This window comes from Ctenopharyngodon idella, chromosome 5 (genome assembly GCF_019924925.1).
Source record: "Ctenopharyngodon idella isolate HZGC_01 chromosome 5, HZGC01, whole genome shotgun sequence".
In the NCBI taxonomy this organism is placed as follows: Eukaryota; Metazoa; Chordata; class Actinopteri; order Cypriniformes; family Xenocyprididae; genus Ctenopharyngodon; species Ctenopharyngodon idella.
This window is the reverse complement of record NC_067224.1, coordinates 21,988,078-22,060,166: the sequence shown is the minus strand read 5'-3', so window position 1 is coordinate 22,060,166 and position 72,089 is coordinate 21,988,078. Positions and strand designations below refer to the sequence as shown.

General features: G+C 36.6%; 4 protein-coding genes across 7 annotated transcripts; 1 reads left to right on the top strand and 3 right to left on the bottom strand.

Moving 5' to 3' along the window:
* Positions 1 to 13,428: 13,428 nt before the first annotated feature.
* erlin2 (ER lipid raft associated 2) lies at positions 13,429 to 33,511 on the bottom strand. 2 transcript variants are annotated; one of them, XR_007930159.1, is made up of 13 exons: positions 33,381 to 33,511; positions 32,433 to 32,537; positions 32,251 to 32,332; positions 30,575 to 30,621; positions 27,658 to 27,719; positions 27,294 to 27,419; positions 26,652 to 26,725; positions 24,645 to 24,703; positions 23,811 to 23,902; positions 23,597 to 23,686; positions 15,669 to 15,748; positions 15,342 to 15,571; positions 13,429 to 14,549 (listed from the first exon to the last, which is right to left on the bottom strand). XR_007930159.1 is itself a non-coding variant. In XM_051892938.1 (12 exons), exons 1-12 carry the CDS (start codon positions 33,506 to 33,508, stop codon positions 15,392 to 15,394), a joined length of 1,125 nt encoding a protein of 374 aa, XP_051748898.1. In that variant the 5' UTR covers positions 33,509 to 33,511; the 3' UTR covers positions 13,429 to 15,391. The 2 variants fall into 2 exon arrangements, 1 of the variants encoding a protein (XP_051748898.1); XM_051892938.1 differs by having other exon boundaries at positions 13,429 to 15,571.
* A 733-nt stretch (positions 33,512 to 34,244) lies between these two features.
* On the bottom strand, positions 34,245 to 38,627 carry fbp1b (fructose-1,6-bisphosphatase 1b). The gene is made up of 7 exons (XM_051892942.1): positions 38,395 to 38,627; positions 37,679 to 37,841; positions 37,336 to 37,428; positions 37,093 to 37,233; positions 36,863 to 37,000; positions 34,890 to 35,009; positions 34,245 to 34,750 (listed from the first exon to the last, which is right to left on the bottom strand). Exons 1-7 carry the CDS (start codon positions 38,562 to 38,564, stop codon positions 34,562 to 34,564), a joined length of 1,014 nt encoding a protein of 337 aa, XP_051748902.1. The 5' UTR covers positions 38,565 to 38,627; the 3' UTR covers positions 34,245 to 34,561.
* Positions 38,628 to 39,520: 893 nt separating this feature from the next.
* On the top strand, positions 39,521 to 62,517 carry ttc33 (tetratricopeptide repeat domain 33). 3 transcript variants are annotated; one of them, XM_051892949.1, is made up of 5 exons: positions 39,521 to 39,594; positions 40,687 to 40,914; positions 50,748 to 50,829; positions 57,046 to 57,177; positions 61,909 to 62,517. In XM_051892949.1, exons 2-5 carry the CDS (start codon positions 40,688 to 40,690, stop codon positions 62,275 to 62,277), a joined length of 810 nt encoding a protein of 269 aa, XP_051748909.1. In that variant the 5' UTR covers positions 39,521 to 39,594; position 40,687; the 3' UTR covers positions 62,278 to 62,517. The 3 variants fall into 3 exon arrangements, with proteins under 3 accessions (XP_051748909.1, XP_051748908.1, XP_051748907.1); XM_051892948.1 differs by having other exon boundaries at positions 39,563 to 39,671; XM_051892947.1 differs by having other exon boundaries at positions 39,581 to 39,700.
* Positions 62,518 to 65,789: 3,272 nt separating this feature from the next.
* ptger4b (prostaglandin E receptor 4 (subtype EP4) b) lies at positions 65,790 to 70,066 on the bottom strand. Its single transcript, XM_051892935.1, has 2 exons — positions 68,937 to 70,066; positions 65,790 to 67,878 (listed from the first exon to the last, which is right to left on the bottom strand). The coding sequence occupies exons 1-2, from the start codon at positions 69,765 to 69,767 to the stop codon at positions 67,294 to 67,296; spliced, it is 1,416 nt and encodes a 471-aa protein (XP_051748895.1). The 5' UTR covers positions 69,768 to 70,066; the 3' UTR covers positions 65,790 to 67,293.
* Positions 70,067 to 72,089: the final 2,023 nt, after the last annotated feature.

Here is a 72,089-nt window from a genome sequence, read left to right as displayed (position 1 = left end):
TTTCTTTACCGCATCCGTGATATTTAAGATTTATGGTTATATTTGGCTTTTTTAATTTTATTTGTTTGATTGACCTTCGAATCAAGATTAAAGGAAGATGTTTGATCAGAAAACGGAGTACGTGGATTGTTTTATTGGACACGGAGCGAGTGAAACCAAAACTGAAACTAAATGCGCACTCACAACTCCTACTACTTCATGAGTATTCAACGTAGTGACGATGCAAGCTGCCTCTAAAAACACGAATGATTTAGAAGAAGAACAACATAATGATTAAACGCACTCTGTAGAGTGTATGTCCATTTAGGGCTTCTGTAGAAATATGCTGGCGCATAATGGCGACTTGACATGGAGGGGGGGCCCGCGGTGTATGAGATAGAAATGGCTCATTCTATAGTAATAAAAACATAATGGTTCATTATGTAAGGTCTTTATGCACCACTGAAAACATAGTTATATATATATATATTATATTGCATTTCTTGTTCATTCTTGTTTCATAAATGTTCAGTAATATCTCCCAAAGATTTCTGAATTTTTGCACATTTTTTTCCTCTATATATTGTCGATATGGCAACTAGTAAATACACGAAGATTCATCATGCTAGCATATGTGGAAGTATTTAAAGGGTTAGTTCACCCAAAAATGAAATTTCTGTCATTAATTACTCACCTTCATGACGTTCCACACCCGTAAGATCTTTGTTCATCTTCGTAACCTGGCTCTGCTAAGGAAAAGACACACAAATATAGTAACTTTTCTCCAGGAATGACCTCATATTTCTTTATTAACAGCATCTGTTTGTATTTTGTGTGGAGTTCATTACTGCATGTAACTGAGATCTGGTGGCCGTGGGAACAGAGTAATACTCTATCTCTCACTTTGTTATTAGGTCAGACAGCAGTGACAGATGCCAAATTTAAATATCTTTCACATGATCAGTTCTTTGTTGTTGTAGAAGGCGGAAAAGCTCTCCTTCAGCAGACAAGGAGCATAAATAGACTCTATTGCATAAGCTTTTCAAATCACTAACACAGCTTGACTACTGGTTTTTGGATACGGTCAAGTATTGCAGTCTTTTTTTTATCTTGGTATTTCTGAGTGGATTACTAATTACATGACTAAGACTACATGTCCTTTAGTCCTTTCACAACTTTTCTGACCACATACTGTAAAGAGACTCATTTCCCTGTACACAGTAATGATTCCACTGTAATGCATTCGTCATGTTATCTCATATACACTGCCCTGCCAAAAAAAAAAAAAAAAAAAAAAAAGTCGCTGTTTGGATTTTAATAAGCAAATACTTAAGAGTCTATGGATGGATCATTATTACAGTGATTATTATTTTTCTAGCATGTTATATTTTTGGCAATGGTTCTTTTAACCCTAAAAGATGGAGTGTGAAGCTTTTCATTTCTTAAACAACCATGTATTAAGATGAATCATGGCCATATTCCAGGATGACAATGTCAAGATTCATCAGGCTCAAATTGTGACCGGGCAGTGTATTTCTCAATATTCTATTCTAGGCTTATTATGGGCTTGGTGCCTCTGTAGCATACATCTCAGATGAATGTGCAGCTATTATGATGTCAGTATTAATCTGTAAGCTGTATTATCTTGCTGACCACACTGTAAAAAAAAATCCTAATTTTACGGAAAATAACTGTGATTTTTTTTTACGGTCATTTTCTTTTATTTTAAATTATACTCAAAACTCTGTAAAATGACAAACAATATATGTAAATTAACAACTCGGCTGTTATTGTAAGTATTATGACATTAATGAAAAATTACAGTAATTCACATATTTTTCACAGAAAATTTACTGTATTTTTATACAGTATTTTTTCTGTTTTCTTAAATTACAAACAAATGTATGTAAAATTACAAAAATAATCAGTAATTAAACAGTAACAAAACAGTTAAATGATAAAACGGTCAAATGAATGGAAGCCAAAAAACCCTGTAGAATTAAAGTAAAATATTCTAATTTAAATAAACCGCAAAACACTGTTATTTTACAGATATTTCCTGTCAAATACCTTCACTTTAAAAAATGTCATTAAAAAAACGGTCAATGATTGGCAGCAGCGGCTGCCAAACAAAGACCGTAAAATTAAAGTAAAATATCCTAATATAAATAAACTGGCAAACACTGTTATTTTACAGGTATTTCCTGAATTATTACGATTAAATACCTTCACTTTAAAAAAAATCGTAAAAAAATGGTCAATGACCGGCAGCTATGGCTGCCAAACAAAAACCACTAAATTAAAGTAAAATATTCTAATTTAAATAAAGTGCAAAAAATGTTCTTTAAATGTTAAAAAATACTTTTATTTTACAGGTATTTCCTGATTTGATTCAAATGACAGGCAACAACAGAACATTAAACACTAACAAATCTCTCAAGATCTCTGCATATGTACTACATGTCAAGTGTTACTCCACATTCATTTTAAAGGTTCCATGAAATCAGAGTTGAAATTTTACTTTATGCAGTAGAAAGGCATTTTTAATCAGTGCTAAATGAAGAGGAAAATGTTTTTTCCGTTTTTCAGCTCTATTTTTTAGTGTCCCAACTTATTATGAAAAAATCATGTCGTGTCCCATATTTCTTCTTTCCTTAATTGTCTTTGCTAGCCAGGTGATCATAAAAGCGAGCAGTAGTCTTCTTTTAAGCGAGAATAGCCTAAATGTAGACAATTACCATCCAATCAAAATTCTTCCTCAATTAACTTAGAGTAAGTGAAGGCGAGATATGAGAGAGCATGGAGGAGATCAGACACAAAGATGTCAAAGATGCATGTGTGGTAATTTAATGAGTGGTAATTTATTCTTCAAAAAGAGTTTATCACATTATTATGCACAGTAAGTGAAAAAAAAAAGCACCAGAAGTGCTCTCCCAGACAGCGCGCGATCCCGAATTCAGTTCTCTTCTAATAGTGTGCTTCTAATAGTTGATACTCTCATTGTTTAAAAAAAAAATACTGATTAGAACACTACGATATGACATTTCAAGCAGCACAGCTCTTCATCAAAAATGCAAATGCTTCATCAAAAAACACATGACAAAATCACTTGGCAAAAATTTGAATTAAATAAAAAATTCTGTTTGAAAAGACACATTTTTTGTTCTGGTAAGCTTTTGTTTGTGGGAGGAACAATCTCTCAAGATCTCAGCATCTTCACTTATTACAGACTTTATTTCTTTTAAACAAAGGTTCTTATTGAGAATTAACAAAGATTTAGATGTTGATGTTTTATTGAAAAAAAAAAAGTTTTATGTCACCATTATGGAGGTGAGGTTGGGTTCTTGACTCCTGGACTTTTTCATGTTAGTTTTTCTCTGGCCGCTTTAACTGTGTGTTTCTAATGCACGTTTGTTATAGCAAAAAGTGCAGAAGAGAAACTCTGATCAGATGATTTTGGCTGTTTATTGATGATATAGTTATCATGAAGTGGCCTGATTTGCTGAAATCATTTACTGTCAAATTTCTGAGTGTATTAACTGTTAATTTCATAAGATTTACTGTGATATTGTGGAATCATATTATGATTTTTAAGTCATTATGCAGAAAATGTCTTCAGCTTTTTTTGTTTTTTTTTGGGAGACATCAATAATCAACATATGAACCTCAACGATGGTGACAATCAACAAAGCTTTTTTGTGACTTTAGTACCTTGTTTTGTGACGTTGTGAGTTGATCTGAAATTTTTTTTAAATTTTTTTTTTATTATTATTGTTGAGATTCATACGCTGATTCTTGATGTCTGTGTGAGTCTGCGTGACCTTGACAAAACATTTTCTGCACAGTGATTTAATAAAATTGTTTATAGTATTACAGCACTGCAGTAGTATTGGTATGTGAAATTACAATTAACATTAAACATTAAACAATTTAGTCAGAGACCAGACTCTAGTATCAGTGAATCAGACCATTTTCTGATAACTACACTATCACTTAAAAAGTGACCAACATCATCTGAGTTTTTCTTGTTTTTTTTTTTTTGCTATAACAGACATGTATCAGAAACACACAGTTAAAGCAGTCAGAAAAAAACTAATGTTGAAGAGTCAAGGGTCAAGAGCCCAACTAAAGCAAGCACTGACCACCAGAATGGTGACTTCAAAGTTTATTATTTTATTCAATAATTCAACATCAACATCTAAACCTCTGTTAATTATCAACAGGAACTTTAGTATAAAAGAAATAAAGTCTGGATTGTAATAAGTGAAGATGCTGAGATCTTGAGAGATCTGTTAGCGTTTCATGTTCTGTTGGGATTTAAAGGGTTTCTGTATTGTGTGTTTTGTGGGTCACCATTGTGCTGGAGAGTAGAGCCTGTGCTTCAGTCCAGGATGAGCCAGAAAACATTGGTGTTATACTGCATGTTGCTTTATTTCAGAGGTAGTAACGTATAGTTGCATTAATTTGTCTTTCTAGTTAAATACAAGAAATTCACATTTTACAGTGAATGTGTTTTGTTAGTAATAATTCAGGATATATGTATAAAACAAGTGTTTTGCACTTTATTTAAATTAGGATATTTTACATTTATTTTACAGACTTTGATTGGCAGCCGTTCCTGAAAGTCATTTGACTTTTTTTTTTTTTTTAAATTGTTTTGCAGTGAAGGTGTTTTATTGTAATAATTCAGGGAATACGTGTAAAATAACAGTGTTTTTCTGTAGAAAAAATTTAATGAAAATTTCTGTTAAAGTTTTTTACACTTTATTTAAATTAGAATATTTTACTTTAATTTTAAGGTTTTTGTTTGGCAGCCATAGCTGACAGTCATTGACCTTTTTTTTTTATGATTTATTTTTTTACAGTGCAGTTATACAAATATGCAATGCATGTTCAGATTATCCTATCTTCATTGTTTGTTTACTGTAAGTGAACTGAACCACAGACTATAAAGAGACTTTGACTGAACACTTTATTTTTATGTTTTTTATACAGTTCTTAAATGTACTAAATAAAATATCTCTGTGAATAATAAAGTAATTGCTTAAACTGCTGCAAAACCACATAACTGTAAATGAACTTGAGCTTTTTTAGAACCTGAGGAGGAGGAGGCTCAAAATGTCCAACACTGCTAGGCCCGGTTTCACAGACAGGGCTTAGATTAAGCCAGGATTAGGCCTTAGTTCAAATAGGACATTTAAGTAGCTTTTATAAACATGCCTTAGAAAAAAACTTTACTGGTATACTGGTTTAACTTTATTGTGTATAAGGTAAGCAAACAGCATTGTAAAGAACACCTTCACTAATAATACAGCACCACTACCACATGTGACCCTGGACCACAAAAAAATATTTGTAGTAATAGCCAACAATACATTGTATGGGTCAAAATGATTGATTTTTCTTTTATGCCAAAAATCATAAGGATATTAAGTAAAGATCATGATCCATGAAGATATTTTGTAAATTTCCTACTGTAAATATATCAGAAATTTATTTGATTTATTTTCTCAATATTTTGATTTTTTTTGCACCCTCAGATTCTAGATTTTCAAATGGTTGCATTTCGGCCAAATATTGTTCTATCCTAACAAACCATACATCAATGGAAAACTTATTTATTCAGCTTTCAGATAATGTATAAATCCCAATTTTAAAAAATTGACCCTTATGACTGGTTTTGTTGTCCAGGGTCACATATGTGTAGCTATATTGCCCGTTTGTTGTAATTTCTGCAAGTGTTTGGTCAGTTTCTTCTGCCACACTGGTGGAAAACAAACACCTCATATGCACATCAGTAGTGGATGTACAATATAGTTTTAATTACTTTGGCCCCCAGTTTCACAGACAAGGCATAAGCTAGTCCTAGACTAAAGTGCATGTTTGAGCTGTTTTAACTGAAAGGAACGTGTACTGCTTTATCTTAAAATACGTCAGTGCCATTGTTTTGTCTCAAGATGCACACCAGTAATGTTTTTTTTCTAGTGTACATTTATAAAAGTTACTTACATATCCTAATTGAACTAAGGCCTAATCCTGGCTTAGGCTAAGCCCTGTCTGTGAAACCGGGCCTAAATGTACATAGACTAAGTGCTGTTATCTAATCTGCCAAACATTAATAATAATTATTACATTATATAATGTTATTAATGACAGTTAATTTAGTAGTGAAGTGAATAATAAGTCCCAACAATAGTAGTGCTATTTTATTGACTATGCTGTTGTTCATGGATTTTAAGAGTATCAGTGGCCTTTATCTGTCTCTGAAATTTGAGTAATGGGTTAAATAATTGTTGTTAGAATTATGCACATTTTTGGGTGGGGAAGAAATCTTTTTTACACCTACACCAGATGCTCTGATACTTGTTGAACTACAACTTCAATAAAATGTTGGTAATCTGCTCATCACTGCCAGAACAACAGCACACTGTAGAACCCAAAAGAAAAGTACAAAGTACTCCAAGGCAGTTGCATCTCTGAATAAGGAACAGTAGTGTCATTCACAGCATTCTGTGACACTGCTCTCCAGACACCTATAAATGAATGATTGCTGCTTTGTTCTCAAAGCTGGAAGACAATGGATATACAATGAAAACCAAATATAATACAGATGTGTCTAGACAAAAAAAAAAAAAAAAAAATACTGAAAGATATGGCCTAAAAATTTGTTTAAGTAAGATTTTGGTTACACTTTATTTTAAGGTGTCCTTGTTACAGTGTATCTATACATTTAAGTACTAAGTAATATTAATTAATATATACTACATAGATATAATATATATACTATATAATTAGGGCTAGGGTTAAGGTTTGGTTTAAGGTTAGTTAAATGTATTTATGCATAGTTTATTGTTATTACTACAGAAAGTGCATGTAACATTTGTAACAAGGGCACTGTAAAATAAAGTGTTACTGTTTTTTTGTTGTTGTTGTTTTTTTTTTTTTACTATTCCACTTGTGAATAACCTTTATGCATTTATTTTTTCTGCAGTACACAAATAATGATGACCAAAATAAAAGTTCCGGTTCCCATTGACATTCATTGTATTTTTTGCACATAAATAGAAGTCAATGGGAAGCAGAACTGTTTCACGAGTTCATACGTACAGTATCTCACAGAAGTGAGTTGAAGGGAGATGATCAAAATTCCCTTGCCTCTTCACTATATATATATATATATATATATATATATCCTTTTTGAATAATTGACAGGAGTGATAATCAATAACCAATATGTGTAAACTCTTTTATTATTAAATGATTTGTATGATTTCTTTCATATGCCACCATAGAATGATTATGTGGCAGTTAAAATGTCCTTTTCAGAAGATTTGCTGATATCTGTGTTCTTTGTCTGTCCATTTAGAGACACTCTCAACATGTGTCCAGCCATAGATCTATGTTTCCCTAACACCCTGGACAGCTAGGGTCACAAAGGTTACCCTAGCTGCTGGACTACGTGACTATACCCCATTTCAGAGTTATCCTGTCTTTATGTACTTCTCTAAAGAATAAATATGAATATTGTACATACTTCTCTTCAGAACTATAACATGTTATTAGTATGTTTTGAGAAACTTTCCTGTTTATAGTTGGAGCCTGGGCAGACTTCAACCTTGAAGAAACTGTGAAGCTGTGTATGTGTATGTGTGCTAATATTCTGTACAGGTTCTGACAATTGGCAGTCTGGCTGGAGACTGGGAGACGCCACTTCATGACCCTAAAGGGACATTTACTCCCTAAATCCAGGGTCCCCTCGTCAGCATCTTGATACATGGAGATACCTTCTTACTATCTGTCCATGTGTGGAAGATTTCTAATCTTGTCTATCTTCTCTTAGCCAATCAGAATCATTTTTACCTTAGCAATGACGTAGTTAGTAGACTCTGTTAGAGTATAATTGCTGTGAAAATGTGAATGTACGCAGAGCGGCCTACGAAATCCTTGTGAGACCTGAAGCTGGCTTCTGCTGATGAAACTGCAAACTATTCTTCAGTAAAATTTCTTCAATTGATTGCATCTCTGACTCCTGGTCTTTCATTCGACATATCTGGTCAAAAGTCCTAAACTGTTTATCCCCTAACAGAGTACACCCCTCACATTTTTGTAAATATTTTATTATATCTTTTCATGTGACAACACTGAAGAAATGACACTTCGCTACAATGTAAAGTAGTGAGTGTACAGCTTGTATAACAGTGTAAATTTGCTGTCCCCTCAAAATAACTCGTCACACAGCCATTAATGTCTAAACCGCTGGCCACAAAAGTGAGTACACCCCTAAGTGAAAATGTCCAAATTGGGCACAAAATGTCAATATTTTGTGTGGCCACCATTATTTTCCAGCACTGCCTTAACCCTCTTGGGCATGGAGTTCACCAGAGCTTCACAGGTTGCCACTGGAGTCCTCTTCCACTCCTTGCACTCCTCCACCTTCCGTTTGAGGATGCCCCACAGATGCTCAATAGGGTTTAGGTCTGGAGACATGCTTGGCCAGTCCATCACCTTTACCCTCAGCTTCTTTAGCAAGACAGTGGTCGTCTTGGAGGTGTGTTTGGGGTCGTTATCATGTTGGAATACTGCCCTGCGGCCCAGTCTCCGAAGGGAGGGGGATCATGCTCTGCTCATTCATGGTTCCCTCAACGAACTGTAGCTCCCCAGTGCCGGCAGCACTCATGTAGCCCCAGACCATGACACTCCCACCACCAAGATTGACTGCAGGCAAGACACACTTGTCTTTGTACTCCTCACCTGGTTGCCGCCACACACGCTTGACACCATCTGAACCAAATAAGTTTATCTTGGTCTCATCAGACCACAGGACATGGTTCCAGTAATCCATGTCCTTAGTCTGCTTGTCTTTAGCAAACTGTTTTCGGGCTTTCTTGTGCATCATCTTTAGAAGAGGCTTCCTTCTGGGACGACAGCCATGCAGACCAATTTGATGCAGTGTGCGGCGTATGGTCTGAGCACTGACAGGCTGACCCCCCACCCCTTCAACCTCTGCAGCAATGCTGGCAGCACTCATACGTCTATTTCCCAAACACAACCTCTGGATATGACACTGAGCACGTGCACTCAACTTCTTTGGTCGACCATGGCGAGGCCTGCTCTGAGTGGAACCTGTCCTGTTAAACCGCTGTATGGTCTTGGCCACCGTGCTGCAGCTCAGTTTCAGGGTCTTGGCAATCTTCTTATAGCCTACGTCATCTTTATGTAGAGCAACAATTCTTTTTTTCAGATCCTCAGAGAGTTCTTTGCCATGAGGTGCCATGTTGAACTTCCATTGACCAGTATGAGAGAGTGAGAGCGATAACACCAAATTTAACACACCTGCTCCCCATTCACACCTGAGACCGTCTCAGGTTACGTATGTAAGCATGGTTCCCTGAGAACAGGTAACGAGACTCTGCGTTCACCACATTTGGGGAACGTCACACGTGAACCAATGTCTGAAAGCCAAGTATCAAACCACTTCAATCCTATTGGCCGGCGACAGCCTATAACATCATCATAGCGTGACCCGGAAGTATATAAGCAGCTCCTAGAGAATGTCAGTATCTTGTCGTCTTGAGGGACTGTTCAGCAGGCAGCCCCGAAGCATGGCAAAGCAACGCAGAGTCTCGTTCCCTGTTCTCAGGGAACCATGGTTACATACGTAACCTGAGACGTTCCCTTTCGAAAGGGAACTCTACTCTGCATTTACCGCATTTGGGGAACGATATACCCACGCTGCCATGCTTGAGGAGAGTGCATGCCAAGATGGCTAGGCAAACGTCCAGCAGTTTCAAAAGAAACGCCAGATAGCAACTCACCCTCGGGTCACACAAAGGCTGTCAGTGACAGCATTTCCTACGGCCAACAGCCCAAGCTGAACCTCAAAGAGGCCTTCTGTAGAAAGCCTACCAAAGCTGCTACAAGGCTTCTGGGACCAAATCTCCCGAAAAAGAAGGTCCCTTTAAGGGAATGTGGCCAGGGAACCGAAAGGATCCCCGGCCAGCCACTAGAAGGGGAACATAGTCACCCCAATGCCACCAGGGAGGCCGACCTGGTCTGACAGAGGACAAACTTAGTCTTGGCCAACCCTGTCTGAATACAGAATCTCAACAACGCATTCTTCATAGAAGACAGCAAGTAAGAGCGACTGCGAAAGGCAGTAAGCAACTCAAACCCACACGTAGAGATGGGCATCCTGACTCAGCTGACGGTCTCCATCCCTTTTCTTCACAAGGAAGGATGGAATCTAGGGTTCTTTGAAGCCTAAAAGAGCCTCTTTCACTATCAAGCCAGAAGGTGGGCCCTTAGAAAAATATTCATCAAGGGCCCAGCCGTCAGCCTGACTGTTTAAGAAGCGCCTGAGTATGTTAAACGAATCCAAAAACCAGGAGGCGGAGGAAGAAGGGGCGAGGGCAGGTGTAAAGTTGCCCTCGCAAAGAGAGGGAATCGATTACCGACGGAGCTGGCGTCTGCGATCGATCACCTCCCTTAAAACCTGCTTCTTCATCCTCGAGTCCTGCCGTCTCTGTGACTTGCTCAGGAGGTGCCCGAGCGGCCATACTGGACCTCTGGCCCTGTCTCTGAGCCTCAGCTCGAGACGGACCAGCCTCCTGGCTGTCTACATGCTCAGGAAAAACTATACAGGAAAAACAAGGTCGACATATTTTAATACATAAAATATAGACCCAGCTTAACTACCTGCGGCTCGAAGACGGAAGATTCCTCATTTCCTTTTTCTCCACATGAAAGGATGGAATCTAGGGTTCTTTTAAGCCTAAAAGAGCCTCTCATTATCAAACCAGAAAAGCGGGCCGTCAGAAAAATAATCACCATGGGCCCAGCCATCAGTCTGACCATAAGAAGCATCTGAGCATGATATATGTTTATAAAATATATACACTATATTATATATATATATATATATATATATATATATATATATATATATATTTATTAGGAGGTGGAAGAAGAAGAGAAGAGGGCAGATGTAAATTGACCTTGCAGCTGGAGGATCGATCACAAACGCCGCTGGCGTTTATAATCGATCATCCATCTCAAACTCGCTTCTTCCACCTCCCGTCTGTCTGGGCCCAGATTCAGATCTGAACGGCTAGGGTTTTTCCATACCCTCCCGATCTCAAACATGGAGATCGGGAAGGAATGGAAGGCTCACGGGAGCTGCAGAGCTATGGACAGAAAGGAACCACTCATCTTTCTTAACGCGCCCTCACGGCAGCTGCAGCCTGCCAGAAGCGCGTCCCACAAACTCCAGCAGCTCCGCATATACAGCAGCCAGAAGAGCGCTCACTGCCGGACGTGATGACGTCAAAACACGGACGTCATCGTCATCCAACAACTCATCCTCATCAGCCCCAGGGGGCTGAGAGAGAACACACCTCTCTCAAACTTCCCAACGGGCTCACCTGCAAGTCCCATGATTGCAGTTGCCGTTTTGCCTCAGCACAAACGAGGCCAGAATCACCAGGCACAGATGCAGACACCTCTTCCCTCGAGAAGAGTGCCAAACGAGAACGGAGCGTCCCGATAGGGAGACGCTCACAGTAAATAACAGAAAAACACAGACAGCGCCCTCAAGCACTGTCTATGCGCGCTCATCTCCCAGACAGAAAACGCCCAGAATGTGTATATCAAGTGTCAAAACCTGGGACACGGATGAACATACTCTCTGAAACGTTTCTAAGGCATAATATAAGATTCCCTTACCGGATTCGATAAAATCACGATCAGACAAAACAGTCCCGAAAGACGAAAAGATACTGACTGATTCTCTAGGCACTCCTTATATACTTCCGGGTCGTGCTATGATGACGTCATAGGCTGTCGCCGGCCAATAGGATTGGAGTGGTTTGATACTTGGCTTTCAGACATCAGTTCACGTGTGACGTTCCCCAAATGCAGTAAACGCAGAGTAGAGTTCCCTTTCGAAAGGGAACTTGTAACACTAACAAGTCACATGACACCGGGGAAAGAAAATGGCTAATTGGGCCCAATTTGGACATTTTCACTTAGGGGTGTACTCACTTTTGTGACCAGCGGTTTAGACATTAATGGCTGTGTGTTGAGTTATTTTGAGGGGACAGCAAATTTACACTGTTATGCAAGCTGTACACTCACTACTTTACATTGTAGCAAAGTGTCATTTCTTCAGTGTTGTCACATGAAAAGACTCTCTGAGTTTTTGAACAGTATTACACAACAGGAAGTATTACACAGTCTGCTACACTGTGTAAAACAAAGCAATTCTCTGCTAAAACACATCTGTGTTTAAATAAACATAAAAAAAAAGTCTCACTAAAGTTCTCAAAAGAACTAAATCAAAGCTGTCCAACTTTCAAAGACAGTAACACTAATGAGATCAATATATAATTTCAAAATGTACAAATATGAGGTATGCTGCTCATTTTTAGGAACATTTATATGGTACATGAGTGAAAAATTTCTTCCTTTAAGTTCCAGATATATATGACTGTTAACATGTACATACCCGACTTCAAGCTATTGATCCACTTGAGTTATATCTGGAGGTACTAGAATGAGGTACACTGTACATGAGCTTCATATGTAACTATTTTAAACACTGAACAAAAAATGCCTGTATATTTTGTAATAGAACTTGAGTTTAGGGGAAATGGAAATCATTTATGGAACATATTCCAAACATAACTAACAAACTAAAGTAGAACAAACATTCCATGAGTGAGAAACAGCCCCCAGACATGCTAATTTGTAAAGGTCAATGACCAGACTAAGACAGCCACTGGCTTGTGATCAAATCACTAGGGTAAAAATGCAGGTGTTTCTGTCCCACTGATAAAGCACCATGTTACTTTACTGAAGTGGTTTCAGCTGCACTGATTGTACCAATGCAGTCTACTGACTGGCCATTAGTCTCTTTCATTACCTGTTGATTTATCCTCAGTGCTACAACCCAGAGTTCTACCCCATCTTTCGTCATTCCAAGTCCAGTATCCCCTCTGAGAGATATAATAAAATATTTACAAAAATGTGAGGGGTGTACTCACTTCTGTAAGATACTGTACTTCACGAGTTCACCTGCCCATTCAGTCTGAATGGTTAATGGTAAAACAAACTTGGCTTGCTGTCCTCAAAGGAGGCTCGAACTGGGGGAAAATCAAGGTATCTGGATAAAGAGGCAAAGTTTCTTTAAAAAAGACCCTATAAAAACAGGCCATCAGCCAGTGTGATCATAATCACAATGGTCTTCTATGGCTGTCCAAGTGTTGATGAAAAAGGTTTTGCTAAACGTCAACCAACATTTCACAAAGTTAATGCAAAAAAGTAAATCTGAAAGTTGGAAAAAAGAACACATGAATCTTGAAATCTCAAGCCTTTTTTCTTAATTAGATTTTTTTTTTCTTCCTCGATATATTTTTCCATCTGCATGTTTTTAAATCTACAAAATACATACACTTCTCCTTAAATCAATTTTACCTTTAATGTTATGCCATGGCAAAAAACAAAAAACAAACAACAACAACAAAAAAACAATAGAATAATAATAATAATCATTATTATTGATCGCCTTTCATATAGCATTCAAGTCTTTATTAAATGTAAAAGCGAACACTGAACTACTTGTACCAAGCATGTTTTTTAAGATGTCACCTGAATTTTTTTTTTTTTTTTTTTTAAACTGAACACAAAGACATAATAAGAAAAAAAAAACTTTACTGTATAAACAATTACCCACCTAATACATAGCCAATTTTTAAGTACTGTTAATGTACGTTTATATAAAGAAACTGTGAACTTGACAACACACTTGACAAAAAAGACAGTGATTCTACACACACTCAAGTGTTCCAGCAAAACAGACATGAACAGTAAAAATCTTTGGGAAGTTCTGACGAGTCTCTGAGGTTTTAAACAAAGTATTACACAATCTGCTACAATGTGTAAAACAAAGCAATTCTCTGCCAAAACACATCTGTGTTAAAATAAACATACCCTTTGAAAAAGTCTCACTAAAGTTCTCAAAAGAACTAAATCAAAGCTGTCCAACTTTCAAAGACAGTAACACTAATGAGATCAATATATAATTTCAAATGTACAAATATGAGGTATGCTGCTCTTTTTTAGGAACATTTATATGGTACATGAGTGAAAAATTTCTTCCTTTAAGTTCCAGATATATATGACTGTTAACATGTACATACCTGACTTCAAGCTATTAATCCACTTGAGTTATATCTGGAGGTACTAGAATGAGGTACACTGTACATGAGCTTCATATGTAACTAATTTAAACACTGAACAAAAAAATGCCTGTATATTTTGTAATAGAACTTGAGTTTAGGGGAAATGGAAATCATTTATGGAACATATTCCAAACATAACTAACAAACTAAAGTAGAATAAACATTCCATGAGTGAGAAACAGCCCACAGACATGCTAATTTGTAAAGGTCAATGACCAGACTAAGACAGACTAATTATTGATGCAGTCAACACTCAAATCCTTGGAAATATGAAAGTGACAGAAGAACTGGGAGGTCCATGAGATCTCTGGGCTTATCAGTGCTGCATGCGTACTAGAAAAGGCAAAAAACACTTGCTAATTTAAAGGGGGCATCGCTATATAGTGTACTGTACATTGCTTAGGAGAGAAAATTTCTTGCTGCGTTAAAACTACTAAAAATCTGCACATGCTATTTTTATATATATATGATGCATTACTTCTATATTTAACTTTATAAGCTTTATGCTACACTGTTACCACATGACCATTGCTGTAGGTTTACACAACTATGTTCTCACTACAAATTATCTCTCGAAAGATTTTCTCAGTAAATTAGTTCCATCAATCGGGGAGGTTTCGGAATTAAGTGAAAATGCAAAACAAATGGCAACAAAGTTTAAAAAAATCCTAATCTAGTACATACTCTTTAATTCTGAGGGGCTTGTACAAGGAAAAAAGTCATTTAAAGTAAACCCAATTAAAGAATCCCTGAGGTATAAGAGCCTTCAAGATGCTAAGATGCCTATTAAGTACATAAACCAATCCCTCAGTGTAAAAAAAAAAAAAAAAAAATTGTGGTAGAGAAATGTAATGACAGTTTCATTTTATAAACTTGATGTATCTTAAAACATGCACAAATCTTGTGCGTACATTCTCAGATTCAAATTTAAACCGCCACATTCCGTTCTATTGAAAAGTATAATACTCTGTTCAAGCACCACTGGCTTGTGATCAAATCACTAGGGTATAAATGCAGGTGTTTCTGTCCCACTGATAAAGCACCATGTTACTTTACTGAAGTGGTTTCAGTTGCACTGATTGTACCAATGCAGTCTACTGACTGGCCATTAGTCTCTTTCATTACCTGTTAATTTATCCTCAGTGCTACAACCCAGAGTTCTACCCCATCTCTTGTCATTCCAAGTCCAGTATCCCCTCTGAGAGGGCATCTATGGCTTTGGAGGCAGCGGAGGAGGAGCTTCCTGGTCCTGAGTCCATAAACATGTTAGGGATCTCACTTCCAAAGTAAATCTTACTATTCGCTGCTATTGCCTTAAATTTCATCAGCTGGAGATATTCAGGGGTCAGCTTGAGCTGTGAGAAGAGAAGAGAAGAGAAGAGAAGAGAAGTTAAATACATGTTCATAAAACAATGAGCACAGTAATGATGGGGTGCAGTTTTAAGGGTTTACCTTATTGGCCTCAGCTGCTCTCTGTGCGGTGTAGAAATCTGCATCTGCTTTTGTTTTCTGCCGAGCAAGGAAAGCGCTGTCTATAAAGACAGCAAAACAAACGATAGTGCAAAATGAACAACAGAAATCACAGAAACATTCATTCAGAACTGTGTGATGAAAAAGAGTTAATGCCATTAAATTCATTCTAAGCATCCCAATTCACACTTACGATTATTAATATATTCAGTCGGATCACCCAAACCTCAGAAAATTCAGAGTTAACAAGTTGTAATTATGAGTTAGAACTACAAGGATGTGACTGCTTTTTACAGGTCTCGTAATTAGGGTAATTTCTACATGGTGTGAAAGCATCTTCGTATTTCAACATGTCGGCCGCCACAAGGCGAGCAGCTTCCACATAAAATAAAACAGACGACTATTAGATGACTGATATGACTGTGTACATTATTTTTAATGTATTTTTCAAAAGTACTATTTATTTTATGTAAAACCTTTTAATGTGGGAAAAACTGACTGAGACTGACTTTGTTGCACTCCTGCCAGATTTGTCACTAGTTTAACAACCAGCATTTAAAACTCTGTTGAGAACTGCAAATGACATTCTGCCCAGTTTCACTATTCGCTGGAAAGTACAGCGGATATCCAAGTTTTATGAGGCAGTATATACACCAGAGCTTTTATAAGGGATAGTTAAAGGGATAAACTATCCCTTATAAAAAAAGGGATAGTTCACCCCAAAATGAAACTTCTGTCATCATTTACTCACCCTCAGGTTGTTCCAAACCTGTATATATTTCTTTGCTCTTTTGAACATACAGGAAGATATTTTGAAGAATGTGGGAAACTGAACAATTCTGGGGCACCATTGACTTCCATAGTATTTTTTGTTCCTACTATGGAAGTCAATGGTGCCCCAAAGCGGCCTGGTTACAAACTTTCTTCAAAATATCTTCCTTTGTGTTTAGCAGAACAAAGAAATTCATACAGGTTTGGAACAACCTGAGGGTGAGTAAATGATGACAGAATTTTAATTTTTAGGTAAACTATCCCTTTAAGCAACCCTGTCAGAGATCAAGACACAATGAGGACTTCTAGAAAAAAACAAATCTGGCTTTTATTATGATTTACTTATTTGATCAGCATAGACTTTCCATCCAACGTTCTCTAGCAGATCAATCATTAAGTAAAACTTTGAAACCTCAAACATCATTTAGTAATAACACATCATGTCCGTTGTGCTAGCTGTCATTCTAACAGTATCACACATATAGTGTATCTTATTGATTATTAAGACTCGTAAAAAAGTTCCCTCCGAGGGAACAACTCCTTATTGGCTCAGACACCTCAAGAGGGTGTGAAATCTTCACTTTAAAATCACTGATCACAAGATCACAGACTTTTTTTTCCTGTACTGAAAAATGCTGATGTGAAGATGGTGCTAAGAAGCTAGAAGCTTCTAACGAACCCCAAGCTTGTGCCAGGCTTCGGCCTAGACCTTCCATTCACCAAAGATCCTCTGAATCCAACTGGTTCTCTTTCATCAAGACAATATCAGCAAAGATTCAACGGGAGCCTCCACAAATTGCATCAGGACAGTTTTAATTCAAATGGGCGAGACATGCAAGTATCAAACTTCTCATTATCAGTCTCATTATTTGATACATTGAGTATCCTTACCCCTTTTAAAGAAGGGCCTGTTAAAACTAAACTGATGGTTTGCTCAAGGCTGTCGATCTGCTGAATTTCAAACAATGCTGTAACTTCTTGCTTTCCTGTATTCTGCTTCAGCTCTCTCTTTCCCTTGGTAAACTATGCATGTATGTGTGTGAATGTTAGAGTAGTTAAGTGTTCAGTCGAGTTAATAAAGTCTTGTTAATGTCACACGTAAAGTTGTCCGTGTTTCATACTGGAGTCCCTATTCATGCAGATCCTGACTACATGCTCTGTGTAGTACTTTACATAAGATTGTTGTTTCCTATAACCTGGAAATGAACATTTCTTAGAATTAATCAACAATTAACACTGTGCGTTCATTGGACAACAGGTTAATTGATTGTAATATTAATTTTATTACATTAAGTTAATTTGATTAACTGATCCAAATATTTATAATTAATTATAACTAGTTATGATTAATTATTCATATTTCTTTTGAGCTAATTTGCTACATGTGTATCTTTACTTCTTTATGTATCTCTGTATATTTGTTCTGTTATCTTTTTTTTTTGTTTGTTTTTGTTTTGCCTATTGGCTTCTTGTTATGTTGTCACCTTTCACTCTTTCAATTAAAAAAAAAAAAAAAAAAAAAAAAAGGATATAGGACGGAGACAATATGCTGTTACACATGCTGTTCGCATTCACATAACCAACACGAATATACGCCAAGATGGGCATTTTGACATAACTGTGTGTGTATTTGAACATTTATGTGTAATAAACCGCGAAAATTTGACACTCGCGAGAGGCGGCTATGTGTGTGCGCTTTGGTTGAGAGTGCACTGACTGAAGAGCGTCTCTCAGAGAGCGCGCACAGTTTTTTCTCTCTAGGACATAGCTTACATTTTACCGTAATGTTCTTGCCTACCTGTGTCAAAAAAGTGAAGTAATTGGATTATTTCCACTCTGCAAAACAGCCACTCGCTTCTGCCAACATCTTCAGACAGCGACTACACAGCCAACTGGTGCGAAAATACGAACTCACGCGCAACTGCACTACAGCTAGCGATTTTAAAGAGGCAGCGTTCACTTTTAAGTTTAGACGACAAATTTAGATTTTAAATTCAATATTGATTTAAACAGAACTGTTGAACTAATTTACAGTATGTAACGCAAGTACATTATAAGTAACTGTAATTAAATTACCTAAAAATGAACAGTAATCCCTTACTTTACTTTTTCAGTGGATAAGTAATTTAATTACAGTAACGTGTTACACCCAACACTGACTGTGATGAACAACATTACTAATACAAAAAACTGAATGACTGTTTTAAGCATTTTAAATACTGTTCAGTAGCAGAGCTGCTTTGTTTACGGGTTTCCGGGGTAACCGCAGCATTTCTGCTGTTCAATTAGCGCCATCTGCTGTCAGAGAGTGAACGCGCACTTTCATCCAGCGCGTCTCCTTCACTCGTTCCGCCCTGTGCTTTTCATGCACGTTGGGCTTCTTTACATCTGAGCGCACGTGTCCCTTTGACGCAGAATACAGCGGTTTTGTGCATTTTATACAGTTGATGAGGAAAGTATTCTTAAAATGTATTATATAAAAAATTGGATAAATCGTAATAAAAATTCAGTAATTCAACAATTCATTCAATAATAATTAATTTTGTGCCCACGATAACAATATCTTTTATATTCATTATCGTGATATATCGCATTACCGAATATCGGCACATGTCTACATGTACCCTTCGCTAACAAACTTGTGGAAGGGCTCCTTGTGAGGTCTTCAGTTTTGTTTTAAAACTCCCCTACAAATGGCATCCCATTCCCATGCCCTTAAAGAAAATGTAGTGTTACAATGAATAACGGCATAATAATAAACTAATATACAAGTTCCAAAGCATGTTCAGAACAAACAGTCCTTGCATCTGCCTCTACGACACCATCTTGTACATACTGTAGGCCTACACATTTAGAAAAGAAAATATCTATAATTCTACCCAGTTCACATTAGTTCAGAATAACTGTGACTGTCCAATTTCCTAACCAAACAATTTCCTAACCAATGTTCAAATAAAACTTTGTGAACATTGTGGTTTTTAGCATGTGTGATTCAGTCGTTTGGCTCAGGAAAGTATTTTTCCCAGTATTACTGTGAGATGGTAAAGAAACCTAACCTTTAAAAAACATTCCAAAAAACTGCAAAGTAGAAAACAAAAGGGTAGACATACTGACGAGTAAACTACTGACTGTTTTTATTAAAAACAGTGCATCCTTATGAACATTTTTGTTTCAGTTTTGTTTTTTGGTTAATTTAGTCCTGTGTTAAATAGTATATTGGAATCATACTATTTCACTCTCATTTCCTTTAATAAATCTACTTTATGCTAGTAACACATAATAGTTCAGGACCACTCAGGACCTTAAGGACAAAAATGTCCCCAATGAAACCCATTAAAACTGTAATTTTTAAGCCCAGGGCCATTTAACTATAAAATGATGCAGTCTTGGTTAATAGGCTTTCATTCTGTTGGCAAGGCTTCAAAATTAAAATTCTCAGGTTTAGCCTATAAAGCAAATACTTGCTTTTTTCCTGTTTTTTTGCTTCTGCATATTATAGAGCCAATTGGATTAATTATGCAGCTATAATTGTGTAGGTGTGTTGGTGTGGATGTCAGTGTGTGGTTTGTATATGTGTAGAAAAAAAAAAAAAATGGTGTGTGCACGTATAATATTTGAGAGAGAAAAATTCTACTGTACTGCAAATCACAAATCCCACAGCTGTCTGTACCACTGGAGCTTCGCTGGCATCTAACGGGGAAAATTTGGTACTGTGCCTCAAAATATTACTGAAAGCTAATTTTTTGAGATATCAACCTCAAATTTGGAACACATCTAGCAGTTATTGAGTTTAACATGTTTTATAAAATATATATTTTATATAAAATAATGTTCATTAAATAATTTCCATAATCTTAAACCTCTATAACTTTTTGTTTGTTTCACTTTTTAAACTTTTTACTTCAACAATAATCTGCCAAGGCTCTTCTTTAAAATGTGACCAAACTTAAGTCTGTGCTCTGAAGGTAAAAAATGATGACAAATTTTTGACAGGGATATTTTTGTCCTCTAAGGACCTCAGAGTAACTTTTTCGTAAATTGACACACAAGGGTTAAAAAAAAAAGAAAGAAAAAGGTTTAAAAAAAAAAAAAAAACACTTCTCACTGACTTTCTTCCAGATTCTGGTTAACAATTCTATGTAAACAGCGCATAATGAATTGATACATAAATAATACATAATGCATTTTTGCCACAGTATCTGTCAATGGACACACTGGCTTGATTTGTATGTGTCTTATTCTAATGATAATGACCTGCTTTGCATGTAATCATTTGCATTTGTCTTCGCCATGCAATCAGTCATTCTCTCTGTAGTTTTGTTTTTTGCTAGTTTCATTCTCACATAATTTTTCACGTTGAGGAGACAAACTCCTAGAGGTAAAGGTAAAAGTTTTGAACCTAACAACTCCTGTAACAATGTGCTTTATGTTTTTGAAAGTCTCTTATGCTCACCATGGATTTATTTATTTGGTCAAAAACACAGAAAAAGTAACATTGTGAAATATTATTACAATTTAAAATTGTTTTCTATTTTGATATATTTTAAAGGTGGGGTATGTATGTATTTTTTCAACAACACTGTTTGGAAGTTAGTCGGGCTGACACCAACAACAGATGCCTAACCAATCAGCATTAGGGGCGTATGACGGTCGTGGAGACGGAACGAGCAAGCAGGAGATTAAAAAAAAAAAAAACCCAGAAAGAGAGATGATGAGACGCAATATATAAGAGCTCAAGAGAATATCACTGGAATGAAGGTTTATGACTAGGACCAGCGTTAATATTAGAAAAGCTTTCCAGCGCTGGAGAGAGCTAAGCGGGAAGAACTGAAAACAGATGCGGAGGCTGATTTGATTCCACTTCACACGTGAATAACACTGGGTTTGAGTGTCATGACTGGGGCTGCTGTGCTGTTGGGAACCAACAACGAACACTTGTTTGTATATACTCTTGTGTAAGGTTGGGAATCGTGAGAAATTTTCCGGTTCCGATTCTGGTTCTGCCTAACGATTCCGGTTCCAGTTCCGGTTCCATTAAAATAATTAAAAAACTAATAAAAAATAGTAGTAAGGGAAAAATGCACAATACTTGACTCAAACAGTCCTTTTTGTGTTTCTTATTCTTGTAAAATGAATTTAACAGAACAAAATCTCAACAAATTCGTTAACACAATAAGGTTCATTAGTTAAAATAAGTTAACTACATTAACATGAACTAATAATGAACTGCATTTCTACAGCATTTATTAATGTTAATTTTAACATTTACTAATACATTATTAAAATCAAGAGTTGTATTTGTTAACATTAGTTAATGCACTGTGAAGTAACAAACTATGAACGGCTGTATTTTTAACTAACATTAACAAAGATTAACAAATACAGTAACAAATGTATTGCTCATGATTAGTTCATAAATGAACCTTATTGTAAAGTGTTACCACAAATTAGATAAGATGCTTGAACACACATGTAAGATTCAGACAGATGAAAAAGAATATTTTTGTAAGTTGGATTCATAAAGACTTGTTTCTGAAAGAATGATTCAGTGATAGACACATTTTTAACAGTAATTTGTTGCCACCTAGTGGTGTAACATTGCAATCAATACATTCGTTATTTGAAGTACAGTTACTTTCAGAAGGTAGCCTAATTTATTATACATAGCCTAAACCAGCGTTTCTATCTGAATAATAAACTTTTGTATACTTCTGTTATGATTGGAATAGGCCTATTTGTCACACAGAAATAATGTGCGTTTGAAAATATTGTTTGTGAAGCTGTTTATATCTACTCATGACAACTCTCTTTAGATCAACGGCAGCGCAAACGCAGATTTGAATGTCACGATTTTATTTTTGTCAAAGGTTAAATATACACGGGCGAATCGTTGTCATTTAGGAATTAGATCATGTGGGTGATGAAATCGAGAACGCAATCTTTTAAAGATTAATCGTGCAGCTTTGGGCACCTCTCTCTCTCTCTCCTTTTCTGCATTGAAATCTGATGTATATGAGTAGCGTGAGGGATTTTCAGTGCATTCATTGCTATAATATTCATGATGTGAGATGTCTCTATTAAAGGATACGCTCCCCGCAATTCGCCCACCCATCACACCAGAACCGTTTTTCGGAACCGAAACTTAGAAATCTTGCACGGTTCCGGTTCTTTTCAAAAAACACTACCGGTTCCGGATGAGAACCGGTTCTCGGTTCCCAACCCTACTCTTGTGTGCTGTACATTCATTTTTTGTGCTTCCTTGTCATTCGTTCATCATCTGCACTTTATTTTTCATTAAGCATTTTGTTGCGCGTCAGCTGTGATAAACAGACATCCACTCTCGCATTGCGTGGTTTACCGTAAGCAGGTAAACCACTGCGCACTGACGACCGCTAGAGAATGCGGTGTTGTCGGTGCACTCGCCTTGCCTGCCAGCAGCGGACGGGCCAGTGTTCGAGACAAGACTCGGAGCAGGGTGGTTAGGATTGGAGGGTGAGTTTTGGAGGCGGAGCAATGAAGAGAGGGGTGGGTTTGTTTGGGTTGATTTCAAATATCAACAATGTCCAACAGCGTTGTTGAAAAAATACATACCCCACCTTTAAAATATAAGTTATTATCGTGATGGCAAAGCTGAATTTCAGCAAATACTCCAGTCTTCAGTGTCATTCTAATGATCAATAAAACAGCTGGGCTGCTTAATAATGTTGTGGAAACTGTGATACATTTTTTTAGGATTTTTTGGTGAATAAAGGGAACAACATTTATTTGAAAAAGATTTTTTGTAACATTATAAATGTAACTTTTGATAAATTGAATGCATCTTTGCTGAATAAAAGTATTAATTTCCTAAAAAAAAAATACCTCACTGAAGAAAAACTTTTGAATATAAAATTTTATTTAATTTATGAAATAGGTATATAATGCTATGAGGTCATTTCTTCCAAACCCTGACCATTGTTAGTTTTATATTTTGATAAAATATCTGGCCCCATATGGTTAATCTGACCTGTTGTTATTAATTTCAATTTCAATTTTAATATTATCCTGTTGTTATTAATTTCAATTTCAATTTCAATTTCAATATTATCCTGCATTGCAGTCTTGAACCCCTGAGGAAACATGAACACACATTCACCTACCTTCAATTTCTGATATCTTTTTCTCTGTTTCCTTTTCCATAACTTTCTGGCCATATTTGATTTCAGCCACCTGAGCCACCTTCTCTGCCTCTGCAGACATGAAAAAAGAGCAACATTCTTTTACTTTAAAATGAGCACTAACTTCATCAGTATTCAATCCACAGGACCAAACACGCTCATCATGCTGAATACTAAGAAAATCACTTTTGTTCACCAATGATAGCCTTTTTCCTCTCTGTCTCTGCCTCCTTCTCTACCACCTTCTGTGTCTGAGCCGCAATCAGTAACTTTGTCCTCTCACTCTCCCTGAGAAGACACACAAAATAAAGATTCAATCAAGTTTAATTGATAAGGACTGACAGAATATTCTTACTTTAGACCAAAATACAGTGTTGCAGTTTAGTTAAGCTGTAACCAGGGTCCAAAATTAAGACTCAACATGCACTATATGCAAGTACAAAGTTACTTGCCAGCTGGCAACATAATACATTCACAGTTTGAGCCTCACTATTGGGAGTAATGAGAGTGACTTAAATATATAAAATACACAAACAAATACAGAAAATACAGAACTGTGAGTGGCTCATTTAGTGTATGATGCTGTGAGTAACTTAACCTGTACTGTGTGTCACTAATATGCAAGATTATTACTTAATAAAAAGAATTTTTAAGAAGTAAGAATAATTTGCTTACACTTTATTTCAAGATGCCAGTCTTACAGTGTAATTATACATTTAAGTACTGAGTAATGACAATTAACTACATGTACTTACTATAGGCTTAGGGTTAGGTTTAGAGTTAATTGCATGTAATTATGCATAATTTCTATTACTACAGTAAATCCATGTAACATATGTAACAATGACACTGTAAAATAAAGTGTTACCAGTAATTCCTTTGTCATAGAGACAAAATGCATAAATCATGGCCAGTAAGAAACATCTATTACCACTACAATCACCCACTGTTTAAAGGTGTTAGTTCATTTTGGGTCATGAATCATTAACAGCTATTACGTGTCACATGCATAAGGTTCTCATAAACTCACATTAGTTCATAGTTCCTGCGAATGCTTTCTGGAATGTTTGGTTTGGTAACACGGACTGCCTGCTTACGAGGGAGAGGAAGAGAAGAGAGACAAATTAAAGAGAGGAGAGAGTAACAGAAAAAAAGTTAAAGACAGACATAATTTTTGTAAATAAACAAAACAGACATTTAAAGGAACACTCCACTTTTTTTGAAAATAGGCTCATTTTTCAACTCCCCTCGAGTTAAACAGTTAAGTTTTACCATTTTCGAATCCATTCAGCCGATCTCCGGGTCTGGCGGTACCACTTTTAGCATAGCTTAGCATAGTTCATTGAATCTGACTAGACCGTTAGCATCTCGCTAAAAAATGACCAAAGAGTTTCGATATTTTTCCTATTTAAAACTTGACTCTTCTGTAGTTACATCGTGTACTAAAACCGACGGAAAATGAAAAGTTGCGATTTTCTAGGCCGATATGGCTAGGAACTACACTCTCATTCCGGAGTAATAATCAAGGAACTTTGCTACCGTACCATGGCTGCAGCAGGCGTAATGATATTATGCAGCGCCTGTGACCCATAGACATTATTATAATGTCTATGCTGTGACCCCCTGCTTGCACAGGGAGCGTGCCTTGCAACCATGGAGACATTTGTGATGCTAACGGTTTAATCAGATTCGATGAACTATGCTAAGCTATGCCAAATGTGGTACCGCCAGACCCGGAGATCGGCTGAATGGATTCGAAAACGGTAAAACTCAACTGTTTAACTCTAGGGGAGTTGGAAATGAGCCTATTTTCAAAAAAAGTGGAGTGTTCCTTTAAAAAGCCAGAACAATCTTCTCACAAAGAGACCTTGTTATGCAACAATTTAAATCACAACCACCCTGCCCTTTTTTTTCCCCTAGAAGGGCCTTGGGAAAGGAGTTGGAAGAAATGGATCTTGCAACAAAATTAGTGGATATGGTCAAATACTTCCTTGTGACTCACAGCTTAAGTAAATGACACATTACCCAAAAAACCTCCATTAGAGAATTCAGGCTACAAGGAAGAATAAATCAGGACACCGATGATTTCAGTGTTGTATCAATGAGCTGATGTCTTGCCCATTTTTAGTGCTGCCAGAAGAAACAGCAATGAAAATCTACTGCTTGCACCGTTGATAATAAGAAAGGCTGTGTTAAGTCTGTGAAAACTTGGTTCGGCACCAAAGGGATTTGGTAGAGGAAGTATGAATCCTGCCAAACCAAAGCTAAAGAAAAAAAGAAAAACAAACACATACATAAATAGCATCGTCTAACAAAAAGTGAAACCAGATAAAGTTTTGGTAATGAGTTACGAAAGACCTTGGTTATCTTTCCTGAATTTGAAAGAACTGTATAACTAAGCACTAACATATAACCTGTGCAGAAGATGGCTGTTGACAATGCTGACAAGAACAGAACTCTGTGGAATGGAACAGAAGACAGACTAAGGCTCCGTTTACACTAGCACGTTTTTGTTTTAAAACGCACAAGTTTTGCTACAGTTACGCCTGTCGTTTACACTACGCCAGCGTTTTCGAACCTCGAAAACGCTGCAGACCCCGTTTTAGCTTGAAAATGCAGGGGTTGCATTTTAGTATAAACGGAGACTTTTGAAAACGATGCCGTGGCTGCTCACGTTCACTCTGTGTATCCTTGACGACCGTGTAAACAATAACATGGAGACTGAACTGCAATCTTTGCTGGCTTTGTTGTTATTTTTTGCAACCACTGTGCAGTTAAACTGCAAAAAAATTTTTTAATACTGCAGCTACCTACATGGAGGCAACTGTTTACACGTGAATGTGCATGGCCAGTGTGCATGAACGGTCACGTGACATGCGTTTTCGGCCGTGTTGTGTAGATGGAGATCGTTTCTGAAACACTGTGGACACTCCACTGTAGACGGGGATCGTTTTCATTTTAAAAGGCTGTTTTAAAACAAAAACGCACTAGTGTAAACAGGGCCTAAATTGCCAAACAAATCCATGATGAATCCCACCTGAATGATGAGTCCAGGTGCCATGCTGGTGAGATCCTCCTGCAGCGTGAGCTTTAGATTCTCGTCTATTTGATCTCAAGTCGGAGAAAAATCAACAGGTCACTTAATAAATGATACACAGAACTTATAAACCTAACTCATTTTTTCATCACAACACAACTGTAAATAAAAAGCACTACAGAAGCTTAAGCCACTAGTTACATAAATCACCTCCAAATCACCACTAGAGGGCTGTAATACCCTCACATCATTGTGAAGTGCATTTATTATAGAGATCTAAATGTATTATGAACTTCTGACACTGGAAAATGCAAAATGCATTTCTAGAGCTAAAGAAAATCCAAAGTAATTACTATAGGGAGCTTCATTGTGAAAAATAAATTCATACTATTTTCTAATACCTAACCTTCCTAATGAATTATACTGTGCATTTAGGGTGTCTTGACATTTTAGCAAGGAAAAATGCATTTACAGAAATGCATGTCCAATGAGTGTCTATTGAGAGGCAGTTGCTGTCAGCTGCAAGGAAGAGACCCTTGCGTTGAAATATGGGTTTTAAAGAGGCAAAATATTAACAAGCTTACTGGTATAAAATCATCCAACACACTATAAAAACACAACACAACACTACACAACACTTACCAAATAGACCTATGTAGACCTCCTGAAGTGAGTGCACACTACAGAACTGATTCAGCTCATGGTGAACCTTGTTGAAAATCAGGGCTTTGTCATAGTCTGCAGTGAAGTTTCTCACAATGCCATAAACTGCAGCAGAGCAGACAATGATGTTAAGAAAGAGATGAATAGGGCACTTAAAATAAATGACAGTAGTCTGAGTCATCAGAAGTGATATAAAATATTTATCGGTGAGCAGACTATGCCAAAAAGGCTCTTAGTGGGCCCACCCATATTACAGGGCCCAGGAAAATGTTCCCAGTTGTCCACCTCTAACGACAGCTTTTTATGCAGTTCTACATTATAAATGACAAAAAACTCATTTTACCTGCTGAGGGAGCAAGGTAGTTCACCACCTCAATGAGATCAAAATAGATAATTACACCTCCACTGCAAAGCAAAACAACATGTTTCCATATATGAATGAGCGTGCATGAGTGTGTAAATATATCTAAATTTATTTTACTTTTTTATATACTTTTACAGAAACAACATTAAAGACATTTATAATGTTACACGTTTTCTATTTCAAATAAATGCTGATCATTTGAACATCCTATTTATCAAAAAAAAAAAAATAATCCCAGAAAAAAAACTGTATCATGGTTTCCACATTTCAACTATTTTAGGCTGTGTTAAGAAATGTTTATTGAGCTCCAAATTAGTATATAACTATGATTTCTGAAGGATCATGTGACACTAAAGACTAGAGGCTGCTGAAAATTCAGCCTTGCCATCACAGGAATACATTACATTTTAAATTATTTTAAATTACTATTAAATTATAATTTCACAATATTACTTTTTGTTTTGTAAGAATCTTCTTCAAAAATATCAAAAATCATACTGACCCCAAACTTTTTAACAGCATTGTATATATAAAGATATGATAACACACATTTACCCACATTAAAGGGTTAGTTCACCCAAAAATGAAAATTCTGTCTTTTATTACTCACCCTCATGCCGTTCCACACCCGTAAGACCTTCGTTAATCTTCAGAACACAAATTAAGATATTTTTGTTGAAATCCGATGGCTCTGTGAGGCCTGCATAGGGAGCAATGACATTTCCTTTGTTTTTTTTGGCGCACCAAAAATATTCTCGTCGCTTTATAATATTAATATTGAACCACTGTACTCACATGAACTGATTTAAATATGTTTTTAATACCTTTATGGATCTTGAGAGAGGAAATGTCATTGCTCCCTATGTAGGCCTCACGCTGTGGAACGGCATGAGGGTGAGTAATAAATTACACTATTTTCATTTTTGGGTTAACTAACCTTTTAAAGTTGCAGTAAGAGATTTCTGAGAAACACCGTTGACATTTGAAATCAACACCCAAACAAACACACTTTGCAACACAAGCAACCAGTAACAGCTGGCGCATCAGACAGCTTGGATGAAGTATGGATGAATCAGCTGTGATTCAACAACAACAGCACATCTTGGTTCTGTGAAGCTTTCAAAAACCAATGTTATTCATGTATCGAGCAAAAACAAATCAACCTCAGCGCCTGTTTTCAGGCCGTCCTGCTTTTTAACGTCTCTCGAATGCTAGAAACCTTTTCCAATATTAATGTGGATCCTAGCTCTTGCCTGATCATAGCCCTTCTTCTTCTAATTATATTGCTCTGACCTTTTCCTCTTTAGTAATATCTCTCAACAATCTCTCTTTAGTTTCTACAGTTTTTCTACAAATGTCCTGCTTGGATCGGTCCAATCTACTTTGTTTTTTCTCAAATTTACACAGCCACTGTGTACAAACAATTTTTTAGCACACACACAGGATAGACATCTAGCAAATAAAAAAAGTTGTTTGTTTAGGTGTTGATTTAATTTTCAACAGCATTTCTCAGAAATCACCAGGTTCTACAGCGTTCTGACAGAGAACCCAGAAGCGCTGCACTGTGTCTACAATATAAACAGCGTAAGAGAATGACGGAAGAGACAAATTTGTTGAATAAAGTCATTATTTTTGCTTTGTTTTTGCACACAAAAAGTATTCTCGTTGCTTTATAAAATTAAGCTTGAACCACTGTAGTCACATGGACATTTTAACAATGTCTTTTCTACCTTTCTGGGCCTTAACAGTGGTAATTAAATTGCTGTCTATGGAAGAGTCAGACAGCTCTCAGATTTCATCAAAAATATCAGTAACACTTTACAATAAGGTTCATTAGTTAAACATTAGTTAATGTATTAACTAACATGAACTAACCATGAGCAATACATTTGTTACTGTATTTACTAATATTCGTTAACGTTAGTTAATAAAAATACAGTTGTTCATTGTTTGTTCATGTTAGTTCACAGTGCATTAACTAATGTTAACAAGATTTTAATAATGTATTAGTAAATGTTGGAATTAACATTAACAAAGATTAATAAATGCTGTATAAGTGCAGTTCATTTTTAGTTCATGTTAACTAATGTAGTTAACTAATGTTAACTAATGAACCTTATTTTAAAGCGTTACCACAATATCGTAATTTGTCTTCTGAAGATGAACGAAGGTCTTACAGATGTGGAACGACATGACAGAAATTTCAGAAAGAACTAATCCTTTAAGTAAATATAATCATCAAATACAATACATACATTATTCATTATTGTTTACAGCAATATTTTGAAAAGTCTCAAGAAAGAATAAGAGATTTATTTATTTATTTATTAATTATGTTATAACACACTGTTTCAACCTTAAAGGGATAGTTCACCCAAAAATGAAAATTCTGTCATCATTTACTCACCCTCAAGTTGTTCCAAACCTGTATACATTTCTTTGTTCTGTTGAACACAAAGGAAGATATTTTGAAGAAAGTTTGAAACGAGGCCACTTTGGGGCACCATTGACTTCCATAGTAGGAAAAAAACTACTATGGAAGTCAATGGTGCCCCAAAACTGTTCAGTTTAACATATTCTTCAAAATATCTTCCTTTGTGTTCAGCAGAACAAAGAAAATTATCAGGTTTGGAACAACTTGAGGGTGAGTAAATGATGACAGAATTTTCATTTTTGGGGTGAACTATCCCTTTAAGTCTCCCTTAATATCCCTTAATTCTCCTAAACTGCTGACCTCTCTCTTAAGGTGCACTCAGACTAGGCCAGGCCAGGCAGAGTTCACCAAACAAGAATTTGGTATGTAGCAATAAAGAAAACCAAACACCCATGCTATCGCTGGTGTTCTTGCTCTTGCTTTGCATGCACATGAATCTGATCAATGAACAATTAATCTCACCTTGTGCCGCATGGAACATTCTTTACTTCATCTGTTTGTAGAGTTGTCTTTACGAAAAGTGAGAGGATGCAATAAGAAAAAAAAACTATTATACAGAACTATTATGTATAAAGTTTTATTATACAGGTGCTGGTCATATAATTAGAATATCATCAAAAAGTTCATTTTTTTATTATAAATTATTTTTAAAAATGAAACTTTCATATATTCTAGATTCCCTACATGTAAAGTAAAACATTTCAAAAGTTTTTTTTTTTAATTTTGATGATTAGAGCGTACAGCTCATGAAAGTCCAAAATCCAGTATTTCAAAATATTAGAATATTTCCTAAGATCAATCAAAAAATGGATTTGCAAAACAGAAAAGTTCAAGTTCTTAAAAGTATGTTCTTTTGTGCACTCAATACTTGATCGGCAGGACATATTACAGCAAATGACTTGCTCCTAGCACAAATTACTGCATCAGTGAAGTGTGGCATGGAAGTGATCAGCCTGTGGCACTGCTGAGGCACTATTGAGCCTTCAGATCATCTGTATATTGTTGGATTGACTGTTTCTCATCTTTCTCTTGAAAATATCCCATAGATTCAGGTCAGGCATATTGGCTGGCCAATAAAGCACAGTAATATCATGGTCAGCAAACCACTTGGAAGTGGTTTTTGCACTGTGGGCAGGTGCTAAAGTCCTGCTGGAAAATGAAATCAGCATCTCCATAAAGCTTGTCAGCAGATGGAAGCATAAAGTGCTCCAAAATCTCCTGGAAGATGGCTGCATTGACTTTGCACTTGATAAAACACAATGGACCAACACCAGCAGACGTCACGGCCCCCCCAAATCATTACTGACTTCAGAAACTTCACACTAGACTTCAAGCAGCTTGGATTCTGTGCCTCTCCAGTCTTCCTTCAGACTCTGGGACCATGATTTCAACATGAAATGCAAAATTTACTTTTATCTGAAAAGAGGACTTTCGACCACTGTTCACTGTCCAGTTCTTTTTCTCCTTAGCCCAGGTAAGATGCTTCTGACGTTGTCTCTGGTTCAGAAGTGGCTTGGTAGTCCTTTTCCTGAAGATGTCTGAGTGTGGTGACTCTTGATGTGCTGACTCCGGCTTCATTCTACTCATTGTGAAGCTCTCCCAAGTGTTTGAATCGGCTTTACTTGACAGTATTCTCAAGCTTGCGGTCATCCCTGTTGCTTGTGCACCTTTGCCTACCCAATTTCTTCCTTCCAGTCAACTTTGCATTTAATATGCTTTGATACATCACTCTGTAAACAGCCACCCCATTCAGTAATGACCTTCTGTGACTTACTCTCTTTGTGGAGGGTGTCAATGATTGTCTCCTGGACCATTGCCAAGTCAGCAGTCTTCCCCATTAGTGTGGTTTCAAAGAACAAAAGATACCCGGAATTTATACTGTAGGGATGGTCATTTAATGAAACTCAAATGTAAATATTCTAATATTTTGAGATACTGGATTTTGGACTTTCATTAGCTGTACGCTCTAATCAACAAATTTAAAAAAAAAACCTTTTGAAATGTTTTACTTTACATGTAGGGAATCTAGAATATATGAAAGTTTCATTTTTTAAAATAATTTACAATAAAAAAATGAACTTTTTTACGATATTCTAATTATATGACCAGCACCTGTACATAAAAAGTCTGCCTCTTACCTGTACAGATTTGAATGTAGTAATGAACGGCAGCATCAGGTGAAATCCAGGGCCACTGGTGGCGGTCAGCAGAGCTCCACCTCTGAGAGGAGAGAAGCACACACATAGAGTAGAGACTGACATGCTCTGCAGCATCTGCTTGGTTCTGGGAGCAGATTATTGGACAATCTTGAGCATCTGACCTGTAGTAAACACCCACATGTCCTTCCTCAATCTTATGAAGAGCAGAAAACATTGCGGCTCCTCCTATAGCGAGGATCACAGAGGCAATCGCTCCCAATGACATTCTGAACAAAAAATAAATATTAATATGTTATCCTATAAAAGTACATCTCCATGCACTCAATAGTAAACAACAATTTTAAACAGGTAAAGTAACTTATTTGATTTATTGTTTGCATAAGTTACCATTTATAGCCTCAAACAGGAAATGTGTAGTATTTTAATCTTAGCAAACAAAGATGAAAACAGATCCCAAAACAACTTAATAATATTAAAATATATTGTATACATGTAATGTGTTATTGTAGCCTGCTGATTAAACCTGACTAAACTGGTTTGCTTGCATCAACTATTAAAACATTACTTGTGTAAAACCCAGTGACCACTACCGAGTTCATGACAGATTGAGAGAGCATGTGGAACACTGACATTGCTGTGACTTTGTTGATAAGAGGATTGAGGAAACCTGAAAGCAACTGTCTGTTTTATTGACTGTATATTGTTTGAAAATACCACAAATGAAAAACTCAGTTTAGTAAGCACTAGACTAGAAAGTTCAAAACGCATGTTAAAAGGTTTTAGAGACAGAATATAACATACAGGAACTCTAAATTAAGGCACGATTGTTCGTTAAATACATGACTCGAGTGTCCAGAAGATGCCGCTGGCTGTGTGTTTTCGCTTGATGTTACTCAAACTAATCGATACATTCCTACAAATTAGTTACTATTATGTCAAAATTACAAACATTCTCCTGGCGACAAGCTACAATCTAACCAATAGAAAACACTACTAGCTAGCTTTAAAAGATGTGTATACAAACAAAATACTTGAGACATCCTGACAACGCGAGACTACAGCACACAGAAATTACTTTGCGGATGAAAGCGAACTAAAAGTGATGTTACCTAAGTACGTAACTCCTTCGTGATGGCCGGTAGAGACACCTGCGATCGATGAGGAAAATACAGCGACGCTCTTTTGCGTCTGACGTCACCACAGTTGAACCCATTTTCCGCTGTTGTTCGAGTATCATACCAATAGATGGGGACAAATACCTTCCTATCAGAGCAGGATTGTGGCTGAGGGAAAGTGATGAATAACCGGACTTTATTTTCAGGTTTTCATTTTCATTTTAGTTTAAGTTTTAGTACTTTTGTTATGTGCTTTTGTCTTTTATTATTATTATTATTTTTAAAAGCCTACTATATAGCTTTAATTTATTATTTTTTATACTTTTGGCAATTTTAGTATTTCAACTTAAGCTTATTTATTTCAGTTATAGTGGATATTTGAAATCTACACACCCCTGTTAAAACAGAGGTTTTTGTGATGTGAAAAAAATAGACAAAGAATCATACCAGAACTTTTGCACAGGAAAAAGAATGCTTTTCTAGTATTTCTACATTCCATACTATAATTTTAACAAAAATATTACATGACTTTTAAATAAATTTTAGTTTCAATTCTGCAAAACATTTCACATTAGAGTTTAAGCACAACAGTTCTATGTCATGCGATTCATCTAAATTTAAATGTTGAAAGTCTTATCAAGACTTATCAAACCCTAACTTTGAATGAAGATTCAAAATGGAATTAACATCCAAAACCCCATCATAAGATACATTTCAATTCGATTGCTAATGATTCATATGGGCATGATAATGACTCATATTTGACGTAAGATATGTGTTTGGCTGAAAAGAATTAAAGCTTATATCGTTTTCCAATGATTTCTGATCATCAAATGATGTTTAATGCAGACACAGTCAGAATGTTCTGATTTTATTTTAACAGATGTGGTTTAATATCAGTCACTTTCCATTGTACGGCATCAGATTATATATTTATAATCACTTTATATTATTATGAATCACATAACTAGGGGCCATAAGAGTAAAAAAAAATTACACAGAACATTTGTGAAAATGAAACTTAAAATGGAAAGTTCTTGTTCCCTACAATATATATATATACAGATAACAGATTCTTCATGTTTTGTCCGTATGGTTTCACTATTTGTTTTTGAGGTTCAGTGGGATGGTTGATGGTTGTAGTAGATTGCAAAAGATGCTCATCTGGTGGCATCTCATTTGGCGTGTTTCTTGTAGATGGAGATATACTCCTGCACATCATCAGGGGAGCCCAGCACTATAGGAACCCTCTGGTGAATTGAGTCAGGTTTGATGTCTAGAACATTCATGGCTCCTGTTGTTGCCATACCTCCGGCCTGCTCCATGATGAAGGCCATGGGGTTGCACTCATACAACAGTCTCAGCTGGAGCCCAGAAAGATGCATGAAATCAGTGAGACTGTTGCCTCAAAGTACATTTTAACATGACTCTTATTATAGCACAAATGCCTTGTGGTGTAGTTAGCATTTTAATGCATTTATTACTTAACCATGTTTTTCTCACCTTGCCCTTGGGGCTCTTGACATTAGCAGGGTACAGGAAAATTCCACCATAGACCAGCGTCCTGTGCACATCAGCTACCATGGAGCCCACATAGCGCCCTCCATAGGGTGAACTGCCATCCTGCAGGTCAGAGCGAGAACTTTATCTTCACAGTCAGTGGATGATGTTGGTTAAAAATATTCACTGTGCTGAATTTGACAAACTTTCTATATATATATATACTGCACATTCAAAGGAGAAAAAGATACTGAGAAATTAAGTCAAAGTCAAAAATGAAATTAAGTCAGAAATTAAAGGTGCAATATGTAAGAATTTTGCAGTAAAATATCCAAAAACCACTAGGCCAGTGTTATATATTTTGTTCACTTGAGTACTTTCAATATCCCAAATGTTTCCAACTATTTGTAAATCTTGAGAAAATTGCAGTTTTAACCAAGGCCTCGGGACATGTGAGGAGTCATATCTGCATTACCCTTGGTTTCCCGTTTTATTTTGTAGAAACCATGGAAACACCAAAGACGCTTTAATATATTAAGTTTTAATAGACAAGGGAACAACTGTTTTGATATATTTATAGACAGAAAACTATATATTGTTATATAGCTCAACATGTTTAGTCTTATTGTTTAAATCTAATTTTCTTGATTTTTTGCGAGTACCATGCTTTACCATGCCTCAGAGAAAAACACTATTTTGTGAAGTAGCTAACATAGCATAATCATATGCAGCTTTATTTTTAGTAACAGTAATACAGCATTTTCTCCATCATACAATACGTTTTAAAATTAATTCCATGCCATTTATCAACACAAGCCATCCAGCATTTATTAATATGATATTCTAAAGTCGATTTAGCTTACTGCAGTGTGTAACAATGTCTCACAGCAGCCACCGAGCGAACACACAGAGTAACATTATAACATCATTTTCAACACGCTCAAATGTATCTAATATGATAAACAGAGCTGTGTTACCTCATACTCCTAAACAGAAAAGCAGAAGCGGCGCTGGCGACTGCGGCATAATAAAAGATCTGCTGCTCGCGAGGCGTGTGTTGCGCAATCGCTCCAGCGGCCTTGTTCAGCTCCCACAACACTCGGTCCTGCTCTGCTTCATACTACAGTAACATTAATAATCGCATCCATGAACATGATTTTTTTCCCGAGTCCTATACCGATTCTTTTCCAACGGCTTGTGAGTTGAAGACCACATGTCCCAAGATTCCGCGCTCAAACTTGGCGTCAGCAAGCTACGCCTTCGTTTTGAATAGGCCTCTAGTGACCTCTAGCGGACAGAAAGTTTTACATATTGCACCTTTAAGAAAAAAAAAAGAAAAAAAAAATTTACATATAACTTTAATGGTCTCACTTGAGAGATTTTGTATTAAGAAATTAACACTTTTATTCAGCAAAGATCCATTAAATGAATCAAAAGTGACAGTATAAAGACATCTGTAATGTCACAAAACATTCATATTTTGAATAAATGCTGTTTTAGACTTTCTATTCATCAGAGAGTCCTGGAAAAAAAAGTGTTTTAATTATTAAGCAGCACAACTGTTTTGAATATTGATTCTTAAGCATCAAATCAGCATATTAGAATGATTGCTGAAGGATGATGTGGCCCTGAATACTGCAATAATAGCTGCTAAAAATTAGGCTTTTCCATCATTGTAAAACATTTCATTTTAAAATATATTAAAATAGAAACATTCAATTTAAATTGGAATAATATTTCACAATATTACTGTTTTGACTATATGTTTGATCAAATAAATGCAGCCTTGGTAAGCATGAGAACATTAAAAAATGTTACTGACCCCAAACTTTTAAACAACAGTAAGTTATTTTAAGTCTTAAATTAAGACTTGACTTTATCATGATGTTAACTAAAATCACCACGGTTACTAAACAGATTCTAGGATGTTTTTTTTTCCCTTCAGTGAGATATGCTTGGAATCTGGAGGCTCTTACCTCTGGGAATTTCTTCTTTTGCAGATATTCTGTGACATCTGGGTAAAAATGTTGTGCATAGCCTTCATTGAGACTGTAGATCTTTCCCTTCTTCTTAATCCTGACATTCTGGTCCACAAGTATGAACTCACCAATGGCCTAATGATAGAGGAGGAAAGGATTTAGAAAGATTAGTCTTTTAACAGCTATATACATTAGAATATAAGGTATATAACATAATGCTGACTTACAGGATCAAGCATGAAGCAGTTGACTCCCTGGCCTGTGGAGAGAACCAGCATGGTAGCACTGCCATAAAGAGCATACCCTGCTGCCACAATGTTTCTGCCGCTCCGCAAGGCATCCTTCTCTGAGGGTTCATCATCAGTTTCCTGGAGATCATGTGCACACACACAAACAAACAAAAGCATTTCATTAGATGACTGTAAAGATATCTGTTTGTACTGCAGTGGATCTGAAAGTCTGTACTGTACGTTTCTGTAGATTGCAAAAATGGTTCCAATAGAAGCTAAGCAGTCAATATTTGAAGAGCCATCCAGGGGGTCGAAGCAAACAACGTATTTGCCCTGGGTGAAACACAACACAAATGCATCAAAGTAGCTAGTTAATACAGATAAATTTAATAAACCAACAAACAAAATAATTTCACAGACCATAATACAGACCAAAACAAGCAAGTATGATAATTCACTTATTACTTTGGCCATTTTAAGAAGAACAGTTATTTGGGTGTCTGAATGGTTTACTTTGACTTTTTACTTTTACTTTAATTTGGTCAAAGATTTTTAGGTTGAAAAAAATTATGCACACACTTACCCTTTTTTCTGGTTCTATAATGATGGCTTTCTCATCTTCTTCAGAAACCAAAACACAGGATGTGAAGGAGGATTTAATCATGTTTATTACAAGATCATTGGACAGGACATCCAACTTTTTCACCTGGTCACCTGTAACATTCGTGCTCCCGGCAATTCCATAGCTGAGAAAAAGAGATGGAGATTTATAACAGTGATTAATTCATGGACAATTATGTGGCCTGTATGCTTTTCCCTCTTGCAGTGCTGATAATTTCTTAGAAATAAATCAACCTTTGTCCCCTATTTCAACAAGAGACAAGGTCTAATCATTGCCTGCAGTCTGCAGTGTTTGTTTGCAAAGTAGCTGAACTGACCAGCCACTACAACAGTAAATGGACATATAGTAAATATATACTCAATTGTGCAAACCCGATGCACCAGAAAAAGAGTGTTGCACAGATAGAAATTAAGGTTTAAATTATTGAAAAAGTTCTAATCAATGGGACACTAAACCACATTATATTTTCTGGGAAGTGGTAGAGTGGCTGCACATTGTATACCATTAAACAGAGAAAAGTTTCCACACTTTTTTTGTATATGGGAAGCAAAAATGATAGAAACAGTCTAAAAATGCAAAGTAAATATACTCCAATACGTATGATATACAGTCCATATATTGTTATTTAATATGGCTACTAAATGTTTGTCTGCTAGTGAAGATGCAACAATACTCACAGATTGGCAATCCCGGCTTTTCTGACAGCAGTGGAAATGGCTTTGATGGCTGTGCACATGGAGTTCAGAAGGGTTGTAAGCTCCCCAGTTCCTTTGGCTTTTCTGCCCTCTTCCAAGACAAACCTGGTGAGGGTCACCACATTAGTATCAAATGCACCTCTGTCTGACATGATGACTGACTGCTGGAGCGTGAGTTCAGAAAGGATGTATTAGAACTTAATCTAGATATTTGACTTGGTTTAAAGGGGGAGTGATTGTAGTTTAGCCAATTGCAGGTGTTAGAAGGGAGGAGTGGTTATTTTCCACATGTAGTGAATAGAGGTGAGGGCCTGGCCGAAGTCCATAGAGTTTATCACAGATTTCACCCTGAGTGCAGGGAGACAGTAACAATCAGTAACAATGGAGCTGATTGTATCAGATTGACTGATTTGTGATTGACTGTTTAACCTTTTGCAATTCATATCTATGCAACAAATCTTATCTACAGTAGGTCTTAATTTTAAGATCTGTGCTTACAATGAAGTATTAAAAAGGATGGATTATGAAATCACTAAATATAGCGATTGTACTCTACAGAAATTATTTTGCAACATTCATCCATCTGTTTACCAAAAGATCCACATATGACATAGTTTTGGGACTAATGATTGATCAGCAGTTCAGAAATGTCAGCAGAAACAGTTCATGTGCACAGGGTATCCGTGATCAACGTGCAGTTCAAAGGTTAGTGTGCTTGATTCTTCTCTGAAGGTTAATTGGCTGCAAAAGAGTGGGGCAGTGGGATTCTTACACAAGATTATAACAAACTTATAAATATATATATTCTTAATGTTTTAACTCTGATCTTTGCTGACTTGATTTACACATGTATAGGACAGTTTGAACAAAGGGCTAAAAATGATGGTAATAATGTACAATAATGCAAGTGATGCAAATATTATTAATATTAGTATTATTAAATAAAAATAGAAAGTGCTCCAATAACAATGGATCAATGCACAGTCTGTAATTTTATATTTATATGAAATTACACACACACACACACACACATATATATATATATATATATATATATATATATATGATATTACATATATACATGATCCTTGATCGACTTTTAATTCTGTCCCTTTACCTTTAAGAGAGTTGTTGTATAGTACTTCCGGGTTAGAGGGCGGAGTGGACAAGACCAAAATATTTGTGAGTAACGCGTTGCTGCGACAGAACCACAATTTGTTAGTGATGCTGTCGTGAATTAATAACTATTTATGAATCAGGTTTGGCTTTTTCGACCTCATATTTTAACGTATGTGTTCAACCGCACGCGCAAACTTAAACATTCTTAAGAAAAATGACTGCATAAAGATCATTAGTGACTGCTGCTTTATGTATTTTTATGTGATTCAGACAGTATGAGTGCGACCTGTGCAGTAAATAATCTTTGGGCTGTAAAACAGCGCTGTGTTAGACTGTTACTGGTTGTATTAGAAGTGCACTTGACCTTATTGCAGTTACAGGTTCAATATGAGACTACTGTACCTAGAAATTTACAACTGAATTAAATCATTATTAATGCAAAGACAATAATTTAAGATGCATTTATTTTGATACAGCATGATTGTGTTAATGGATTTAAAAAAAACAAAACAGAAACAGTTACTTGGGTAATTCAAAACACTTTAATTTCAATGTAGATAACTGTTTGAATATATAAATAATCTTTAGCCTTATCCTTCAGTCTATTTCTGTTTTTTGATTCTTTAAAGGCAAATAGAGTGATACAATATAGCGTTGTTCATATTTGATTTTTAAAGATTAATTATTTTGTCAGAGCTTTTGGATGGACAAAGCAGTGTAGTATTATAATATACTCACTGAATTCAGATCATGTAATGATCTAACAAACAAATCGGTCTAAGACGTGTATTAGCTACCTGTTATTTTGTATATAATACCAATACCTTCAAGGTTTGCCCTTAATAATGAATAATTACATGTCCTTCTCATGTCTTTTACTGAAAACTTATTCCTTATACATATTTGGATAACTAATGTAACATGAAACTAAGATAAATGTATAAATGTGCTGTGTGTAGGAATGCTTGTGATAAGCTGAAAATAACAGCTCTGCCAGTGCTTACTGTAAAAGTGTTTTCTTGAAACCGCATGGCTGTTTTCTGTTAATCATTATATTTTAATGTGGTATTCACAATTGTTAGTTTTACAGCAGCTGTTCCTTTTTTGAATTTAAAGAAATTATTTATTAATTGAGTTATTTTTTTGTTTTGTCAGGATGGCCTCATTTGGCTGGAAGCGTAAGGTGGGGGAGAGAGTTTCCAAGACGACGGTGCAGCAGTTTCAGCAGGAATCCGAGCAGGTGGATGATGAGGATGATGTAGAGAAGGAGGGAGTTGATTGGCTGCATGTAATCAAACGGCGACGAGAGGTGCTGCTGGAGGATTGTGCTGCTAAGAGCAAAAGACTTAAGGATGAAGGAACGCTGCTCGCCGAGCAGGGCAGGTAAACATTTGTGTTTGTGTGATTGTTAAATCCAAATGTCTAATGTCCAGCAGCCTTGTGTTTTTAAAGTCGGCATGAAATGGAAGTTGTGATTGTCTTTTCTTCCCTATTTTGATGTATAGAGATGTCGCTGAAAGTGGGAGGGGAAGTTATTTTCATTAAAGACTATGAGGGCACGTGAATTAAAAAATTAAAAAAAAATGTGCAGTTAGTGCACGGATAAATCACTAATAATAAAATCTGCAATATAGCATAAAAAAATAAAAAGTGTCAGTTTTGACTCCCTTGCTACATATACACCCACACTGTTATGATATTAATATCCTGATTTAGACAGGGTGTTATCAGTCCCACTATATATTAATGTGTTTTTAACTGCTATGTACTAACATTTAAATTAATCATTTGATACAATGCACTTTTTGTGTACATGTTTTTTACATTGTACTTATATTTAAAAACTACCTGCCTGTAATTACATCTATAATTACACTGTTGACCCTTCTCTTAGACCTTAACCAAAACTTGAACCTACCCATACCACCAAACCTGCTCCTAACCTTACCTGAATCTCACCTCAATAGCAGCAAAAGTGTTGCTTTACAATATTGCAATACAATATGAACACAGTAAGTACATTGTACCTAAGTTTTTTTTCATGCAAGTAGATAGTAAAGGACACATAAATAGTTCAGTCATGAAACTCTAGATGGCGCAGGCTGATGGGCCTTTAACACAAGCTGATGATAATTACAGCATTAACTACTTTGCACAAACTGATTGGTTCATGTCACTTCTGCAGCCAATGAGCCTGTTTCTCACACATTTAAATGGCTGGTTGGTTACATTCACTATAGCAGTTTGCAGCTCGCTTCAGAGTTCCTCTAAAACCCTCCACCTTCCCCCCACCTGTATAGATCTGCTATGGGTTATTGATATATGCTATTTGTGCAGCAGCACTGTGTCTTACTCGCAGCAGCGTATCATATGTATTGACAGTAGCAAGTTCTGTAGTTGCTCTGCAGCAGCAGCAATAATCTATAGCAGCAGCAGCATAGCAGATCTATTCCGTCAAGACCAAATACATTAACATTGTCAAATCCATTACCATGCTAAAAATCTTCCGAGAGTTGAATATTGAATGATAAAGTGTATCTGCTTGATTTGAAATGATAGGTCACATATTGAGATAAACGTAGGCCTGTGAAAAACCCTTCTCTCATCTTACCTGATTTTCAGTAAGTCTGTCTGTTTTTCCACACTCTGGAGGCAAGTGCCAGGCAAAACCCTTCCAGGAAAACAAACTTGACAGCTGTTTCATCTTTACGGTTATTCATCTGTTAGTTGTTATTTAATCAGGTCAATGCATTTGCCAGCAACATGACACAGCAGTTATTGTCAAATGATAAAAACAGAGTTCTTGAAGTCATCAGCCAATAAGATAAGCGGTTGGTCTTATGTCAGTTGTCGGGAACCATTTTTCACCAAAGAGCCTTTTTGTTTGTAGTCCATAGACAAAAATGCAACAAACATCAGATAACATGTTTCATTATGAATTGGGCTCATAAATGAATTGGGCAGGGCTTTCACCATGTTAAGTTTTAGGTGAAGTTTCCACCTGAACAGCATAAAACCTTAAGCGTTCTCTCTCTCTCTCTCTCTCTCTCTCTCTCTCTCTCTCTGTTTGGTCACTATGAAATTTTCGATGCTCCTCTGATTTTTTTCTTTTCGCCAACTTCACAAAGTAACTAGACAGTTGCTTGTTTTTGAGCGCCAGAAGTTGCCAGGCTATGTTCACACAGCAATAGAATATGAGTCCTCCTGTATTTGGTTGCATTCACACACAGTTCAGTTATCTACGGGATTGAGAACCCAAACTCACGCCTGTAAATTTTCAGGACGCATTCTCTGCAAACCCCTGCTGTGTGAACTGAACCGGACAACAGTGCGAAAGACTCACTCTGTGCTGCACACAAGCATATCTAGTGTGTGCAGCTTGTTTTATTTTTCGTTTCGGTAACTTCGGTAATAAGCCGTTTCTGTCATCTGAAGATTTCAGATCTTCCAAAGAATTCTGCAACGTAACTCAAATGCTGCACTTTCCACTCAGATATAAAAGCTGCTGTGCTGTCGGTTAATTTAGATTTGATGAGCCCCATGAATTTGGTAAAAGAGCCACAGGTTATCAATTATAACAGTACAACATTCATCCAGCAGATGGGGCTGTGGGTTCGCTATGGACTTGCTGCATGTAGATGACACTTGTTAGAACTGGTTCAAGGAATAGTTCGCTAAATATGTGCTGTCTCAAACAAAACTGTCGTATTGATTCAGTCAGAAGACTTGAAATATTGTGCAGAAGTTGTATGGAGTATGATACTTTTTATGGTGCCCTTTTTGGCATTTCGGAGCTTGACAGCCTAGATCCTCATTCAAATTTATGGATGTTTTTCAATTAAATGTATGTATTTACTACACTTTTGAGATCATTTACTTGCAGCTACCTATTTACATTATTCAGCTTGAATGAAAAGATAGACTGAACTCAGATTAGCAAGGATAAAGATATTTAATATAGCTCTTTTCAAAGCAAATCTTGTACTTTATATGTCTAATGTAGAAAAAAGGATTACATTCATATGATTTTATTGACATACATTCTGTCTGTGACTTTGGATAACATTTATTAAGCCTAACACCAGCTGAAGAGGCCTAGACAGGAGTTCAGTGCAGTTCGTAGAAGCTGAACATTTTAGCACTCAAATGGGACTTTCAGTTTTAGCACGTCTGTGAAAAGCTCAACCGACGGTCATGAAGCAAGACTAAGTTGAAAGGTAATACACTCCGACTTGCGTTTTTTTTTTTTTTTTTTTTTTTTTTTTTTTTAGATAATATGTATTTATGTCATTGTTTAATATGCACTGTCTGTTTCTGGAGACAGCATTTCTTTTCTTATATGAATCAGTGTAGCAGGTGTGTCCATATAAACATTAGGATGGTCCTCGTCTCTTTGAGCTGAGTGGGTGGAAAGACGAGACGGAGAGAAAAAATGCCTTTTTTTTTCTCAAGTTTCTCTTCCTTTTACCACTTAACCGGAACAATAAGTCAAATTAGGCCACTTGTTTTCTCAGCGTCCAAATAAAGGCTATAAACGTCATAGCCAGCAAGCGCTTGGACAGGATAAAAGAATAGTTTGAATTTACTGGAAGATGGTTTAGAGGCATGGATTAAACACAAGCTGCCATTATTGCGGCCTTACCCTGTAAAGCCTTAACAAGTCCATGAGAGGTCAGGGTAGAGTGTCGCGCTTCAATTTTACAACCTTTTAGCTCCTTTTCTTCTCCATAACTCTCTGTCTCCATCCTTGTTTGGACTCCCTTAAAACTGTAGTCTGAAATGTTTTTTAATGGCATGATTAAGCAGCACTTTGGCTCTAACTGTGTAATAGTGCGCTGTAGGCCGCTGCCGCTCGTGATGTGATTACTGTAGTATTATGCCAATATTTTTTGCACCTGTTTTTCAGAGCAATTAAAGAAAGGCCAGATAGTGTTTGTCAGAAATGTAATGATGTCTCGAAGGTGTTGATAGCAGCTGGTCTTTAGCGGGATGCTGAATTTATTTATTGCCAGATCAAGTTGAGTAAATGACAAGGCCACAGGTTTTAGTGTTTATGTATAATTACCCCTGCAGCTCTCATTTGCTAAAGGACAGTTTGTCCCCATAGTGTTCTTTGGCTGCAGATTTAGTGTTTTGCATTTGATCAAGACAGCAGACTGTGCAAAGAGTGTAAAATGTTTGAATACCATTTCAGTGCTGAGCAAAGAAAGTGTGTTTTTTTTTTTTTTTTTTTAATTAATTATAATTATAGATAACTCTGTGTGTTTCACTGTGGGGATGTTGTTGAAAATGAACATGGTTTAGAATGTTCTGCTGGTTTTTGTACCAACTGTTCTTCCTTTTTTATTGCTAATGGAAATTTTTGACTGTTTTATCATGCAAATGATGATATTCAATTTAAAAAAAAAAAAAAAAAGAAGAAAAAAAAAAGAGTTGAACACTACATTACATGTAGTTTTGCTTTTTGTTAAGTGGCCCATTTAACTGTGAAGGGCAAAAATAGCACTATGTTACCAGGGAGGACTTTAATAGAAGAGGGTTCTCTAAGCTCATCAGACCTTGGTACAGTACATCCATTCATCATCATTCTATGAGAATATGCTAATATAGACCCTTATAGATTTAAATGTATTTGAATGTACTGGAGATCTGGAAAACACATAAAGTACCCACATTCACATATAAAACTTTACAGTTTGATTGTGGAAGTGCTCACATAATCAATGTGTATGTTTTATACATACTATCTGAATAGGAAGAAAGTCCATCTAGTTTTTATTGTAGAAATGCAGTGGGTTTCAAGAGCTATCAAGGAATATTTCAGCAAATGCTCTTATGTTTATATTTTCTTTTTTTTTTTTTTTATCCAAATGATTTATCCATGCACGCAATTTTTTTCATAAAAGCCAGCAATATTTGCGGTAGAGTAGTAGATATGCTACAGAAGCAGGTAACTTGAAGTGACTCACATTCACATTCTTACAAAATACTTTTTTCTTTAAATCACCTTAAACTTTCATGTCCTTGTTAGCCATTATAGCTGGGGTCAGTGACGATACCACCTTAAACAAAGGTCCTGGCTAATGCTTTACACTAGTAAGTGAAAACCCAGCAGCCCCTGAAGAGGCGTGTTGCCCTGGTGACTCTTATAATCAAGTTTTTTGGAGAATAAGTGGATTGTGATGAGGAAATTACATGGAGCTGGCAGACAGTTGGTACAGATCAGCACAGTGCACTCACTATAAGACTGCATTTGAAACTCACTTTGCTTTGGTCTGTTTTAATAACTTTTTTCTGATGTATATAAATGTTGTATTGTTATCCAATAGTATTGCCATGCATAGAACATGCTATATATTTATTTCAAACCCTATATAACAAGTTAATTCTTGATCTGCATGGGATATTTAGGGCCCGAGCACCGGTGGTGTGAGGACCCTATTGTAATTGCTCAGTCAATTATTCTTCTTCTCCGAAATGAATCACATTTTTGAGGGCCTAAACATGCTTGAAAACTCATGAAACTTTGCACACGCATCAGAAGTGGTGAAAATTTATGTCTGATATGGGTTTTGGGATTAGGTGTGGCAAAATGGCTCGATAGCGCCACCTACAAAATTTCAATTGTTCACGCTACGTTTCACGTACAAGTATAAAATTTGGTAGACACATGTAACAGCCCAATACCTACAAAAACGTCTGTTAGTGCAAAATCTGTAAACACAACAGGAAGTGAGATATTTTGAATTTTCTCTGCAAAGTTTTTGCAGTTTTTGCCATTTCCAGATGTTGTACTTTAACGAACTCCTCCTAGAGATTTTATCAGATAAACATCATATTTGGTCAGTCTAATCTAAAGGCCTTTGCGACGTTAAATTGTGAAGATCTTGAGTTTTCTTTGAAGGGCGTGTCCGTGGCAGCCTGATAAAGTTCGCCATGAAACAGGAAGTTGTTGTAACTCAGGCAAACAATGTCCGATCTGCTCCAAACTTCACATGTTTGATAATAGCCCTGGCCTAAAGACATCTACATGGCATTATTAGGTAATAGTCAAAGCGCCCCCTGTTGGCAGCAGGAAGTGTGGCACGTCGAAATGACTGCCATATTTCTCCTGTATTTACTTGTTTACATGCATATCACCCACTATTCACTGTTTTCCTAAGGCCTCCGGGTGACGGTGGCCCTGGGTGCGAGGGCCCTTTCATGGCAGCTTTAATTGAAAGTTGGCTTTTCTCAGCAGTTTGCCTACTTTGCCATTTAACCCTGAGACCAATTATTTATCCCAGTATTAACATGACTTTCAACTTAGATTGTTTCTTTTACTTCTTGGTAGGATTTTTTCTTTCTTATTTCCACTCATTTAGAGATCAAGGCTTACACATAGTTACTAAATATAAACTGTTGTGTAGTGTGGAACTGCAGTTCAACAGTAACTTGTTGATAACACTTTAACCATTTTAAAATATGTAAATAACTTGGTATCTAACTTTTTGCTGTGTGACTTTAGTGTGAACAGTCAGGTTGGGAATTAGTTTATATGTCATAATTTGTTGTAATTAGCTGTTTGATTTACTTTAGTTCTGAAATGTTGTGACACTTGCATTGAACAGTGTCAATAAAAGTTAAAATGTCCGTGCATAATTTTAAGACCGGAAGGCACTCAATTAACTTTAAACAAAACATTCAGTTTAGGAGAGTTGTCTTTTTTGACCAGTGTGTGATTATTGGCCCAAATTAAAAAAAAAAAAAAAAAAAAGGTCATGTGAACACCCTCATAATCCTTGTCTCGTTGATGTTCAGTTAGTTGTCTCCAATGAAAAAGTGACAGGACAGATGGCTTGTGTCTCCTGTCACTAATGTTGAAGCATGTTGGAGCTTTTCCGCTATCAGTGGGGCTATTTCCTTGATGACATTCATTTCGTGTTAAACTTTCCTGTAATACTTTATTAAGTGAGTTGAAATGAGACCAATTGTAAGTTTCCATTGCAGAATTGATTATGATTGTTTATACATCTGTAATTTAAGTTCCGAAAGTGCTAACAGAAAGTGCTGCCAAACAACAGAAAACACAACAGCAGGTGACCTATTATTACTTAGTCAGCATATTCCTAATGCTGGACTGAACTTTAAAATCCATGTCTTGCTGATGAATTTGTTCTTTGTTTTTGATTAGCATTATCTGTGATATTAAGACTTAATGCTCAAATGTTATTAAATTCCTCAGTGGCCACATTTTTGTCTTTATTTTATCTGCTTTTTTAAATTAAAAACTGATTAAGTTTGCAGGGGTTTAGTGAAATATTAACGGCTCAGCAGGGAAAGTCTAAGACCAAAGTCTAAGACCATTTCTAACCAAAGTCTAAGACCATTTCTAAGACCATTTGTCCATTAACACAGTTAATGAACAAATGGTGCTTTGACACTGTAGTGTCATAGTGTCACTTACATTAAGGATGATAGTAATAGTTAATAACATCTCTCAGCTTCGCGTGTCTCAAGGCACTAACTATTTTACCCAAGTCTAATTTTCTGCTCATATATTTTTTGAGTAGATTTTCACATGACTTTTTAAAATGGGTCCTTATTAGACATTGGTCAATAATGTCAAACATGCTCTTGTGGTAATATGATAAAACTAGGGATGTGCACCATGACTCATTTTTAAACAGAAATTTTGTAACCGACTAGTCTAAGAAACCCCCAGAATACAGTCTATGTAAGCAATCAATTTGAAATAGGCTACTTAATCTTTGAATCAAACAATTAAATCCCATACTGAATGCTGAAAAATAAAACTGAGACTCTGTATGTGTTCTTACATCCTTTTTAATGAATTGGAGACTTGTTTTTGTTTTTATAAACTAAGTGCCTCTGTGTCATTTTTCACACTTTACCACACCCAAACAAGCTTTTACACTAACACATACACCACATGGTGTTTGTTGCAATTCTGACAAGAAAAATGACTAAATGTTTTTCCAAACACCTGTCACAGTCGTACTTTTCCACTAATAACACCCAATAAGATAGTGACAGCATATTTGCAATAGAAAACTTCGTATTACGTAGCTGGCTGACCTTTCTGCCCATAACATTGCTGAGGTGTTCCAACATATATGATACTGTTAAAGTTAATATTAAATACAGAGAGTTCTATATATACATGTAGTTTCAGTATGAAGATTTATTTACATTTTTTGTACAATCAGATAATTGTATGTTACTCTGTTGTAAAGTAAGTTTGAAAAGATGACAGGATGGGAGCTTTTCCTCATACCTACGCCCTCTTTTGCAGGTACAGTTACACTCTGTACTTTTTGCCTCTACATACAGGCTTATGACGTGTTTCACAATCACGTACCTGGAAAACATCTAGTAAATTCTTTGCAAATTACTTTGAGGTTGTTGTTTTGGTTTTTTTCCCTGAGGATGATTTGATGAATTCTTTCATAGGAAGCCCTTATCTCAACATTTAGCACAGGTCTTTGAAAAGTACCCAGCACTTATGTTTGATCACTGTACATTATTTGCATGATAAACACAGACATGGCACAGCTTAAAGAAGCTGGACCGTTTTATGGACTCTCAGAAAAACAGCATGTTGTATTTGCACAGCTGATGTTTAACACTAGCAAATACAGGAGCTGCTTCTGTGAAGAGGACGTGACTGCCTGTCTGGGGAATTATGGAATGCTACAAGGTCTTAAAAATCTTTAATTTAATGTGGCAATGAGGTCTGACCCTCATTACGAGCATGTTCAACAAGTGATGTTATGAAATTTGAACTTCACATTTCACCCTTTGTGACGTAGATGCAGTAATTACTTTGTTTTTTTAGAAGGCTGCATTTTCTGACATAAAACATTCATGCACACAATGTACCTGTACATTTATTTTCAAAATAGTTGATCTATTATTCAAACAGTTCAAAATTAACCAGCAAAAAAAATTCATTGACTACAAGCAGGGCAAACTTGTTACATTTTTTTTTTTTTTAACCCCTGCTCTGATGAGATATTAAAACACTTATTTATACTCTTTTGTCAGTTTGCTTTTTCTGCAAGGAAAGAAAACAAGAGAAGACTTGCAGTTACATGTATAGTATGAAACTTGTCGACAAATACCTGTTTTTACTCCATATACCTTACACAGGAATGTTGCTCTTCTGCCATAATTTTTGTTAAGGTCTGTGTGTCTGTGCAAATGTAAAAGCCCTTTTACACCAAAAAATGAAATGAATAAGCCTCAGGCTGAAGGAAATGCAAATTCACACCTGTACAGTGCATTCACACCTGTACTGCGCAGCTCAAACAAACCTTTCCACTGTGCTGCCATTCTGAATTGCAGAAGAATAGGGCACAGAAGAAATCTCAACACTCTTACTTTAGGAAAAAAATAAAATAAATGAAACAACTGTGATGCTTATCTAAAGTAATTTTATCTTATTAGCATGGCTGAATTGTATCATGGAAGGTTAGCAGCAAAGACATTGGTTAATAAAGTGAGATTAAATACATAAAGTATATTTGTGTTAACTAACAATTTCTCTCAACATGGGGACAGGAGAGGTGTCAGTCAATAAATAACTTGCGTTACTTATTTGAAAAAGTTCAATTCAGATATTTTGTTGTAAATTTAATACAGTAAATGTATTACTTGATGTGTTACTTTACTCGTTACCTGAAAAAAAGTTATCTTATTACATAACTGTTACCCCAACACTGGAGATTGAATTATTCTCCAAGTCAAAAAGCATGCTTTGTTTGGTCATTACTATTTCTGTTCTGTTTATTAAAATTGATTGTTTTTCTAATACTTGCCAGTTACTAGACTAGGTGAAAGATGTATTTGCGTCATCTATTGTACACGTTGGAATTTGCTTTTCATTGCTAAGAATAAAACCATTTGCTGGCTTTTTTTTTTTTTTTTTTTTTTTAACATTTTCATTTGGTCTTGTAAAAAAATTTCAGTTCCATTTATTATATAAATCGACCTTGATAAAACAGGTTTTGCATGCAAGAGGTGACATTTTGATTGCAAGTGTTAAAATGATGAAGCAACCTGCTGCTTGCAGAAATGAGATTTATCAAGATAAAGGTCAACAGTGTAGATGTGTTGGTGTTCTTGTATGTATTTAAATATACTGCAGTTTTTGTGTGTTTGATCTTTTAAATGATAAATGACAGGAGTATTTACTGTATATGTGTTTGCTATAGGAACTGGGAGGCATTGAAGAGGTGGGACGACGCGCTTCAGCTTACACCAGACGATGCCGTTCTGTATGAGATGAAGTCACAGGTAAAAACGAAAAACTGTTATACACACTATAAAATTGATAGTAAGTGGTAAGTCTGCAATAGTGGAATATAATGTAGATATAGAGACGCACAGTTGTATTGCTGACTCCTCGCTTCTCTTTTTCTCTGGCTCTTATTTTCATTTCCTCCTCCCCAAGTTTCACTCTCCAAACAAACTCCCTATCTGTGGCTTTATGACAGAACATTTTGACATCTAGGTTTTTTTTCCCCACATTCTCCCTTCTCTTCTCTCATAGTTATGTGCTGGTACCGCACAAACAAACTGTATCTTACAGAGAGAACACTATGGACATACTGTACATCTCCTTCACTCTGGATGGAATGGGAACTATACAGATTTAGACACTGGTCATGATAATACAGCCCACCTCAGCATAAATAAATGGTGCCATTTAGCAGATGCTTTCTCATGTCTTAATGTAGGGAAAGCCCCACTGAGTTTAAGAGTCGTGCTCGAGCACAGTAGTTCTCAAAAAAGGTTAGCACAGTACGTCATTAACTCGCTAGTTCATGAGTCACATTTACTTGGGATCGGACCAGGGATCCTAGCTATGTAACCATCTGTCTACCACCTCTGTATTTGTGAAGAAATATGTTCAACACAATGAAATGTTTATATATATATATATATTTTAAAAAATCTGTAGGCACAATTCATTTAAATTTTAAGATTAAAAGCTTTTAAGATCGTAAAAGTTATAATAAAGAATATAAAAAGTGAAAATGAAATGTCTAAATGTATGACTGGTGTTGAAAGTGGCAGTTGTGTAATATAAATGTATTATTTATATTATTGTTATACACTGAATGTTGGTAATGCCATGAACAGAGTCTTTGAGTTTGCTTCTGTTTCTGAAAAAAGTTCAACTTTATAGATCACATTAATATGTTAGCAACTTGTAATGAATAGTAAACCTGTTTTACAATGATGAGTGACAGCATTAAGACCGTATAATGTGCCGGGAAAAGGAAAAAAAGCAGTTTGACGACCCTCCAGGCGGGCTACTCCCTCAGAGTTAACAAGCTGGAGCAACATCTTTATCCAGTGAGTTTGTTGACAAGTGCCTGCTTTTGCACAAATCATATGGTATATATGCAAAAAAAAAAATTGCACAACGCTCACATATAATCACTGTGAAAGTCACAGAATAGATAGTATTATTAAGATGGCAGAGTTAGCAAATCAGTGGCCCAAAGATTTCCAGCTATGATAAGCTAAAGATGGCTATTAGTTTCAGTAAGCAAATCGCCTGATTTACCGTTTTATCTCCTTCTTCATTTTTTACCTTATTCACTCATCTTACCTTTCATATCCTGTCTTTTGCACTCTCTCCTGTCCATTATTCACTCCCATGATCTTATCTCAGCTTTAGCTCTGACAGTCAAGATGAGATTTTGCTGACAGGACATTACAGGATCTTGGATCTGGCACAGACAGAAAATTATTCTGCTGATCATTTTCATCCCTTTGACAACTGAATAGAATTTAATTTTACACAAAACAGAGGGTATTGATAGATTTAATTTTAGTGTCTCTCCTTAAAGGGATAGTTCACCCAAAAATAAAAATTATCCCATGATTTATTCATCCTCAAGCCACCCTAGGTGTAAATGACTGTCTTCTTTCAGACGAACACAATCTGAGATATATTTAAAAATATACTTAGTCCTCCAAGGTTTATAATGGTAGTGAATGGGGGTCTGCATTTTGAACAAAAAAAATGCATCCATCCATAATAATGCTTTGAAGCGAAGCAATGCATTTTTGTAAGAAAATCTTTATTTAAAACTTTATAAATTCAAATAACTAGCTTCCGGCGGCCGACCGTACGCATATTGCGGAACTTGACTTGCGCCAAATAAATAAACAGTGTAAGATGTATGACGTAGATGTAGGAGTATCGCAAGCTTAGATGCGTCTCGCGGTTCAAACAAATAGGGCTGGGCAACAAACTCAAGCTCCTCTTCTTTTATATCAAAATCCTCCGACATTTCTCTTTAAAATTTCTTGTTTTAGACATCTAATTTGTGACTGGTGTTTTGTTTTGCTCTCTCCTCTGCGCCTCTGCATTCGTCATCGCGTTCGGGTCAAAGGTTGCTCTTCCACCCAAATTGACTTGCGCAGTATGCGTACGGTCGTCCGCCAGAAGCTAGTTATTTGAATTTATAAAGTTTTAAATATGGATATTTTTCTTACAAAAACGCATCGCTTCAAAAGGCCTTTATTAGCCCACTGGAGCCGTATGGATTACTTTGATTATGAATGGATGCATTTTTTTTTGTTTTAAAATGCAGGCACCCATTCACAACCATTGTAAAACTTGGAGGACTAAGGATATTTTTAAATATATCTCTGATTGTGTTCGTCTGAAAGAAGATAGTCATATACACCTAGGATGGCTTGAGGGTGAGTAAATCATGGGATAATTTTAATTTTTGGGTGAACTGTCCATTTAACTTATTGTCTATCAGAATAATAGTCAGAAGTATGTTTTGTCATTTTGACGTAATTTTAAGCGATGAGAAAATTCTGTGACAAAAGAGAAGAGGCCAATTAAGACTAGAATTTCATGATTTAATATATTTGCTATGTAAGCACTTCTTGGATTGCATAATTTGGTTTTCTCTCTTTTATTTTACATCAGTAGTCTGTACAAAATTTTCTGAATGGTCCTAAATATAGATGTTTGCGTACTTGCTTGGTCACGCGCACGCACGCACGCACACACACGCACGCACACACACAGAGACACACATATGTGCAATAGAAATAGATATTTGCATGTTCAATGGCTCAGCTGCTCACTGAGGTGAGTAGACATACACAAACACACTTGTTTGCTCAATAATTACTAACATAGGACAGATTACATCCAGCAGCAGTCATTGCATCCAGTCTGTTCTGTCCTCTTGTAACCCTGTTTTCTCTTTCTCATCCTTTCACAGTCTCTTTTTCCTTATATATCTCTCCCTCTATTATTGCTCACTTTTTTTAAACTCCCCTTTCATTGCTCTTCATCTTATCTTTGGCGTAAGTGTCTTGTCTTTGATGTCCCTGTTACCCTGTCTTTTGCAGTGTTGTTTTTCATGGCAAGGATGAGTGTGCGTGAAATGACAGGTTGGACACTGTGCACCTTTCAACTGATTGATTTCCTCATTAAATTTCCTATCAAAGCAATAACAGTCGCCTGTTCTCATCTAGTGCTCTCACTCAGAGGTCTAACACAGTCTCGTTATATGGGTGTAAACTCCAGAAACTGGATAAAGCCTAAATCAAATAGTCTATGCGAAACTGTGAATGTAACACAGTGATAGAACGGGTTTTGCAATACAAATGGGTCTCTATTGTAGTTTTACAAAAACAGTGCATGCATATAAACACATTCCTTTCTAAGATATACTCGAGAAGGTGTTCCAAAGAGTGAAAATGTCATGAATTTGTTTATGATTTGTTTATTTTAGCTACAGCTTTTTATATTTAATAATAAATAATATCACTTTGTATACCAAAGCCTTGCATTCCTTGTTGGTAATGGATGGCACTCACTGAAGCTTCGCTATAGGTCAAACATCTATTGGTGCATTTAAGTCATGTCAGAATGATTGAATTTATGAGTCGAGCGGACGTGAACGACAGCATAAAGTAATAATTACCAGAAGAAAACTGGACCATTTTTCCCCCAAATTGCTATTATAACACATCATTCTGAATGTTGACGTTACATTTTTTTAAATTATTTGTTTGCTGCTTTTTGTTTTGCTTTTCTTTGTTGATTTACAGCTTCTGCCCTAAAAGCTTCCTGTCAATATGAAATTGTCTAGTCAGTCCATTTTATTCTGAACAAAATCACTTGAACGCACATCATGTCATAATGACTTCCGAACTCCTAAGTGGGAATTTCCCAGAAGCACTTGAGTACAGCATAGGTGGTTAGGATTTTGTTTCAGTGCTGGTCACATGGCTGTACTTATTTTCCCCTTCTTGTAAACCAAAGTAGTGACTTTTTCCTGGCTGGTCACATGTACAGTGAATCACCTGAAAAGATGAGAAGGTGTGTGTCTCTTATTAGTAATCTGACCGCATTGGAGCAGCTGGTCTTGCCCTTATCAATCTACAAACAATGTTTGACATTAGGTTGAATTTGCATAAAGTTTATTTTTAATTTCCCTTCTCATTTTGTCCTCTCTTCTCTCCCACCATGTTCCCTGCATCTGCTTATTACACACCTGTTTAATGGTGACGCTAACATCAACATGTGAATCTAACATTTTTCAGCCTCCCTGCAAATTCAGAACAAAACCTGCAGGAAAGTTTACAGCCCATTTGTTCTTCAACTGCTGTTACCCTGGCAACACCCTACATTGTATAAAGCTGGTATTTACTCTGATTATTGGTCTGACCTGAATTTAAAGGCTTTAAGTAAATAAAACTCCATAATGGAAATCTGTGATGCAAGAACATCCCTGTGTTGCCACGTAGTGCAGTGTTTGCTTACTCATTGTCATTTATATTGTCTCTCTCTTATGACCCAAGTGGATGTTTTGCAACATGATAACACTTTATTGATGTTTAAAATAAAATGTTAAATTACATCAGCTTGGTAACTGATTTAAATGAGTAGATATGAATTGAGCTGCTTAGTCTTACTCTTGACATTAATTTGTAGGCCACACTTGAAGTCTAATTCACTTGTGTTATCTCAAAATTCTCTAATGTGCTTTTGGATATCTGACTAAAATTGGGTATATATTGTTGTTCGTCTATACGGTATAAATGACACCCATTGTAAAATTGTTGCTAACAGTGTTCTACAATAGCTGTTGTAAGTTGCATAAATCCTATTTTTGTTAAGGCTGGAAATGGAATAACTATACTTCTTTTGCCCAAATTTTTCCCCCCAATTTGCAGTCTGGAGGAGTCGAAGTCAGAGCCAGTCTGAATATTTTGAGCAGAGACAGATTTCACAGAAAATCAGATAGTCTTTTTTTTCTTCAGACTAACATGTTTGATATTTTGAGTCGATTTTAGAGCACATATTGTTTTCATTTGTCATGCGTCACCTAGCAGCGAGACGCATGTTTCTGCAAGAGTTTGTTGTGTTCAGAGCAACTTGAAAGTCTGGTAGTGTGTGATCCTCAGTCGTTTCGTTTATGATGCCCAGTTTTTTTCTGTTTTTTTTTTTTTCCATTTACAAAGTCGGCAACGGTGTGATTCCTAGTGTTTTAAAATCTGTTCAGATTTAAAGGTGACGTATTATGCCCCTTTTCACAATATGTAATATAAGTCTCTGGTGTCCTCAGAATGTGTCTGTGAAGTTTCAGCTCAAAATACCCCATGGATTTTCCATTATACCATGTTTTAACTGCCTATTTTTGGGTGGGAGAAGCACAAGCTGTTTTGGGGTGTGTGCCTTTAAATGCAAATAAGCTCGTGCTCCCCGCCCCCAAGCTGGCCAAGTAGGGCTCGCTCTCATTCCAATACACTGAGGCAAACATAATACAGAAGCTCACACAGCAAATATAACTCGCAAAATGGATCATTACAAACTGTTCATGATACAGCATATCAGATCATGTAGGTATGGCATGTATTTTGTGAATGTTTGCTAACATTCGATTCTGAATGAGTTGGCTAAAGCTACACACTGTTGGAGAGACTCAATAAGAATACAGACTGCAAGTGTTTTCGGGTTGAAAATGAAAATAACGACATGGCTCTGGTCTCCGTGAATACAGTAAAAAGCAATAGTAACTTTAGCCACATTTAACAGTACATTAGCAGCGTGCTAACAAAACACATTCAGAAACACAATTATATATATGAAATTGGATCATGAACAGTTGGTATCGATCCATCTTTGAGAATCTGTGCAAATCCTGTTTTACTGACCCTTCTGTGCAAGCAATGGTGTAAAATAACTCACACATACTGGTATATTAATTTATCTAGCCACATCAGCAAAATCAGAACGGCTCAATTTTCCACATGCTTGCAGAGAAAGGCTTACCAAAACAAATTTACTGGGTTATCCTTTTTCACGTTTTCTGGGTTGGTAGATGCACCGGAGACCCGATTATAGCACTTAAACAAGGGAAAAGTCAGATTTTCATGATATGTCCCCTTTAAAAATTTGTGCTGAGAATATTTCAAGTGGTTGGTCTGTCAACTTGTAACCTTTTAATGTGTAATCCTTAGGTGTTGATCACCCTTCAAGAGGTGTTCCTGGCTGTGCAGTCTGCAGAGATGGCCACCAAGCTCCGCCCCCTCTGGTGGGAGGCGTGGCAAACTCTGGGCCGCGCCCAACTAAGTCTTGGCGAAGTGGAGCTAGTAAGTAGATTTTATGTAATGAGCTACATTATAGTCAGTAATTTAGTCAGTCCTGTTTAAGCTATAAGAATACAGTTAAATCTGCCCCAACAGGTCTTAATATTCATAGAACCTCTGCAACATTTTCTTTTTTCTTTTTAAGAGGACCCACTAAAAAATAATCATGTTGTACATAACTATGTGTATGAATGTAATACTTAGTCAACAGATTCAATGTCATTTCAGATTCAATGATTAGAGTTCTTTTCATTGACGACCTTGTTTTTATAATAATGCAGAGAGTATAATAAATGTCTTACATAAAAATATTGATTCCAAATGTTTTAATTTATAATTTTCTTATTGTGAAAATTACTGTGCAAAATAAACTTAGTTGGAAAAGGAACATAAACATCACTATATTACTATATACACTATATACAAGACACTATATTAAATGTGACAATTATTCTGGGTTTAAAAGTTGTTATAGGCATTTTAGGCAATGTTTAAAATCATGGCTTTCAGTTATACTGAAATGTTACATGGCTATAATTACTAATTTCATCCACAGAAATTGACAAAAAATACCATTTAATCAGTAGCCCATCTGTAGCCCTATTTAGCCTATGTGAAAAGCCGACCTTGGGATTCAGTTTATTAGGTGATGAACTGTTTCCACACAAGAAGTTTATTCAGCACACTGAGGCATCTCTTCCCGTGTAAACAGAACAACCTCTATTCTACCAGTCCTGTTATGGTATCATTGTCTTTGTCGCACGTCCTGACGCGTTCCTGGGTTAACATATTTTGTTAATCCTGGAACAACATTCCTCTCTGAAAATTGTATTCTAACTATATCCCTACCTCTAAACCTAACCCTACCCATAAGTTATCCCTAAAATCAGTGGGAAATGATAGTTGTAAGCCTAAACTTGACATAAACTGTAAATTTGTCCCTCAAATCTGATTGGAATTTTGTTCCAGGATCAGCAAAGATGTTGACCCAAGAACATGTTTCACTTGGTAAAATCAGGTTCTGCATCTTTGTCAGTCAGTATGAGGTGTAAGAGTCCTTCTGCCACTTATCCATCACTCAGATCAAGTGTCATTGTGATGATGTGTGTAGTTCAGTACATCCAAGCCCAGGAGCATGGAAGATTACTTGAAGAGGAACACAGCCACACCTTACATGCCTCGACCTGTCTGTGATTGTGTGTATTAGACACACATGCTTAATGAAAGAAACCTTGCATATCCAGCAGGTCTTTGGCTAGTAACTACTTGTGTGTGTGTGTGTGTGTATTGTAATCTAAACACTCATCGCACACACTGAGCTTGACATGTTGGCTAGAGTTTGAATAAATACTTTACTATTTTGGGCTGAGCATGCCATGTCAAGCCATTCACCAAAGAGAAAAATAACCTGAGGATGGAGGAGGACTCAAGTAAAATGTTAGGACTAATATTTACATTCTGTGATTTTTTTTTTTTTTTTTTTTTTTTTTTTTTTTTTTTTTTGAGGGCTTTAGTTTTTCGCAGGATTATGGAACCGATTTTCATATAGCTGCTGCTATGATAATTGACTCTTCGTTAATCCCAGCCTAAAACCTTACTGCCATATTGTTAGGCAAGGTTTTGTTTTTATTATTTTTCTTATGTACATCTGTCCTGCTGTGCGTTTGGACAGCTTTAAAATGGAATTTTATAGAAATTGTCCAAAACTATGGAAAACTTTGTTGCCAGGGCACAGCATACTCAAAGAAAAGATACCCCACAAATCTTTAATTCATAGCACATACTCTTCAAGTTTTTTCCCAAACTGTGTGAGCCCTCATTCTTAAATGAACATGTATAACATCAGTAAGAGCACTTATATTTGCTTTATGGTATGTTATTTATAATTAATAACATTTATTATTATATCATGTCATAGTAAAGCTCACACAATCAAGTTAATGTTTATGTTTGGATCTGTGCTGCTAACTTATAATCACTTTTAAATGAGGCCTGTCTCTATTCATTTGACTGTGATTAGCATTTACCTTGATTCTGATTCATATCATCTGCCGTTTTTAATCACGTTATTGCATAATAGAAAGAGAAAAACAGCTTAAATATCTGTTTTACAATGTACAACGCAGCCAACATAAGATTAATATCCAATCAGTTTTACCACATTATGAGCACAATTTGGTGTAAATCATGCTGTTCCTGGAAATCTACAGTTCATTCCAATGGAAAGTTCTATAAAGTTTGTTTGAGCGAGAAATTAACAGGCTGGAAATGTGAAGTGTCAGTTGGTTTTTATTTCTTTCCCGTAACAACAATATATTTTCATAAATTCTAGCACAAAAGGTGTAGCAAAGATTTTCTTAGAAATTGCTGTTATTTTTTTTTACTGGAGGGGTCCAAGCTGTTTTATTTGTGATGTATATCGAGGGAAACAAATTATCGAAAAAGAAAAAAATGTACTTTGTTCTATCCATAGATCTTGATTGGGTGGAGAGGCAGATCTGAATGAGACCTTGTGGTCAGTTTTGAGTGAGCAGGGTTTATGAGATCTAAATGACTGGAGAAATCCAAAGTACATCACCAGAGAGAAGACTGTTTTTCCGGAAGATCGTTATGACGTTTTTTATTAAAAATTATGAGGTAAAAAAATAAAATAAAAAATGAAACCTATGCATGGATAAATCTTTCACAATAATATAAATAACATCCATTTAGAAAATAGATAGGATAAAAACTTTTGTTTATGAACACACACACACACACACACACACACACACACACACACACACACACAAAAACATCTTGCATCTTGTAGGATTCAGCACTATTCAGTTTGGATGTGTTAGTCACTCCTAATGGTGGAGCAAGATTGAATGAATCTGTACAATGACTTCATCACAACTGTTGAAATCATCTCTGTTAAATCAATCAGGACCCTGGAGGAGAAAAGGTCTCCCAAAGCCATCAGATGGCTTTATTCCTCATTAAAGGTTTTCTTTTTGACAAGGGCTGGATTCTTGGCTCCGGCTCACACTGGCTCTTCTATGCTTTTTCTTTCAGGCTGATACGTGATCTAGTGTTTCTGTTGAAAGAGTCGATCGTTCCTTTGTAGATTGTTGAGTCAATAGGGCAATTATTGAAAGTAAAACGCCCCACTAAATCCTATTTATGAATTCATTATTTGCCCAGAGGATGAAGAGAGAGCAAATGTCATTCTTTCTCTCTCTTTCATCCCCTCATCCCCTGGGTAACATGAACAGGGTGACTGACTCACAGCAGGAACTAGGCTTTAGACCTCATACAGAAGTAAATGAACATGTGCTATTGCAGTTCTCCATAGACTGACTGACCGACCTCTTCAGCACTCCAACAGCTGTAATGCTGTTTGCACATAAAAAGCCACCTTCATAAAATAAATATTTAGTTTTGTTGACAGTCATTTTAATTTATTGTGGATGCTGGATATTGAGTGTGGAATACATCTGTGACACAGCTCCCTGCATATCTGACGCATGCAGTAGTTCAGTGTGTGTAATGAAGAATGTGATGATGTTGCATTCATAATAATGTATTTTGCAGCTGCTGTTCTTGGTATGCAAGCATGGATGATTTAAGGCTTATTATCAGTCCTTACTTAGTTTTACTGAGCTGAAACCACATGCCTGTTTCTTTTTAACTGTTATTTTTTGAAGTGGGTTTTTGGAAAGAAATGGGAAATGACTTTTTGTGTAAGTGGAGTTGTTTTAGTATATTTTCATTAGTTCCAGAAGGCTGCAGATGTTTATTTTATCTTGAGAACTAGTGAGGAGTTGTGAATGCTTTGGTTTGAGTGTGGAATAAACATCTGTTCATGTTCACTTTGGTGTGTAAGCTATGTGCTCATTGAAGTGCAGTGCAGTACAGAGTCTGTGCATGATATTTTAGCAAAGTTAGCATTCAGTGTCACTGCTCTTGGTCATATCAAACATTTGCTTTGAAATAAAAACATGAAATAGCTTATAACTCTTTTTGCTTTATCATGTTTTTGTGCTATGTGATATTCCCGCATTTATCTGCTACAGTTTAAAGTTGTTTTGAAATCCAAAGTTTATTATGTTGAAAAATGTAACATGTTTAATAATACCATTTTGGTATATACATACTGTATCACTCACATCTATATCATTCACACTACTGTTGAAAGATTTGGGTTAAGAAATTTTTATGCATTAAATTAATCAAAAGTGACAGTAAAGACATTTATAATGTTACAAAAAAAAATGTATTTCAAATAAATGCTTTTTTTTTTTTTTTTGGACTTTCCATTCATTGAATCCTGAAAAAAAATGTATCACGGTTTCAACAAAAATATTAAGCATCATTAATGTTATGTATTGCACTTTTTCAACATCTTGAGAACTGAATTGGCATATTAGAATAATTTCTGAAGGATCACGTGACACTGAAGACTGGAGTAATGATGCTGAAAATTCAGCTTTGTCATCACAGGAATAAAGTACATTTTAAAATATATTAAAAAACAGTTATTTTAATTTGTAATAAAAATTCACAATATTACTATTTTTACTGTATTTTTGATCAAATAAATGCAACCTTGGTGAGCATAAGAGACCTCTAGAACATTAAAAAAAATCTTACCGACCCCAAACTTTTGGACAGTACTGTATATCTATATCAGTGCATTTTGCATCTAGCTTCACCTTTGTGTATGTTTCATGTTCTCTGTGTGTGTTCCAGGCTTTACGATCCTTCCAAGTGGCAGTGCACCTGCATCCGTCTGATCGCCTTCTCTGGGAGGAAGACCTAGGCTGGGCCTTACAGCTCCGGGAGAAGCAACAAGCTGTCCGTGAAAGAGCGTCACAGGAAGATGAAGCCCGAAGGCTCCTTGTGGAAGCTCCAGAGCTAAAAAGCGATTATGATTTTGAAAGCGATGAAGTGATTGAGGCTTGCACAGCCATAGCTGACAGACAGAAAAAATATGAGGACTTAAAGAAAATGGCAGTTGTTGTGGACACATGCGGGGTGGCCAAAGAGGTGGTTGTTGAGGATGACAACAAACCCACTTCATCCTCACAGAGTGTTTTAGTCAAGGCACGAGGACTCTAAGGGAAATGGAGGCTGATTTTTTTTTTTTTTTTGGTCTCCTCATCTGTGTATATTGTTTAGATTATGTATGTATGTACTGTTGATTTGATAATCCAGGGTTCTGATTGGCTTCCTCATATTTTAACACAGTTACTATCCCCAGAGAATTTGTAAAGTGAGCACCAGATTCCCAGAAGAATCTGAAATGCTTTTGGATCATTTTCACTCAAACAAGAACATAAATTCCTTCCTTTTACTGAAGCATTCTGTGGTTATTTTATTGTCTTTAAGCTCTCAAAATAGCAGAGTAATCCCTTTTTAATGTACACACTTGATTAGGAATGCCATTCCCAGTTGCTTTTGTTTCAGTCGTGTTTTATGCGTGTTTTATGTGAGATCTGAGCCCTCACTGGAGACCAGAGTGCTGTTATAGCAGTGTGAATATCTGATGTGCCTGGACTGAGTGGGTAGAGCATGATACACACACATTTGCTTCATTACCTATTTACAGACTATATTTAGTTAGTGCTACTTAGAAATGAAGCAGCAGTAATGTAGTCATTGGTTAAACTGAGCTAAAGGTCATGCAGTAGAAACCTGTCCTGGGGACCCCCCACCACCATTTTGCATGTCTCCCTCATCTAACACACCCAGTTCAATTCTTGTAGTCTCTAATTAGCTGATGACTTGAATCAGGTGTGTTAGATGAGGGCGGCATGCAAAATGTGCGGTTGTGGGGGGGTCCCCAGGACAGGTTTGAGAACCACTGCAGTAGTCATGCAGGGAGCGATATGATCTGTTGACTGTTTGTCATCCTAGAAAGTTCACAAGTTCACACTTACGCATACTATTTACTATCTTATTATTTGTATTTGGCATGCTGTCCGAGGAGAGGGCTCCGAGCTCAGTATTTGGCCCGAACCCAGAGTACTCCCCCCGTATTCTGGTTAGGAAAGTACCCAGGCAAGTGTGAGATGGTGTGGTAAAACTGTTGAGGAATATGGGTGAGTCGACTGTGTCGTATATATATATATATATATATATATATACTTTCACTCATGCTGATTGGGTAGATATGTTGATTACTGATTGCTAACAGCTGGCTGAATTGACGTGATGATCAGTCAGATTATTTGAACGTTGCTCCTCCGGAATTTTGTTAATAAAACATCATATAGTAGAAAACGGCCCATAAGTTAAAGGGTTAGTTCACCCAAAAATGAAATTTCTGTCATTAATTATTCACCCTCATGTCGTTCTAAACTACTACGTCAGAACGCTGACTCAGTATTGGCTGTTCACGTGAGCACCATGACGCATGCGTGTGATGCTGATGCAGGAGCCGACCAATACTGAATCGACATTATGATGTTGAACGTGGAAGCCTGCACTGTCTATACAACGTAAACAGCGTAGGAGAATGACAGGGGAGAGAAAAAATTGTTATTTTTGTTTTTGCACACAAAAAGTATTCTCGTCGCTTCATAACATTAAGGTTGAACCACTGTAATCACATGGACTATTTTAATGACGTCTTTACTACTTTTCTGGACCTTGAATGTGGTAATTACATTGCTTTCTATGGGGGATAAAAAAAAAAACCTCTTGGATTTCATCAAAAATATCTTAATTTGTGTTTCGAAGATGAACGAAGGTCTTACGGGTTTGGAACGACATGAGGGTGAGTAATTAATGACAGAAATTTCATTTTTGGTGAATTAACCCTTTAATGTGCTTTATTATAATGATTTTAGGGAGGGGGACATGTTTGACTGTTCCACTTCGACTTACACATGACATGGCATTATATAAACTGCAGCGCTCAAGTTAAAAGAGGTTCAGCTTTTAAAAATGCGCCTCTTGACCTTTCAGAGTTTTTTCATTCTGTTACCCTGCATATGCCGTTTTTAAACTCCAAAACTGCCTAAAGCCCATTTACACAGAAAGCATTTTTTGCATTATTTTTTATGTAGAAAAACAATAGAAAGCAGCGGAATGGAAATGCTCTGTGTGAACAGAACCTAAGAATACCTCACCCCTGACCTTAACCTTCACCCTTCATACTTATTACCCATACCAAGTAAAATCTAATGCCTAAAACTCCTTTGATCCCCTAAATCTAATTATGGTTCAAAATAAAATATGGTTTGATCTGTTAGTCTGTACTAAGCACCCCACAATTTCACTTCCATTGTAACAAGCCTTACATTTGTATGTCCATAATTGGCTGTTACTGGCACTAACCCCATCATTCATAGGCATTCATATCTGCATTGATACTGTCCAGCTGTGTGCGTGGGCTGCAAACCGAGGGATTTATGTCTCTAATGCTTTTTATTCGGCACCTGTGGGACCTGGCGGAAGCTTCCAGCATCCTTCTGCCTCCCGCTAATCCTCTGCTAATTGTTGCTTCATTCAAATAAATGAGGATACTAACGTTTTCGCTAATGATGATTTAGGGAGGTGCCTGGAACTAATGAATCCTATGGACTGTGCTGCGGTAGGACTGCGATGAATGATTGCTCGTCAGTTCTTATTTACGTATACATAAGGTACCAGGACAGGTGGCAGTTTGTACGTCATAGCAAGTGCACAAATGCGTGAATTATGCTGAAAATACTTGCAGTGGAGAGTTGAACTGATTTCCCTTCATGACCTAATGGAATTATGGAATGTCTACAGTCGGTGAAGGTCTCCAGATCTGTTCCTCTGCATTGGTCATCGTGTAAGAATCATGATGATACCCTAGTGATTCACGGAATTTATTTAGTTACCACAAAGCAAAAGGAATGCCAGACTTTATACATTTAAGGATCTGGATACAGCATGATGTATGAGATGACTTTATAGAATTTAAGAGGTCTAATATGGCTTAACTCAAGCAGTAATTTATTCTTTTTAAAATATGATGAGCTCTGACCCTTGTAGACAAAGACACAAGGATTGCTGACACACGGGAAACATTAAATTTGAAAGTATATTTTGGGTCATCTGTCTTTTTCCACATACAGAATGACCTGCAGTACACTGTGAATAGGATGAGTGTGCATATCTGATGAATACTGGTCTTGTTTTTTAGTCTGGACTTGTTGAATCAGTAATTATTTACAATTTGTGGACAGGTCCATTATGTTGAGTGATTTACTCTAGACATAATACATTGTTCATGTTTTAAATCCTTCTCTCTCTCTCTCTCTCTTTTTTTTTTTTTTGAATGCAAGACGCAAGTTATAAAAATGCCTCAAACTTTTTTTTTTAAAATTTGGATAAAATTACATCTTTACAGTTTTTAAACATGGCTTCAAAAAGTTCTAAAATCTTTCTGATAATCATTCCACTTAAATTTTGATAGCAAGTGGAGAATTTTATTTTTTAACTTTATTCAGTAATACTACTGCCACTGAAAGAAGCACTGTGATAGTCTGATATATATATAAATTAATTTGTAATACTTAAAGGATTGGGATTGTTCAATTATTTTAATGCTGCTATATGCTTATATTAATATTGAAGAGTACGACAACAAATACAGGTTTTTGTTTTCAATTTTCTATTTGTCTTCAACTCAAGAGTTTATTTCAGCATAAAATAGCTGGCCATTGCACATTTTGAAGGGTCACATCAAGGAAAATAAGCAAGACAAGGTTTGAAATTCATGTGTTTGAAAATGTAAAAATGAAATGGTGAAAATATACAGAGTAATGTTGAATCATTTATATACATGCAGCAGATGATGGTGCTAAAGTAGTTTGAATCCTGTCTCATACTGTTTTGATACATATACGAAATGTGAAATGAAACAAAAACCATATAACTGCTTCAACATGGGAAACCTGACCTTCTCACAGAGAAGAAATAACTACAGTCCACAGATTGTCCAAAAAACCCCCACAATAAATTAGCATTACAAGAAGACGCTGTTCACATTTTAACATCACAAATATGTACAGATGAACTCAACAGTTCCTCCTTGACGACCACTGACTGATCAAGACCTTAGTGATCGATTTTGACAGTTTAAGTTTTTTCAGTGGTTACAAGGATTTAAAAGTGCAAAACGTATGACCTCAAAAGACATTCCACATCTTAATAGCTTTACAATTTCACCTCCTCAGTATACTTTTAAAGAAACAAAAAATAAACTTTCTTGACAATGATATGCCGTGTATCATGTGCTCTTACACTGTGTAATGTGTTTTCGGTAGGGCTACCGATATATTTTGTGACATGAAATTGCTTGGTTAATTCACAGAATATTGTACATATTATGGAAATTCCAAAAATTGTACAATTACATCTAGCTACATCTTATATAAGCTTGAAATAGTAAACAGTTGTTATGCATCAGTCGAAATGAAGTGTTCTGGTCACCTTAACATAAGGAAAAGGAAATTTTAAACCACGAGTTCCAGCATGGGAAAAGCTAACAAGGCACTCTGGTTACTTGAACTTGTGACCTAATGAAAAGCTCACCAGAATGTCTGCAAAAGGGAATCAAGAGTTGGAATTTTTAGAAGAAAAAAAAAAAAAAAATCCCCTCAGTCTGGGTCAAATCAGTCAGTCGGAGCCCAATGCAATTTTATCTAGTCAAAAATGAATAGTCTTTCTGCAGAAATTCACAAGAACTTACAACATAGACATATTTATCAGAGCTCTGTCATTCACCTTGCTGTCTAGAATATGCAGGGTAACCTGTTGCTCAACAAAACATTTCCTTTAAAATGCATTATGAGTTACCAGAAAACGAAGCCAGTTTGCCTCTCCATCCTCCTTTCCTTTCCAGAACCCCATCATGTAGCAACATTCTTTTTCCTACTTCAGTAGCCATCTCTCTTTTCATCTCACTTTTTTGTTTAGTCCTCTGATTGGTGTTTTTCTTTCAAACATCCTATCATTTTAATCTCATGAGTTTTTAGGATTTTCTTCTTTTGATTTTCGTTCTGATTCTGTTCGCAATGGTCACATCAAACTCCTGAAATGTATTCCTCCTCCTGACATGTTGCTCTGCTGAGCTGAGCTAGTTTTTCAGGCTCACTTTCATATGCTTCTCTCTTCTAAGCTCAAAGTCTCGTCTGTAAAGGTGACTTGCAGTGGCTGGTGCTTGGAACACTGCGCTTCATTTGTGTTGGAGTGCGTGCACGAATGTGTTTTCACAAAGTCTGTGCTCGTTTCTGTACTGTTTTCTTTGCTACTGAGGTCTAGCTCCTGAGAGTCCTGCAGAAGGGTTTGCTCAGTTGAAGTTGAACACGTCCTGCTCTGCACAGAGTCACCACAGCTGCCTATCCCCTGTCCTGCATCCAGGGGATACAAGTATGTCTGTGACGTGCTGATCACCTCTGGCAGCTCGGGCAGAACCAGCGACGGCAAATCACGAGACACAAACGATGTGCTGTGGACACCGTTACTGCAGTTGAATTCCGTAGGGCTCCTCCCGTGACTCCGCCCACCGATACGGCAAAAGAGGCACTTGACCTTTTCTAGAATCTTCTGCAAGACAGTCTTTCTCAGCAGGATGTAGATCCAGGGGTCTAGAATGGGGTTGACAGAGGCAATTCGAATGGCCTTAAGGTCCGCTGCTGTCTCTTCTGGGGAGGGATACAGCTGGTTCACAAACACCCGCACCTAGATAGGAAACAAGACATTATCTGTTTACTTCTTTATCTATAATCATCCTACACTGATTTTCGACACCAAACACAATGATGATACGAGCACCGATATCAGATGCTGGTTATGTCATCAGGCTTTCCACTATGAGTCAACACATAAAAGTCGTCAGGGTACAGATCATACAGATACAAATCCCATACAGTGAACATCAATAAATAACAATCAATAGATGGCTCATACACTAAATTGTTTAGAGTGTCTGTGACACTGTAACCTTTCTGGGCTTTTAATCCATTACAATTTTTCAATATACGTCACTCTAAAAACTGCTGGGTTGTTTCAAATATGGACAAACCCAACCGTTGGTTTAATTTTTTTTTTATTACATTTTTAAAGCCAATGGTTGGGTTTGTCCATATTTCACACAAACGTGGGTTGAAACAACCCAGCATTTTTAGAGTGAAATACACTAAAAGATATGAACATAAAAAATGCATTATGGGATAGGCATTTGTCTGATTATATATTTTATAGATCCTAACTGTATATCTCATTCATTTATATAATATTATTATACCAGCCTTGTTGAGACATTAAAATCCTGTCCGATTTTGAACAATAATGCAGGTACAATGCAAAGCCATCTAATAAGAACAGTCACAAAATGAGATCAGCTTTTTAAATAAAATTTGAATAGGAAATGATTGTTGGTTTGAGTATCCTATTTATAAAGTGGGACAAGATTCATATTCTTTTTTTCCATATTTTAAATTCGTAAATATTTATAATGTAAAAAAAATAATAATAACATTTTATTGTAAAACTATAGTCTGTATAGTGCCTTGCTAAATGTAATACACATTTTTCAGTAGATTACAATGCAGTTTTTACATTGCAATTTCAATGGCATTGTAAAATAGGTATGACACACTATTTTGTGAATTTATGGTTAACTGGGAGACCAGTTTAAAATGAGACCAGCTAACCATCTTAAGTTTTGTTGTTTTCAGCCGGGTATCCCACGTTAACACATATTGCTCTAAATAAGTATGCTACCAAATCCCACTTACCACTAAAGGAATGGAGCAGATGAGCACGACAATGGACGTGGCAATGAGAAGAATGACCATCTGGATCTCCGCACCAGCCAGGCGCGCGAAACTCCGCCTGCGCCTCATCTCCGCGACGCGCGCCTGGTCCGTCCCCAGCGAGGTCCTGCGCACGAAACGCTTGTGCATCATGATGAGAGCCGCGCACACCAACACGTTACAAATGACGGTGGCGAGGATGAGGACGGAGCTAAAGCTGGCGTACATGTAGGAGAAAGTGGCGTTCGTGCTGTTCTTGTTATGCCAGTTGATGAAACACCAGGTTCCTGGATGCTGGAGCACCACGGATCCCAGTCCCATGCTGGGAAGGGCGCAGAAGAGCGCATTGGACACATAGATTCCCGCGAGCGTCAAGCCTGCCACCCGCTGGTCCACATAGTGGTTATAGAAATACGCATGATTGATGGCGAGGTACCTCTCGACGGACATGGCACAGATAATACTGAGACCTGCCAAAGAGAAGAAGAGTAAAATGAACCCGGAATAATGACACAGCGGGGTTCCACCGGGCCACGCGCCCTTCACATAGGTGGCAATGGTGACTGGGCTCGCGAGCAGCGTGCCCAAGAGGTCAGTTACTGCAAGTCCACACACCAGGGTGTAAAAAGTGGTCTCCTTTTGCTCTTTCCGTGACTTTCGAAGCACTACGATTGCAATAACGTTCCCGACCACGCCAAATATAAACATAATGACCGGGATGGTAGGGTCCTTGTTCATCTTCACCGAGTTGTTTTCCACATGCAGGTCGATGTTCAAATCAGATCGGTTACTATAGACGCGCTCAAGACGCATGACATGAAATGCTGACTTCCCCAATCGATGTCAAAGATCCCACGATCATACTGTCCACATATATGTTTCATGCGCTGTTACGCGTCTCCAAAATCTTCAAAGCGCGTCTCGGATTGGGGTACATTTTGACTCGCCGGCGTCCGCTACACATGCGATCTTCCACAAATTCAGTCCTGTGTTTTTGCTCGTGAGAGGTGTGTAGTCCACAGCTGCCCTGAGTCTCAACTAAACTGACTCACAAGTTTTTCCCCGAGAGCTTTCTGCCAACTCCGCCCCCGAGCTTTAGAGCGCAGTCTTGCACCCTCCTGTCACTGCAAGTTGACACATATATGTCTCCGCATAAAACACCTACAAGGTTAACATTTATCTACACAATTTACACTCATTGTCCTTTCTTCGTTTTGCCAAAATTGTATCTGAGTTATTCAAGGCAAAGAAACTTTTGTGTCCCTCATGAATATATACTGTGTGTGTGTGTGTGTGTGTGTGTGTGTGTAAACAATTATTTTGTAAACAGTGAAACGCTGAACCAACTTTGGCATCTTGGCTTAACCTAAGACAAAAATCCAGTAAAGTAATTTACTTTTCAAACCTCACCTATTCAAAAGCTACTCATTTCTTTTTCCTTTAAGTGCTCACCTACTGCTATAAATATTTGGGTATACAGGTAGATTAAAGAATCTCTATAAACTTAATTTAGCTAGTCTTTTAGAGAAGGTGGGTAGAGATTTAAAGGATTAGTTCACTTTCCAATTAAAATTTCATGATAATTTACTCACCCCCATGTCATCCAAGATATTTATGTATTTCTTTCTTCAGTCGAAAAGGTTTTTGAGGAAAACATTCCAGGATTTTTCTCCATATAGTGGACTTCAGTGGTCTCTTCGATGGTCAAACGGTTGAAGTTAAAAATTACAGTTTCAGTGGAGCTTCAAAGGGCGTTAAACGATACCAGACGAGGAATAAGGGTCGTATCTAGTAAAACGATCGGTCATTTTCTAATTTTTTTTTTAAATGTATGCGCTTTATATAAACAAATGATCGCCGTCAAGTGGTTCCGCCAAAACCGCACTTCTGTATTCTTCAAAAAGTTTTACGCTGTATGTCCTACGCCTTCCCTATTCAACTCACGGAACGAACGCGTCGCCAGTTACATTTTTTCCGTATGTAGAATAGGGAAGGCGTAGGACATACAACGTAAGCTTTTTGAAGAATACAGAAGTGCGGTTTTGGCGGAACTACTTGAAGGCGATCATTTGTTTATATAAAGCGCATACATTTAAAAAAAATTAGAAAATGACCGATCGTTTCTCTAGATAAGACCCTTATTCCTCGTCTGGTATCGTTTAAAGCTCTTTGAAGCTGCACTGAAACTGTAATTTTTACCTTCAACCGTTTGGAGACCATTTTAATAATCCTTTAACCAATTGGATGGATCTACCACTCACATTACTTAGTAGAATAAATGCAGTTTTTTATACGCTTTAATCTCTTCCCATATCAATCCCTAATTCTTTTTCACTGCTCTTAATGGGCTGATAAGATCATTTTTTGGCATTGTAAAACTCCTAGTGTCAGCCTTGATAAATTGGCTTTGGATTATGATCAAGGAGGACTGAAACTTCTCGATTTTAAGATGTATTATTGGGCAGCCCAGTCCAGGTATTTAGCAGATGTTTGCTGGTACCCCCTTTCCCTCTTGGCTTAATATGGAGAAATCTGAGGTAATTTTCTTTCCCCTAAAGCACCTTTATGGGGAAACAGATTGCCACCAATGTGCCATCAAAACAAAAATTTTAAGAAATGGACAGATAGGGAATTACACATTTGAAGCATTGTTTTGATGATGATGTTTTAATGTTTAACAGTTAAAAAAAATATAATTTGAGTAATACAGAATTCTTTAGTTATCTGCAATTACAACACTGTTTAAGGGTCAAAGCAAAAACTTATCCTAAGATACCTGATTTGTACTGAGCAACTCTGCTATTCAGATAAACCACTACATAAAACAACCTCTAGAATATACAAAGGCCTGATCTCAAATCAGCCTTTAGATGACCCCGATAAATCCAGAAGTAGATGGGAGCAGGATTTGGGGGAAAGAATTGATGGGGACCTGTGGGTCAATTATGTAAAGATGGGGTCGCCTCAACCTTGAATTAATTCAGTTTAATTTTTTACACCAGCTTTACTACATTTCATCTAGATTACATAAACTTAACAACAGTATTTCACTCCTCTGCTTCAGATGTGGTATAGAAGGAACATTTTTGCATTCTACCTGGTTGTGTCCTAAAGTGAAGGTGGGTGCAAGTATGT

Excerpts from the sequence above, each read along its gene's own strand:
- erlin2 (XM_051892938.1), bottom strand. The coding sequence starts at position 33,508 with ATGATACTCGAACAACAGCGGAAAATGGGTTCAACTGTGGTGACGTCA. Across the intron at positions 27,720-30,574 it reads AATGTTCCATGCGGCACAAG|TGGAGGTGTAATTATCTATT; the intron begins GTGAGATTAATT and ends TTTGCTTTGCAG. Across the intron at positions 27,420-27,657 it reads CTACCTTGCTCCCTCAGCAG|TTTATGGCATTGTGAGAAAC; the intron begins GTAAAATGAGTT and ends GCTCTGCTGCAG.
- fbp1b (XM_051892942.1), bottom strand. The coding sequence starts at position 38,564 with ATGTCAGACAGAGGTGCATTTGATACTAATGTGGTGACCCTCACCAGG. Across the intron at positions 37,429-37,678 it reads TTATAGAACCAGAAAAAAGG|GGCAAATACGTTGTTTGCTT; the intron begins GTAAGTGTGTGC and ends TGTTTCACCCAG. Across the intron at positions 37,234-37,335 it reads TTTTTGCAATCTACAGAAAC|GAAACTGATGATGAACCCTC; the intron begins GTACAGTACAGA and ends CATGATCTCCAG.
- ttc33 (XM_051892947.1), top strand. The coding sequence starts at position 39,663 with ATGAATCAGGTTTGGCTTTTTCGACCTCATATTTTAAC. Across the intron at positions 40,915-50,747 it reads CTGCTCGCCGAGCAGGGCAG|GAACTGGGAGGCATTGAAGA; the intron begins GTAAACATTTGT and ends TGTTTGCTATAG. Across the intron at positions 50,830-57,045 it reads TGTATGAGATGAAGTCACAG|GTGTTGATCACCCTTCAAGA; the intron begins GTAAAAACGAAA and ends TGTAATCCTTAG.
- ptger4b (XM_051892935.1), bottom strand. The coding sequence starts at position 69,767 with ATGCGTCTTGAGCGCGTCTATAGTAACCGATCTGATTTGAACATCGAC. Across the intron at positions 67,879-68,936 it reads TCTGCTCCATTCCTTTAGTG|GTGCGGGTGTTTGTGAACCA; the intron begins GTAAGTGGGATT and ends TTTCCTATCTAG.